Source organism: Rattus rattus, chromosome 8 (assembly GCF_011064425.1).
Source record: "Rattus rattus isolate New Zealand chromosome 8, Rrattus_CSIRO_v1, whole genome shotgun sequence".
In the NCBI taxonomy this organism is placed as follows: Eukaryota; Metazoa; Chordata; class Mammalia; order Rodentia; family Muridae; genus Rattus; species Rattus rattus.
Window position 1 is genome coordinate 13,250,885 of NC_046161.1, and position 72,089 is coordinate 13,322,973.

Genomic DNA, 72,089 nt, shown 5'->3' on the forward strand with positions numbered 1-72,089 from the left:
AAGATATGTGGCAGATGTCAAACAGACCCTAAGAGAACACAAATGCCAGACAAGGTAACTGTACCCAGCAAAACTCTCAATTACCATAGATCGAGAAAAGAAGATATTACATGGCAAAACAAAATTTACACATTATCTTTCCACAAACCCATTCCTAAAAAGGATAATAGATGGAAAACTCCAACACAAGGAGCGAAACTACCCCTTAGAAAAAGGAAGAAAGTAATCCCCTTGCAACACACACAAAAGAAGAGAGCCACACAAACATAATTCCACCACTGGCAACGAAAACAACAGGAAACAGCAATCACTATTCCTTAATATCTCGTACCAGCAATGGACTCAATTCCCCAATAAAAAGACATAGTCTAACAGACTGGACATGTAAAAGAGGACCCAGAATTTTGCTGCATAGAAGAAACATACCTCAGTGTCAAAGACAGCCTCTACCTCAGAGTAAAAGTCTGGAAAACAATTTTCCAAGAAGATGGTCCCAAGAAACAAGCTGGAATTGCCATTCTAACGTCTAACAAAATTGACTTTCAACCAAAAGTTATCAAAAAACTTTCATATTCATCAAAGAAAAAAATCCACCAAGATGAACTCTCAATCCTGAATATCTCTGCTTCAAATGCAAGGGCACCTACATTCATAAAAGTATACTTACTCAAGCTCAAAGCTCACATTGCACCTCACACAATAATCGTGGGAGACTTCAACATCCCAGTCTCATCAATGGAGAGATCACGGAAACAAAAACCAAACAGAGACATAGCTAAACTGACAGAAGTTAGGAACCAAATGGATTTAACAGATATTTATAGAATATTTCATCCTAAAACAAAAGAATATACCTTCTTCTCAGTACCTCAAGGTACCTTTTCCAAAACTAACCATATAATTAGTCACAAAACAGGTCTCAATAGATACAAGAAGATTGAAACCAACACTAGCACAAAATTCTCCAAATTGTAAACGGAAGAAAAACAAAAGATATTTAAAAAAAAAACTCAACAAACTCTGAAAGCCAAAAACGATCCAAGCGAAGAAACCAGAAAATAAAATCAGAAGCATAAAAGGTTAAAACTCAAATAATCCCTGGGTGGTGGTGGTCCACACCTTTCCTCTCAGTACTCAGGAGGCAGAGGTAGGCAGATCTCTGAGTTTGAGGCCTACCTGGTCTATAGAGAAAGTTCCAGGGTACTCAGGGCTAAGCAGAAAAAACCTAACCTCAGAAAAATAAACAAACAAAAAACCCAAACCCAAAACCAAACCCTCCAATATCCACAGGCTAGGGAGAGAGTTCAGTAGTTAACTAGCAAAACTCAAGGGAAAATGTTCCGATCTTTAAAACCCAAATAAAAACTGTCAACCGTATAATTTTAATTTTGGATTATGAAGTAGATCAAAGACCTCAACATAAAATCAGACACACTAAATGTAATACAACAGAAAGTGAGAAATAGCCTTGAACTCACTGGTTCAGGAGACAACTTCTTGAACACAACAGTGGCTCAGACACTAAGATCAACAATGGGACCTCATGAAACTGAAATCTTCTGTAGTGCAGAGGACACTGTCTTTAGGACAAAACAACAGCCTAAAGAGTGTGGAAAGATCTGCATGATCCTACATCTGATAGAGGGCTAATATCCAAAGTATATAAAGAAGCCAAGAAGCTATACACTGTGAATGCAAACAACCCAATTGAAAAGGGGCACAGAGCCAGACAGAGAATTTTCAAGTGAGGAATCTCTAAAGACTGAGAAGCACTTAAAGAAATGTTCGATGTACTTAGTCATCAACGAAATACAAATCAAAATGACTCTGAAATTCCATTTTACACCCATCAGAATGTATAAGATCTAAAACTCAAGTGACATCACATGCTGTTGAGGATATGGAGCAAAAAGAACACTCTTCCATTGTTGATGGGAGTACCAACTTGAACAACCACTCTGGAAATCAATTGGGCAGTTTCTTAGAAAATAGGGAATAGTTCTAACTCAAGACCCACCTATACCACTCCCAGGCATATACCCAAAAGATGTTTCACCATACCACAAGCAACTTCCTCAACTGTATTCATAGCAGCCAGAAACTTGAAACAACTCAGATGTTCCTCACTAAAGAATGGATAAGAAAATTTGGTTCATTTATACAGTGGAATATTACTCAGTTATTAAAAGGAGGACACCGTGAAACTTGAACGCCAATGATTAGACACTGAAAATATCATCCGGAGTGACGTAACCCTGACCCAGAAGGACAAACCTAGTATGTATACACTTATAAGTGGATATTAGCTACAAAGTACAGGATAACCATGCTATAATCAACAGACCCAAAAAGCTAAATAAGGATAACTCAAGGCAGTATGCTTGAATCTCATTCAAAAAGGGAAAATCAAAGAGTTGAATGGAGGGAGGGAACTGATGGGGAGAGGATTGGGGAAAAGAACAGGGCAGAGCACAGATGGAGGGGGAAGGAGAGGGCTGGGTTTGGGCAATGCATCTCTGGCATGAATTGGAGACTGGGGGTGGGATGCTCCAGGGAGTTTATTAGAGTGATGTTAGCTGAGCCTACTAGCAGCTGGGGTTGGAGAGACTGATATACCCACATCCTGGAGGTAGAAAGGATTTTCACTAGGGGAAGGAGGACACTAACAAACCCACAAAACCTTCAACCCAAAATTTGTCTTACTTACTTAATTGTTCAGGGATAAATGTGGAGCAGAGATTGAAGGAAAGTCCAACCAATGACCAGCCCACCTTGAGACCCAGCCCATGGGACAGAGCATTGTTAATTATACTCTATGACTTGCAGACACGATTTAATGTAAGTGTCTTCTGCTGCTAACAGTTGGAGCAGAGGTTATCTCTTATTCTGTTGCCTGCCTTTGGATCCCTTTCCCCTACATGGGCTGGTTTTTCTGACCTCAGTGGGTGAGGATAAACTTAGTCCTCCTAGGAATTGATGTTTCAGGGCAGAGTGACACCCAAGGGGTTGTCCAATTCTTCTCTGAGGAGGGAAGGGAATTATAGGAAGTGCGGCATGTGAGGTGGGACTAGGAGGAGAGGAGAGAGGGAGAGGCTATGATTGTGATGTAAGGTAAATAAACAAATAAATAAACATAAAACAAAATATGGTAGATGCTTACCTTACAAACAATGGCCAAGCTTACTGCTGGCCTCAATACTTTTCCTCACACAGGTGTTCTAACACCTACAACTAGTGCACCAACAGGGCACAAAAGACACTCGCACACACAGTTGGGCACACACACACACACACACACACACACACACAGATGCACTCACAGTCACCCCCAGGTATACCAACACACACACACACACACACACACACACACACACACACACTCAAAAAGGTACTCACACACTCAAGTAAACTTAAAACACAAAACACACACACACACACACACACTCAAAAAGGTACTCACACACTCAAGTAAACTTACACAACACAAACACACACACACACACACACACACACACACACACACACAACACAGCAACTCTCACCCAAACAAACACTGATCTAGACACACATACACAGGCTACACACAAATCAATCAAATTCAAAATCCACACACTGCTCACTAGATTCACCAAAATCACCAAGTTCTCCACTCCACCACTCCTCTAAACGCACTCAAAGAAATCCAGGCCTTCCTACAGCTTAACATCTGTTGGCTGGACCGCCTCACAATTGCTCCTCATGAGGTCACATTATGACCTGTCCTGACATGGTTGGGAAGGACTCCAAGGCTCTGGCTTAGGTTGGCTTTGGGGAGCCTTTGGGCTTTCAGAAATCAAAGCCTGTAGAATGTTTTGCTGTCCTTAGTTCTCTGGTTTCAAAATTTGTTGTGCCTCCTGCTTTATAGTCCTTAAGTCTACCTTCCATGCGTCCCTTTTGCATTCCAACTGTTGGGTTTAAGAACTCCAACCTCATAGGTAGCAATGAATAGCCTAGTAAGAGCACCAGTGGAAGTCATGCCAAGACTGAACCCCCAGTGAACGTGATGGTTGGGGGGAGGGGGGTAAGGGGGGGAGGATGGGGAGGGGAACACCCATATAGAAGGGGAGGGGAGGGGTTAGGGGGATGTTGGCCCAGAAACCTGGAAGGGGAATAACAATCAAAATGTAAATAAGAAATACTCAAGTTAATTAATAAAGAAAAAATAGATGTTACAGCCATATATATATATATATATATATATATTTGTGTGTGTGTGTGTGTATATATATATATACACATATATTTATAATCTTCTATTTAAGACCTAAGTGGCTGCTGCCTTTCTGAGATTACTGTAGCCACTTTGTTTTGTGTGTGTGTGTGTGTGTGGTGGTGTTGTTGTTGTTGTTTCCCTTTTTTTTTAATCTTAATTAACTTGGGTATTTCTTATTTACATTTCAATTATTATTCCCTTTCCCTGTTTCCAGGCCAACATCCCCCTAAATTCTCCCCATCACCATCTCTATGGGTGTTACCCTCCCCATCCTCTCCCTATTACTGCCCTCGCCCCCAACAATCATGTTCACTGGGGGTTCAGTCTTGGCAGGACCAAGGGCACTGGTCTTACTAGGCTATTCATTGCTACCTATGAGGTTGGAGCCCAAGGTCAGTCCATGTATAGTCTTTGGGTAGTGTCTTAGTCCCTGGAAGCTCTGGTTGGATGGCATTGTTGTTCATATGAGGTCTCAAGCCCCTTCAAGCTCTTTCAGTCCTTTATCTAATTCCTTCAACAGGGGTCCCATTCTCAGTTCAGTGCTTTAATGATGGCATTCGCCTATGTATTTGTTGTATTCTGGCTGTGTCTCTCAGAAGAGATCTACATCCAGTTCCTGTCAGCCTGCACTTCTTTGCTTCATCCATGTTATCTAGTTTGGTGGCTGTATATGTATGGGCCACATGTGGGGCAGGCTCTGAATGGGTGTTCCTTCTGCCTCTGTTCTAAACTTTGCCTCCCTATTCCCTCCCAAGGGTATTCTTCTTCCCCTTTTAAGGAAGTGAAGCATTTGCATTTTGGTCATCCTTCTTGAGTTTCATGTGTTCTGTGAATCTAGGGTAATTCGAGAATTTGAGCTAATATACACTTATCAATGAGTGCATACCATGTGTGTTTTTCTGTGATTGGGTTACCTCACTCAGGATGATATTTTCCAGTTCCATCCATTTGCTTATGAATTTCATAAAGTCACTCTTTCTAATAGCTGATTAGTATTCCATTGTGTAGATGTACCAAATTTTCTGTATCCATTCCTCTGTTGAAGGGCATCTGGGTTCTTTCCAGCTTCTGGCTATTATAAATAAGGCTACGATGAACATAGTGGAGCATGGGTCTTTGTTATATGTTGGGACATCTTTTGGGTATATGCCCAAGAGAGGTATAGCTGGGTCCTCAGGCACTTCAATGTCCAATTTTCTGAGAAACCTTCAAACTGATTTCCAGAATGGTTGTACCAGTCTGCAATCCCAACAATGGAGGAATGTTCCTCTTTCTCCGCATCTTCACCAGCATCTGCTGTCACCCGCGTTTTTGATCTTAGCCATTCATACTGGTGTGAGGTGAAATCTCAGGGTTATTTTGATTTTCATTTCCCTTATGATCAAAGATGTTGAACATTTCTTTAGGTGTTTCTCAGCCATTTGGCATTCCTCAGCTGTGAATTCTTTGTTTAGCTCTGAACCCCATTTTTTAATAGGGTTATTTGTCTCCCTGCGGTCTAACTTTTTGAGTTCTTTGTATATTTTGGATATGAGGCCTCTATCTGTTGTAGGATTGGTAAAGATCTTTTCCCAATCTGTTGCTTGCCGTTTTGTCCTAACAAGACTATCCTTTGCCTTACATAATCTTTGCAGTTTTATGAGATCCAATTTGTCAATTCGTGGTCTTACAGGATAAGCCATTGGTGTTTTCTTCAGGAAATTTTCCCCAGTGCCCATGTGTTCTAGATACTTTCCCACTTTTTGTTCTATTAGTTTGAATGTATCTGGATTGATGTGGAGGCCCTTGGTCCACATGGATGTAAGCTTTGTACAGGGTGATAAGCATGGATCGATCTGCATTCTTCTACATGTTGACCTCCAGGTGAATCAGCACCATTGGCTGAAAATGCTATCTTTTTTCCATTGGATGGTTTTGGCTCCTATGTCAAAAATCAAGTGACCATAGGTGTGTGGGTTCATTTCTAGGTCTTCAGTTCTATTCGACTGGTCTATCTGTCTGTCTCTGTACCAATACCATGCAGTTTTTTCACTATTGTTCTGTAATACTGCTTGAGTTCAGGGATAGTTATTCCCCCAAAGTCCCTTTATTGTTGAGGATAGTTGTAGCTGTCCTGGGTTTTTTTGTTATTCCAGATGAATTTGCAAATTGTTCTGTCTAACTCTCTGAAGAATTGGATGGGTATTTTGATGGGGGTTGCATTGAATCTGTAGATCGTTTTTTGTAAAATGGCCATTTTTACTACATTAAATCTGCCAAGCCATGAGCGTGGGAGATCATTCCATCTTCTGAGATCTTCAATTTCTTTCTTCAGAAGCTTGAAGTTCTTATCATACTGATCTTTCACTTGCTTGGTTAAAGTCACATCGAGGTATTTTATATTATTTGGGACTATAATGAAGGGTGTTGTTTCCTAATGTTTTCTTGGCTCGTTTCTCTTTTGTGTAGAGGAAGGCTACTGATTTATTTGAGTTAATTTTATACCCAGCCACTATGCTGAAGGTATTTATCAGGTTTAGTAGTTCTTTGGTGGAACTTTTGGGATCCTTAAGAACACAATCATATCTTCTGCAAATAGTGATATTTTGATTTCTTCCTTTCCAATCCATTTGATCTCCTATTGTTTTCTGATTGCTCTGGCTAGGACTTCAAGAACTATACTGAATATGTAGGGAGAGAGTGGGCAGCCTTGTCTAGTCCCTGATTTTAGTTGGATTAAATTTCTCTCCATTTAGTTTAATATTAGCTACTGGATTGGTGTATATGGCTTTTACTATGTTTAGGTATGGGCCTTGAATTCCTATTCTTTCCAGGACTTTTTAACATGAAGGGGTGTTGAATTTTGTCAAATGCTTTCTCAGCATCTGATGAAATGATGATGTGGTTTTGTTCTTTCAGTTTGTTTATATAATGGATTACATTGATGGTTTTCCATATATTAAGCCATCCCTGCATGCCTAGGATGAAGCCTACTTGATCATGATGAATAATTGTTTTGATGTGCTCTTGGATTCGGTTTGCAAGTATTTTATTGAGTATTTTTGCATTGATATTCATATGGGAAATTAGTCTGAAGTTCTCTTTCTTAGTTGAGTCTTTGTGTGGTTTAGGTATAAGAGTAATCGTGGCTTCATAGAAGGAATTCAGTAATGCTCCATCTGTTTCAATTTTGTGGAATAGTTTGGATAGTATTGGTATGAGGTCTTCTACGAAGGTCTGATAGAATTCTGCACTGAACCCATCTGGACCTGGACTCTTTTTGTTTGGAAGGCTTTTAATGACTGCTTCTACTTCTTTAGGATTTATGGGTTTTTTTTTTACATGGTTTATCTGTTCTGGATTTAACTTTGGTACCTGGTATCTGTCTAGGAAAATGTCCATTTCCTCCAGATTTTCAAGTTTTGTTGAATATAGGCATTTTTAGTAGGATCCGATGATTTTTTTTAATTTCCTCTGATTCTGTAGTTATATCTCCCTGTTCATTTCTGATTTTGTTAATTTGAACACACTCTCTGTGTCCTCTCGTTAGTCTGGCTAAGGGTTTATCTATCTTGTTGATTTTCTCAAAGAACCAACTTTTGGTTCTGTTGATTCTTTGTATAGTCCTTTTTGTTTCTACTTGGTTAATTTCAGCTCTGAGTTTGATTATTTCCTGCCTTCCACTCCTCCTGGGTGTATTTGCTTCTTTTTGTTCTAGAGCTTTTAGGTGTGCTGTCAAGCTGCTGGCATATGCTCTCTCCTGTTTCTTTCTACAGGCACTCAGAGCTATGAGTTTTCCTCTTAGCACAGCTTTTATTGTGTCCCATAAGTTTGGGTATGTTGCACCTTCATTTTCATTAAATTCTAAGAAGTCTTTAGTTTCTTTATTTCCTCCTTGACCAGGTTATAATTGAATAAAGCATTGTTCAACCTCCATGTATATGTGGGCATTCTTCCCTTATTGTTATTAAAGACCAGCTTTAGCCCGTGGTGGTCTCATAGGAAGTGTGGGATTATTTCTATCTTTCTGTATCTATTGAGGCCTATTTTATGACCGATTACATGGTCAATTTTGTTGAAAATACCATGAGGTGGTGAGAACAAGGAATATCCTTTTGTTTTAGGATAGGATGTTCTATAAATATCTGTTAAGTCCATTTGGTTCATGACTTCTCTTTGTCTATGTCTCTATTTAATTTCTGTTTCCATGATCTGTCCATTGATGAGAGTGGGGTGTTGAAATCTCCTACTATTATTATGCGAGGTACAATGTGTCCTTTGAGCTTTAGTAAGGTTTCTTTTATGTATGTAGGTGCCCTTGTATTTGGAGCATAGATATTTAGGAATGAGAGTTCACCTTGGTGAATTTTTCCTTTGATGAATATGAAGTGTCCTTCCTTATCTTTTTGGATGACTTTTGGTTGAACATTGATTTTATTCGATATTAGAATGGCTACTCCAGCTTGCTTCTTCAGACCATTTCTTGGAAAGTTGTTTTACAGTCTTTCCCTCTGAGGTAGTGTCTGTCTTTGTCTCTGAGGTGTGTTTCCTGTTGGCATCAGAGTTCAGGGTACTCATTGCATATCCAGTTTGTTAATCTATGTCTTTTTATTGGGGAATTGAGTCCATTGATATTGAGAGATATTAAGGAATAGTGATTGTTGCTTCCTGTTATATTCATATTTGGATGTTAGATTATGTTTTTATGATTTTCTTCTCTTTGTTTTGTTGTCAAGACGATTAGTTTCTTGCTTTTTCTAGGGTGTAGCTTGCCTCCTTATGTTGGGCTTTACCATTTATTATCCTTTGTAGGGCTGGATTTATAGAAAGATATTGTGTAAATTTGGTTTTCATGGAATATCTTGGTCTCTCCATCTATGTTAATTGAGAATTTTGCTGGATACAGTAACTTCGGATGGCATTTGTGTTCTCTTAGGGTCTTTATCACATCTGTCCAGGATCTTCTGGTTTTCATAGTCTCTGGTGAAAAGTCTGTTGTGATTCTGATATGTCTGCCTTTATATGCTACTTGACCTTTTTCCCTTACTGCTTTTAATATTCTTTCTTTGTTTTGTGCATTTGGTGTTTTGACTATTATATTATGGGAGGAGTTTCTTTTCTGGTCCCTATTTGGAGTTCTTTAGGCTTCTTGTAAGTTTATGGGCATCTCTTTCTTTAGGTTAGGGAAGTTTTCTTCTATGATTTTGTTGAAGATATTTACTGGTCCTTTGAGCTAGGAGTCTTCACTCTCTTCTATACCTATTATCCTTAGGTTTGATCTTCTCATTGACTCCTGGATTTCCTGTAAGTTTTGGACCAGTAGCTTTTTCTGTTTTACATTATCTTTGACAGTTGTGTCAATGATTTCTATTGAATCTTCTGTTCCTGAGATTCTCTCTTCTATCTCTTTTATTCTGTTGGCGATGCTTGTATCTACGGCTCCTTGTCTCTTCCTTTGGTTTTCTATATCCAGGCTTGTCTCCCTTTGTGCTTTCTTTATTTTTTCTATTTCCATTTTCAATTCGTTCACCTGTTTGCTTGTGTCTTCCTCTAATTCTTTCAGGGAATTTTTTATTTCCCCTCTAAGGGCTTCTACTTGTTTATTTGTGTTTTCTTGCATTTCTCTAAGGGAGTTCTTTATGTCTTTCTTAAAGTCCTCCATCATCATGAACAAATGTGATTTAGAATCAAGATCTTGTTTTTCTGGTGTGTTTGGATATTCCATGTTTGCTTTGGTGGGAGAATTGGGCTTTGATGATGCCATGTACTCTTGGTTTCTGTTGCTTGGTTTCCTGTGCTTGCCTTCCGCCATCAGGTTGTCTCTGGTGTTACCTTGTTATGCTATTTCTGACAGTGGCTAGACCATACTATTATAGGAGTGTATCAGGAATGCTGTAGACCTGTTTTCCTGTTTTCTTTCAGTCAGTTACGGGAACAGAGTGTTCTGCTTTCAGGTGTGTAGTCTTTCCTGTCTACTGGTCTTCAGCTGTTCCCATGGGCGTGTGTCCTGAGTACACCTGGCAGGTCCCTTGGAGCAGAAAAGTTGGTCTTACCTGTGGTCCCTGGCCAGAAGTTGCTCCTGGGGGCTGTGTTTGAGTCCTCCATAAGCGAGGCAACCAGCAGTGCCTGCCCAGCCTTTTCCCGGGCCCCTTGCACAGGGGTCCCAGATGGCTTTAGGTGTTTTCCTCTGGAATCAGAAATGTGGGCAGAATGTAGTCTCTTCTGACTTCCCAGGCGTGTCTGCCCCTCTGAATGTTTAGCTTACCCTCCTACGGGATTTGGGTACAGGAAGCTGTTGACCAAGTCCCTTCAGATCCGGGAGGTGTCTGAAATTATTTTTATGTTTCATTAAGTAATAGTGTGACAATAATATATAGTCAGTTATATACTAACACTGAAGTTATGGTAGTCAGGCTGAAGTGATGAAACAACTGGCTGTTCATCTTCAACTCTATGTCACTTTAACATAAGTACCTTCTCTTCTTCCTATAATTATACAGTGTGCCTAGATACTTTATAATCTCATCCAACAATATGTGTGGTCCCTGGAGTTTGGTAAAATGGCATTATAGATTATAATGCTATAAATAATATAATAAAACTATGACTTTATCGATAAGGTTTCTGCACATTTCACTTTTTAAAGCTTGACTACTATCTTGAGTTATCCAGCTCTAAATACTATGCATATAAGAAGTGTATATTCAAGAGTCTTAATGTGTCAGTCTAATTATAGCCTGTGAACTTTTCATTGTCTCTTTAAACACTATAATTCAAATTGTATCATCAAATATTTTTGTAATATGTCCATGTACTGCCCTTGGTCTAACCAGAATAGTATGTATTTGCTTTACTCTCTGACATCTCATAAGAATATAACTTCAAAATGGGTGACCTTAATTATACAAATTTAATAAACTCTCAAGGAATTTTTTTATTGCTTTCTGCTTAGAAAGGGATTTGTCAGAAACTATAGGCCCTGTAATGATTCTGAAAACAAAAACTCTGGATTTTCTTCTAATACGAATATAGGAAAAGGAAAAAGTAAACTTCTAGAAGTTTCTCATCCCAAAGAAGAGATGGAAGGAAGAAGCAGCCAGGCAGTGACAGCTAGCCCCAGTCCCTCACTGTACAACAGGACACCTCCTTCCCACCATTGAATTCTCACCTCCAACCTGATATATAGTCCTTAATACACCAAAACTCCATAGGGTTGGGAAATGCCCTATATTCTAAAATGTGAGAAGCAGCCCTGGTAAAGAGTAGCAGAGATACTAGGAATGATACAACAAAATTTGTCTTTGAAATGTGTTCTGCAAGAAGTTGGTGCCTTTGTAAACTGAGAAGAACACTACAAAGTAAAGGGAGGATGGAAAGTAGGGGAGGTGAAAATATATTATGAATATTTCTCTTTAGAATATTAAAATTGTCTGCACGTCTTGTTATATCAGACCCACTTGTCTGTGTTAAAATTTTCATGTATATTAGGTATTTTAAGAGAAACCAAATTGTAATGAAAACTACTAGTGCTATTTCATGATGTATGATGTACAGTTATTGCAATTATAGCAGGTTATAATCTAGCCACATGGAGAAGGAAGTTTATAGAATTATAATAAATAAATTACTGGACATTCAGTTTCATAAAAACCTAAGCTTCTTCTATTTTGATAGTGTATATAGTTGTCTATGCAGTTTCTTCATTCCTTCAAAACATCAGAACTTCCAATACGTGAAAATAATCTGGTGCCCGGAACTGATCTGACCTGATCCAACAGCTCTCTGCACCCAAATTCCATGGGGAAGAGACTGAACACCCAGAAGTTTGGACAATCCTAAGACTACAGGACCGTACAACACTTCTGCCCACTTCTCTCACATCCCTGGCCCAAGAAGAAACTACATAGTGCCTCTGGATACAGGAATATAGGGGAAGTCAGTTGCAGGAACCTCCAGGATCCAGCCTGCACCCGAAACTGAACTGAACCATGCAAACAGCTCTCTGTACCCAAATCCCGTGGGAGAGACCTGGACCCTCAGAAGTTAGGACACTCCTGAGAAGTCAGAAGAGACTACTCTGTGCCCACATTCCTGACCCAAGAGGAGATAGCCTACTGCCATCTGTGCCCCTTGGGCACAGGGATCTAGAAGCAGTCAGGGGCTGGACCTTTCAGGTTTCTGCCTGTGCCAAGAGCTGAAAGCCAGTTGCCAGGAATGCCTACACACCTGAGAGCAGAGCTCTGTGTTCCCAGATCTGACTGAACGAAAACAGGTCTACAGGAGTGCTGACACAAAGGACTACAGGAGAGTCAAGCAACTGTTAGAGACAGCAAGACAAAATGACACTAGAGACAACCTGATGGAAAAAGGCAAGTGCAGGAACCTAAGTAACAGAAACCAAGACAGCTTGGAATCATCAGAGCCCAGATCCCCCACCAAAGCAAATACTGAATATCGAAACACACCAGAAAAACAAGACTCAGATTAAAACTATCACATTTTATGATGATGACAGAGGATTTTAAGAAGGAAATAAATAACTCCTTTAAAGAAATACAGAACAAAACAAGTGAAGAAGTAGAAGTTCTTAAAAAGGAAATACAAAAATCCCTTAATGAATGACAGGAAAACACAACCAAACAGGTGAAGGAATTGAACAAAACTGTCCAGGATTTTAAAATGGAAAGAGAAACAATAAAGAAAGCACAAAGAGAGGAAAACCTAGTGATAGAAAATCTAGGGAAGGATTAGGAGTCGCTAGATACAAGCATCACCAACAGAATACAAGAGATAGAAAAGAGAATCTCAGGTGCAGAAGATACCATAGAAAACATTGACAACCATCAAAGATAATGTAAAATGCAAAAAGATACTAGCCCAAAGAATCCAGGAAATCTAGAACAGAATGAGAACATCAAACCAAAGGATAATAGGTATAGAAGAGAGTGAAGACTCCCAACTTAAAGGGCCAGTAAATATCTTAAACAAAATTACAGAAGAAAACTTTCCTACCTTAATGAAAGAGATGCCCATAAACATACAAGAAGCATACAGAAAACCAAATACATTAGACCATAAAAGAAATTACTCCTGCCACACAATAGTCAAAACACCCAATGCATAAAACAGAAAGTATATTAAAAGTGGTAAGAGAAAAAGGTCAAGTAACATATAAAAGCAGACCTACAAGAATTACACCACATTTCTCACCAGAGACTATGAAAGCCTAAAGATCCTGAGAAGATATCATACAGACCCTAAGAGAACACAAATGCCAGCATGTGGTACTATATTTCAATTAACATAGCTGGACAAACGAAGATATTCTATGACAAAACCAAATTTACACCTATATTCAGCCCTACAAAGGATATTAGATGGAAAACAAGGAGGGAAACTACACTCTAGAAGAAGCAAAAAAGTAATCTCTGTGCAACAAAACCAAAAGAAGAGAGACACACAAACATAATTCCACCTCTAACAAGGAAAATAACAGGAAGCAACAATCACTATTCTGTAATATCTGTTAACATCAATAGATTCAATTCCCCAATAAAAATGCATAGACTAACAGACTGGATACATAAAGAGGACCCAGCATGTTATACAAGAAACATACCTCAGAGACAAAGACAGACACTACCTCAGAGTAAAAGGCTGAAAAACAACTTTCCAAGCGAATGGTCCTAAGAAGTAAGCTGGAGTAGCCATTCTAATATCGAATAAAATTGGCTTTCAACCAAAAGTCATCAAAAAAGATAAGGAAGCACATTTCGTATTCATCAAGGGAAAAATCCACTAAGATGAACTTTCAATACTAAATATCTATGTTCCAAATGCAAGGGCACCTACATTCATAAAAGAAACCTTACTAAAGCTCAAATCACACATTGCACCTCACACAATAACAGTAAGAGATTTCAACACTCCACTCTCATCAATGGACAGATCATGGAAAAAGAAATGAAACAGAGACATAGAGAAACTAGCAGAAGTTATAAACCAAATGGACTTAAGGGATATTTATAGAACATTTCATCCTAAAACAAAAGGATACACCTTCTTCGTAATACCTCATGTTACTTTCTCTAAAATTGACCATATAATCAGTCACAAAACAAGCCTCAGCAGATACAGGAAGATAGAAATAATCCCATGCATCCTATCAGATCACCATAGAGTAAGGATGGTCTTCATTGACAAAAGAAAAAAAAGACAGAAACTCCACATATACATAGAATTTGAATAACCCTCTACTGGATGATAACTTGGCCAAGGAAGCAAAAAAGAAAGAAATTAAAGGTTTCTTTGAGTTTAATGAAACTTAAGGCACAGCATGCCCAAACTTATGGGACACAATGAAATCAGTGCTTAAAGAAAAGCTCATAGCTCTGAGTGCCTGTAAAAAGAAACAGGACAGAGCATACGTAACCAGCTTGACAGCACACCTAAAACCTCTAGAACAAAAAGAAGCAAATACACCCAAGAGGAGTAAAAGGCAGGAAATAATCAAACTCAGGGCTGAAATCAACCAAGTAGAAACAAAAAGGACCATAGAAAGAATCAACAAAACCAGGAGATCGTTCTTTGAGAAAATCAACAAGATAGATAAACCCTTAGCTATACTAACCAGAGGGCACAGAGAATGTATTCAAATTAACAAAATTAGAAATGAGAAGGAAGACATAACAGCAGACTCTGAGGAAATTCAAAAAAGCAGCAGATCCTACTACAAAAACCTTCATTCAACAAAACTGGGAAATCTGGAGGAAGTGGACAATTTTCTAGACAAATACCAGGTACCAAAGTTAAGTCAGGAACAGATAAAACATCTAAACAATTCCATATCTTCTAAAGAAATAGAAGCAGGTATTAAAAGTTTCCCAACCAAAAAGAGGCCAGGACCAGATGGGTTTACTACAGAATTCCATCAGACCTTCGTAAAAGACCTCATACCAATACTGTCCAAACTGTTCCACAAAATAGAAACAGATGGAGCCCTACCAGATTCCTTCTATGAATTCACAATTACGCTTATACCTAAACCACAAAAAGACCCAAGAAAAAGGAGAACTTCGGAATAATTTTCCTTATGAATATCAACACAAAAATACTCAATAAAATTCTCGCAAACTCAATCCAAGAACACATCAAAATGATCATCCATCATGATCAAGTAGGCTTCATCCCAGGGATGCAGGCATGGTTCAATTTACAGACATGCATCAATGTAATCCACTATATAAACAAACTGAAAGAAAAAAAAAACACATGGTAATCTCATTAGATGCTTAGAAAACATTTGACAAAATTCAAAATTCCTTCATGATTAAAGTCCTGGAAAGTTCAGGAATTCAAGGCCCATATCTAAATATAGTAAAAGCAATATATAGCAAACCAGTAGCCAACATCAAATTATATGGAGAGAAACTTGAAGCACTCCCACTAAAACCAGGGACTGGACAAGGCTGCCCACTCTCTTTTTACCTATACAATGTAGTACTTGAAGTCCTAGCCAGAGCAATTAGACAACAAAACGAGGTCATAGGGATTAAATTTGAAATAAATAAATAAATAAATAAATAAATAAATAAATAAATAAATAATCCCTATTTGCAGAAGGTATGATATTATACTTAAGTGATCCTAAAAATTCCACCAGAGAACTGCTAAACCTGATAAACAACTTCATCAAAGTGGCTGGGTATAAAACTAACTCAAACAAATCAGTACCTTTCTTCTGCTCTAAGGATAAACAGGCTGAGAAACAAATTCGGGAAATGACACTACTCACAATAGCCACAAATAGTATAAAAATATCTTGGTGTGATTCTAACCAAGCAAGTGAAACACCTGTATGACAAGAACTTCAAGTCTCTGAAGAAAAAAAAAAATGAAAGTCTCAGAAGATGGAAAGATCTCTCATGCTCATGGATAGGCAGGATTAATATTGTGTAAATAGCCATCTTGCCAAAAGCAACCTACAGATTCAATGCTATCCCTGTCAAAATTCCAACTTCATTCTTCATAGAATTATAAAGAATAATTTGAAAATATATTTGGAATAACAAAAAAACTCAGGATAGCAAAAATTATCCACAACAATAAAAGAATTTCTGGGGGAACTTACCATCCATAATCGTAAGGTGTATTACAGAGAAATGATAAAACTGCATGCTGTTGGTACAGAGACAGGCAGGTAGATCAATGAAATAGAATTGTAGACCCGGAAATGAAGCCACACACCTACAGTCAATTTTTGACAAAGGAGCTAAAACTATCCAATAGAAAAAAAAAGATAGCATTTTCAACAAATGGTGCTGGTTCAGCTAGAGGTCAGCAAGTACAATAAAGCAGCTTGATCCGTTCTTATCTCTTGAACAAAGCTCAAGTACAAGTGATTCGAGGAGCTCCACATACAACCAGTTACACTGAAACTAATAGAAGAGGGAGTGGGGAAAACTTCAAACATGTAAGCACAGGGGAAATTTTCTTGAATAAAATGTTTATGCTCTAAGATCAAGAATCAACAAATGAGACCTAATTGCAAAGTTTCTGTAAGTCAGAGGTCACTTTTAATATGACAAAATGGCAACCAATGGATTGGGAAAAGATCTTTACCAATACAGCATCAGATATAGGGCTAATATCCAATATCTACAAAGAACAAGGAAGTTAGATTTTTAGAGAATCAAATAACCCTCTTAAAAATGGTGTAAAGGGCTAAACAGAATTCTCAACTGAGGATATTCGAATGGTCATGAAGCACCTAAAAAAAGTCAACTTCCTAAGTCATCAGGGAAATACAAATCAAAACATCCCTGAGTTACCACTTCACACCAGTCAGAATGGCTAAGATCAAAAACTTGGGTGAGAGCAGGTGCTGGTGAGAATGTGGAGAAATAGGAACACTCCTCCATTGTTGGTGGGATTGCAAGCTCGTACAACCACTCTGGAAATCAGTCTGGCAGTACCTCAGAAAATTGGGAATAGTACTAACTGAGGACACAACTATACCACTATTGGGCATATACCCAAAAGATGCCGTAACGTATAACATAGATGTTTATGTTTATATCAGCCTTATTTATAATAGCCAGAAGCTGGAAAGAACCCAAATGTCTCTCAATAGAGGACTGAATACAGAAAATGTGATACATAAACACAATGGAGTACTACTCACCTATTAAAAACAGTGACTTCATGAAATTCTTAAGCAAATGGATGGAACTAGAAAATATCATCCTGAGTGAGGCAACCTAATCACAAAAGAACACACACAATATGCACTCATTGATAAGTATATATTAACCCAAAAGATCAGAACAAACAAGATACAATTTACAGATGGTGTGAAGCTCAAGAAGAAGAAAGATCAAAGTGTGCATACTTCAGTACTTCTTAGAAGGGGGGACACAATACTCACAGGAGAAAATATGGAGAAAAAGTGTGGAGCAAAGATGGAAGGGAAGGCCATACAAAGACTACTACACATGTGGATTCATTCCACATGCATCTTCCAAACCCAGTCACTATTGTGGATGTCAAGAAGTGCATACTGACAGGAGCCTGATATAGCTGTCTCCTGAGAGGCTCTGCAGAGCCTGACTAATACAGAGGCAGATACTCACAGCCAACCATTGGAAAGAGAACGGTGTCCCCAGTGGAGGAGGTAGAGAAAGGACTGAGATAGCTGAGTGTTTTTGCAACCCCTTAGGAAGAATAACAATAACCAGACACCCCAAGCTACCAGGGATTAATCCACCAAACAATGAGTATACATGGAGAGACCCATTTCTCCAGCCACATATGTAGCATAGGATGTCCTTGTTGGGCATTAATCGAGGATAGGCCCTTGGTCCTATGAAGGCTTGATGGCCCAGTACAGGGGAATGCCAGGGAGGGGAGCCAGAAGTGAGTGGGTGGGGGAGCACTGGCATGGAGGTAGGGAGGTTGTGCGATGAGATTGGGTATTTCTAAAGGGGAAACTGGAAGGGGGATAATATTTGAAATGTAGATAAAGAAAATATCCAATTTTGACCACAATGTGGAAGGCAATCCTTACAGGACTATATTATACAGTAAAATGAGTAGATAGATTGAAATAAAAATAAAACACAAATGTAACTTAGAAATGAACTCAATAATAAAAGTAGAATCAAAGGACTAAACTATATATTTTTCAAGAAATAGTATCTAAATAAATTTGAAGAAAGTTACAAAATATTCTGCTTTAAAGAGAGACATACATGCATAAAAAAAGAAAGAAGAAAGAAATGAGACAGAGAGAGAGAGGTAGGAGATAGAGAGGGAAGGAATGTAAAGAATAAGATAAGGGTGGAGGGGGGAATGAGGGAGCAAGAAAGAGAGCGAACCTCCATCACCTTTGGGGTATTATAAAATGACAAACTTTTTCACTCAAAATATCCAAAGAGATTAGCAGGGGAAAAGTATAAGAAATCTACTTATTGAAACAATCACAGAAAACTATTCCAACCTAGGTACAGATGAACATCCAAATGAGTAGATTCAATCAGAAAAGACATTTAACCAAGCACGTGAAATTAACTTTGAAAAAAAAAAAAGGCAAACTCTTCTGACGAGTATGACATTGCTACTGCTTTTTTCAAATTGCTTTACTTTGAATGGATGAAGACTAAGCTGTCAGCTTTTAAAATAAGTGTTTCCCATGACTTAGCATGAGACCAGTTGTCATTCCAGCCATACACGTATGATGGTTTATTATATTTTGAATTGAGATGTCATGTTATGTTGTATGGGGCAGATTGGACAGGAACTGTTATCACCATATCTTAACTTGGCTAAGATTCAACAAGTTGTTTTATGTTGCTTGGTCTCTATTTTTTTATAAAGCTACTTCCTGATTTCATGGCTTCACTTACATGAGATGCACCAAACATAGCAACTGCCAGTATACTGAACCCAAATATCTCTACAAGACAATGTTGACTTCTCAGATTTAAAATATTCAAAGTGAGTTTGCAGTGGAAGAACGAGTTGTAGTTGAAGACAGGGTGATGAGAAATCATCCACTCATTGGTTCTTGTTTTGCACAGACTCTCCTAAGTATATTCCTGAATAAATGTATCTACTAGCCAGACATAATAGACTCCTTAGAGAAAAGGAAAGTGAGGTAGATCTGAAGTATAAAATAGAAAGGTACACATGAAGTTCCCTATTAATCAGTAAAAAGAAAAGAGGAGAGGCATAGACAGTGAGGAAGAATTAAAAAAACTCTCTCTCCCCTCTCTCTTTCAAAAATTACTTTCTGTCTCTGTCTTCACCTCATTCCATCTCTCTTTCATTCCTTCTTTTCTTCTTTTTTTGCCATTTTCTCTATGTATATCAAATATAACTACACAGTATTTCAGTTTTCCCTTGGATATATATTACCATAAACAAGACAAATATAGAGTTGTCTTTTTCACTTATATCTAAGCTCAGATCACTTTATTCTGTCAATGTATTTTTCTTAATTTTAGATTTGAATTTGACTTATATAATTGCTTGGATACATATTCACTAAAATATTTAAATATTTTTGTTACCTTGCACACGTATTTTTCTGGTTGCTCTTGCTAAAATTGCAATTCTTTTGAAAATCTTTATTATCAAATTAAAATGGACATTATGCATTTCAGAAAAAGGTCCAGAGACCCTTGAGCTGGAACTGGTCTTAATACCTCCTCCCTCAGGACTAGCTTTTATTGTCCAAGAAGCTTCCAAAGAGGTAAGACAGACAACAGTCCTATCCAGCACTATAATGTGAATGAACTTCATCAATGAGAAGTGTGGCATGATAACCTTAAAAGTGGAAAAGAGGCATTCACATCTTGGTGGTAACTAACAACTCTCTAGTTGAACTGTTGAGATCCATTCAGTAGGAGAGCAGCCACACATATGTCTGGAAACCCATTTAATTACAAAGTATTAGTCATGGGTATTGGAGAAGAACCTACAACTATTTATTACATGCAGCATTGAAGCAGTTCCAACTTAAGGGTCTCTGAACTTTGTTTCTGAAGTGCATGGTATCTATCAAAAGTAGATAATGAATATCTTTCCTGTATTTGATTAGTAGGATAGGCTTTAAAAGCCCAAGTAGGCAAGTGGGGAAGAGATAAAGTAATGATAAAATAAAATGGAGGGCTTAAATCTGTGAATACAGTCTGGGAACACAAGAAACCAATTTTGCTACTACCAATAAAAAAGTACATCTCCTGTTGTGATACACAGACACACAGACACACATACACACACACATACACACACACACATACACACACACACATACACACACACACATACACACACACACAAACACACATACACACACACACACACACACACCAAAAATGTTTTCAATCTCCTTATAAAATGTAAAAACTGAGAAAGACAGCATGCCACTGACACACTCGCTCTGTATGAGAAATTAAGGAAGGAAATAAAGGTGTTTTGGGTGTTATGTGTTTGTGTTTTGAAAAGGAAACAAACTTAAAATAATGACATGTGGGGCTTGATGCTATGAGCACGATAGTGACTTTTAGATATGACTGATAGATGAAATATTAGCTGCAACAGATGGTTTGTAAATGCTCCTAGTTATTTAAGAATCCTGAAATGGTAAACATTCTATATGTAAATATTTACAAATGGATTGTTCCATAGATTTTGAGCTTTAGAATGTCCAGAAACAAGATTCATTTTAAAATATACTCATTTTGATTCTCATTGTTGAAACAGTCATGGGATAAGTTTTTTGTTCTAATTTTTTTCTCTGAGTTTTATTTCCTATCAGTGATACCTCTTTTGGCATCATAAGACAGGAGGGGCAGCCCCGTGTAAGGAGGGCAGGGATGAATCTCTGAGTTAGTCATGAGTGTGATTACTCTTAAGAAACTGTCAGTTGTGAGGGAAATAAATTTCGTAAGACTTTCCAGTGTTTTCAAGCCATTCGTCACCTTATTAAAATGTGCATATGATTATGTAGGAGGTGATTAGATGTCAGTCATGCAAAGTCCATTGATCATGTCTTGTAGACTTGCCTTGGCATAATTTGTCAGGGGCAGACACTCAGGGTTAAGGAGAGAAGCAATGAACTGATGCTGTCAGGCTCCCAAGGACGAAGCTGCTTTCTTACTTTCTACACATGTTTCTGCCTCTTGTAATTGCTGAACTGTTTCCTCCCTTGCCAATTGCCAGAACTTTCACTATAGCTCTGAATGACAAGGCCAAGAGAGATCCCCTTTGTACCATTGTATAATAACAACTAAGCTAGCTATACGCTAGCTTCTTTCATCTGTGTTAGTCTGCGTCAGGCTGGCCATTTAAAAATATATAGATCCATTTTAATACTTGCAACTGACACAAGATTCATAGTCTTTTCTTTAAAAAGACTGTTTACGAACAGAAAATTGGGTAGAAAATTAAAATGGACAGAATTCAAGGCCAAATACTGTAAAAATAATAATAGCACTGCAGTTTATTCTATTCAGCACAGAAAAATTCAAATGAAATAAAAGAAAGAAAGAAAGAAAGAAAGAAAGAAAGAAAGAAAGAAAGAAAGAAAGAAAGATGGATATGGCTTTTCTGATTTTTTCTGATGACTGTCATGGGAGAGAGAAGAGTGTTTTGTTCCCTAATCCCCTGGCAGGGGCAAAGGAGATGGATTTTCCCATGAGCAGTAACTATTTTAGAACACTGAGTCAGTAATCTTAGGAATCTCCTAGTCTTGTGCTTAAGAGACAGTGCTGGCTAAAAGGGAAAATCTCTAATGGAAGCTAAGGTCCTTAACCTCTAAGCTTGAAAGCAGGACCAGTGACACTTTGACTTGAAACAGGCTTAAAAGAGAGCAAGAGAGCATTAAGGTACCTTCAAATATAACTACTGATCCCAATTAAATCTGTAGGCTACCAAGTGAGCTTTGAACCGAGCCCTGAATAAACATTGATGTTCAAAAGCATTAACTGTTGTGAGCTAGAAAGATGAAGAGGAAAGCAGGGGTCATGCTCTGGCCCTTGTGAAGGGATCTAAGAAGATACACTTAAGAGACCTGGGTGAGTATTTTAACAACTGTAGATGGAAACTCAGACCACAAATCTAAAGTTGAAAATACAGCAGGCTATATTTAAGAATATATATGTATATATGTATATGTATATGTATATGTATATGTATATGTATATGTATATGTATATGTATATGTATATGTATATGTATATGTATATGTATATATATATACAAGTAAAAACAATTGATGGGGGAAAGGGGTCCTGAATTTAAACACAGAGCAAAAAGAGGGTATATGGGAGGATTTGGAAGGAAAAAAGGGGAAGGAAAAGTAATGTAATTATAATTACATTGCAGTCATGAAAAATAAAGAAGCAAAAAATTCAGAATTTCTAATTATAAATCTTATTTTGGTAATGAGTCTTCTTTAATTTTTAATCTACTTTAATACTTCAATGGTCTCTATGTTTCTTTTGTAAATAACCTGATAAAAGTAACTAGATAAAATTTTAAGTAGTTTCTTTCCATTAGCGTCATTTATTTCTTAGGAAATACCTGAACATAAAAATGTTGAGAAATATATTGTTTTAAAGCTTTTGAACTGGACTAATAAATCTCCAGAATCATATCTCCTTTCTCATCAGTTTTACTTTTAAGTTAAAATTGTTTCTTATTTAAATATACTCCCTTTTTAATTTCTGATCCTCTATGCCTCATAATTTAGAACATATTCATTTGTTATTCAAATGTTCCCTTCATTAGTCCATGACTCCCTGATCTTAATTTATGTATCACAGGTCACGAGAACATGGATAAGAAAAGGATAAAGAAATTAGGATACTTGTGTTTATAGAAATGAGTGTTCTGATGTCAGCATGGATTTGCAACTAAAAACCCAAAGCCTTTAACTTCTACTCTATGTCAGTGCCATTGGGCCCTTTGTATATTCTGATCACCTGTCTTAAACACTGAAAATACAGCCACTACTTAAGAAAAAATTACAGATACAAGCACTTTTGTCAAAACACTATTTAGAGACCATAGTTAGATTTGGCTTGACACATGCAAGACTGAATTTTATCAACTGTCCAGCATCTATATGCTCTTGTTCTGAACTCATACTTCAGAGGACAGTTTGAAATGAATCGTTGACCTTTTCACCCAATTTATGAATGAAATTATAACAGATTGTCCTGTTCCTCCTTCCTTCTGGCTTTTATCTATTCCTTTTCCATTTTTATTCTCTTTCATAATTTAAATTTTAATCATGTAATAGCAGATAAATCTCTTGCTTAAGAAAGCTCAGCACAAAAGTGAATGCATTCTCTGAAAACTATGTCTACCCTTAGTCCTCATCACTTGGTCTTTGTACAGAAGACTTTCAGTCTCCTTATGTGTCATGCACAGATAATTTACTATACATTTTCTTTCTCCCTCTATACATATATAAAGAAATGTATCCTACTTTTTAGTATGATCTGGTATTATGATCACGATTACATGCTACTGCTTATTTATTTAAAATTTAATTTTAAATACATTTTGACAATTGAGTCATGTGAGTTTGTACATTTGCTTTCACAGCTGGGCAAAAGTCCTTTCTACAGGCAGCATAAATTATTCAACAACTTGGCACTGATGAACATTTCAATAGCTGCCATTTTTTTTTCTTTTGAGCTCAATGTTCCACATCACTTCACACATATGGTTCCTGAAGGAAACATTTCTACAACTGGAATTGTTAATTCAAAGGGTGAAATACATTTGTAATTTATCAGTCTTGTCAAAGTCATCATTATATATGTTGTTGAATTGGTTTTCTGACTGAGAATCACCCAACAGTACCTATTTCTTCACATGATCACCTTTCAATATTTTTATGAATGTTTTTGATAAATATCAAACATTCTAAAAAAATATATCTGCACCTTAGTTTGCACTCTTTTTCAAATGTAACTAAACACTTACATAAATCTTAAAGGAACATTTATATTTCCTGTTGTATATTATTATCTTTCTATATTTTGCCTCATTCTGGTTGAGTTATTTTATTTTTATATTTCTTTGATTATATTCTTATTTATGAATGTGCACATATTGATTTTCATATAACAAATTGCACATATGTCATATAGTTCCTGGTTTTAATTTTAGGTTTTGTCCTTTTGTTTGCACTGGGATCTTCTTATACAGACTAAGCTGCCCTCAAATTTATAATCTTCTTGTCTCAGCTTCACAGTGATGTATGTACAGGTGTGTGCACATCTTCAAAAATGGTTTAACTTGTTTTTTTTATTTCATGTTGTAACTTATCAAGATTTATAATCTGACATATTGCTTGAGCCATATAATATTAGAGACCTCAGAATGACACATTTATCCCGTTCTATAGCAAGATTGCTATAGATTCTATACTGTTTCAGCATGTAATTTAACATAAATTATTAAATGATTTTTAATTACTCTTCCTATTTTACCTTTTACACATCTTTCAGATCATAGAATACTTATTAAATAAAAAGTAACTTTTTATCAAATTGTATGATATTCCAATTCTGTAACAATTTAGTTTTATGATATACTTACTCATTTGTTCTCTGGAAAATATTTGTCCGTGTAACATATTACCATTTTAACAAATAACCTTCATAATGATATTTACATATTTATGATAGAGTTCAACCCCATCTGTACTCTTATTTTTTACATATTAATAATGTCTAATGAGTGTCAGGGACAGCTAACTAACCTGACATATTGGTGTTTGTAGCTGTATTGATAAAGAAAACCTATAAATTAGATTCAATGAAATGTCTATTAGATTATTTAATTTGACTATGGTGTGTATTATGTAAACTGTTACAAATTACCATTTCCCTAAAAGTTTTAACATATATCATTATGATATATGATGATATATGAAATATTTTAAATATTGAAATCAAATATTAAAAAAAAAAGTTAGCCAATGACAATATTTATAAGCCTACTATCATTTATAACCTCCTTATTTCAGGAAGGGATTAAGTCTTTTCTGGAAATTATAGCATTGTATCAAACATTCAGTTATCAACCAGGCATAATAATGTATGTCTGTAATCCAAGCACTTGGAAAGTTGAAGCAGGAAAATTGCCATAGTTTCAGGGCTAGCCTAGACTACATGGTAAGAGAGTCTTGAAAATGAACAAGTGTGAATATCCCCATAGTTAGTAGATTTGCAAACTGTACATGAAAGGATATAAGGACTCTTTTCCAACAAGAATGTATGAGGCTCTGCCTCATCTGATACCCTCAACTTACTGTGGAATAATGAATGACTAGATAGTCTCTCCCAGATACAAAATATCATCCATCAAAGGCAATACAACTTTGATCTGGAAACATCTTCTTGCTGACTCTCCTTCATCATTTGCAACCTTATACTTCTCTACCACTTATAAAATTCTCTTTCATTTCTATATCCCTGGTAGATACTAAGCAGCTGAGGTAGCATGTATGTGATAACTAAGTAAGTCAGGTATAAGCTCACTGCAGTGTCAATATTTCCTGTGTCATTTGGTAGAGGAGAGAAGAGCGTGAGTAATGAGGACAAAGTCCTGGGCTACTGCAGGAATCCATTACTTGTTGTCTTGGGAATACTGGATATGTACTGACAAGTAGATTACAGTATACAGGGTCACTTTTGTTGGAAAGTGACATGATCCTGATCAAAATATAGGCAAATATTCAGTTAGAACCAAAACAATAAAAGCACTGTATTATAGTACAAATATACACAGACACCTTGGGGATCAGCTACCACTTTCACAAAATAACAGGAGTATAAGAATTTTATATTAAATTTTAGTTACCATCCTGGAACACTGGCAGAATGTTCCTGATTCAGTGATGTTACTGAAATTCACAGAAGTTTCCAGTTTAGATGTGTGTATGTGACAAAAATTAAACAAACAGATGCCATAAACTTAAGATAGAATAAAGGGTATGCATGGAATAGGTTAGGGGGAAAAATGGAGAAAGACAAAATTATATAATTACAAAATGTAAAAATTACAAAATGTAAAAATAATGTCATTTTATAGACAAATGCAGATCAATCCATGCTTATCACCCTGTACAAAGGTTAAGTCCAAGTGGATCAAAGACCTCCACATCAAACCAGATACACTCAAACTAATACAAGAAAAAGTGGAGAAGCATCTCGAAGACATGGGCACTGGAGAAAATTTCCTGAACAAAACACCAAAGGCTTATACTCTAAAATCAAGAATCAACAAATGGGATCTCATAAAACTGCAAAGCTTCTGTAAGGCAAGGAACACTGTTCTTAGGACAAAACAGCAACCAACAGATTGGGAAAAGATCTTTACCAATTGTACAACTGATAGAGGGCTTATATCCAAAATATACAAAGAACTCAAGAAGTTAGACTGCAGGGAGACAAATAACCCTATTAAAAATGGGGTTCAGAGCTAAACAAAGAATTCACAGCTGAGGAATGCCAAATGGCTGAGAAACACCTAAAGAAATGTTCAACATCTTTAGTCATAAGAGAAATGCAAATCAAAACCACCCTGAGATTTTACCTCACACCAGTGAGAATGGCTAAGATCAAAAACTCAGGTGACAGCAAATGCTGGCGAGGATATGGGGAAAGGGGAACACTCCTCCATTGTTGGTGAAATTGCAGACTGGTACAACCATTCTGGAAATCAGTCTGGAGGTTCCTCAGAGAATTGGACATTGAACTCCATGAGGACCCAGCTATACCTCTCTTGGGCATATACCCAAAAGATGCCCCAACATATAACAAAGACACATGCTCCACTATGTTCATAGCAGCCTTATTTATAATAGCCAGAAGCTGGAAAGAACCCAGATGCCCTTCAACAGAGGAATGGATCCAGAAAATGTGGTACATCTACACAATGGAATATTACTCAGCTTTCAAAAACAATGACTTTATGAAATTCATAGGCAAATGGATGGAACTGGAAAATATCATCCTGAGTGAGGTAACCCAATCACAGAAAAATACACATGGTATGCACTCATTGATAAGTGGATATTAGCCCAAATGCTCGAATTACCCTAGATGCATAGAACACATGAAACTCAAGACGGATGATCAAAATGTGAATGCTTCATGCCTTCTTTAAAAGGGGAACAAGAATACCCTTAGGAGGGAATAGGAAGGCAAAGTTTAGAACAAAAGCAGAAGGAACACCCATTCAGAGCCTGCCCCACATGTGGGCCATACATATACAGCCACCAAATTAGATAAGATGGATGAAGCAAAGAAGTGCAGGCTGACAGGAACCAGATGTAGATCTCTCCTGAGAGACACAGCTAGAATACAGCAAATACATAGGCAAATGCCATCATTAAACCACTGAACTGAGAATGGGACCCCTGTTGAAGGAATCAGAGAAAGGACTGAAAGAGCTTGAAGGAGCTTGAGACCTCATATGAACAACAATGCCAACCAACCAGAGCTTCCAGCGACTAAGCCACTACCCAAAGACTATACTTGGAGTGACCCTGGACTCCAACCGCATAGGTAGAAATGAATAGCTTAGTAAGAGCACCAGTGGAAGGGGAAGCCCTTGGACCTGCCAAGACTACACCTCCAGTGAACGTGATTGTTGGGGGGAGGGCGATAATGGGGGGAGGATGGACTGGGGAACACCCATATAGAAGGGGAGGGGAAAAGGTTAGGGTGATGTTGGCCCTGAATCCGGGAAAGGGAACAACAATCAAAATGTAAATAAGAAATACCCAAGTTAATAAAGATGGGAAAAAAAAGAAATAAAAATGACCAACAAATAAAAAACAATTTATAGGGAACCACTAAAATTTGAACCATGTAATTTTCCTAAAGTTTAAAACCATATACAAAGTAGAAGCACAAAGCATGCATAGATAAGAAAATATATTAGACTCCTAAGTACACATTTAGCCTCCCAAGTGAATTTGGACTAAGTTTGTAGCCATGCTTTAATTGACTTAAGCACTAGCAATCAGCATGGCAGGTAGTTTTCCTGTGGTTAATACAAGCGGCCATCTTCCCTGGCTATAAATATTGGCTTTGAAGCCCCCATACAATGTAATCTGATCATGGTTTCCCATCCCTCATCTCCCTAGATTCTCCTACTTCCCCATCAGCCCAATGCTGAGCCCTTTCTCTCTATTTAGAGAGCAAGCAAACAACCAAACCAAAATAAAATATGCACTCACACAAGCACACACACACACACACACACACACACACACAGCTTAAAAATAAAATCAGAAACTAATATTCAAGGAAAGGATCAGTCAATTTATGAGGTGGCCTGGAGGCTTCAAAATGGCCTTCCCGTTTTGCATTATTAGTCAACAAATCAAAACCTAGTCACTCAATCCTTTCCTCACAATTTCTTGTCTGGGCTGAGTTGGCAACATAAATAAAAAAGTAGCTTGAAATAAGAAAACATGATCGGGCTCAGCGGTTAACAGCACTAACTACTCTTCCAGAGGTCCCAAGTTCAATTTCCAGCAATCACATGGTGGCTCACAACCATCTGTAATGGGACTTGATAGATAGATATAGATATAGATGATATAGATATAGATATAGATATAGATATAGATATAGATATAAATATAGATATAGATGTAGATGTAGAGGTAGAGGTAGAGGTAGAGGTAGATGTAGAGGTAGATGTAGGTAGATGTAGATATAGATTTCTTAAAAAAATAAACATGTGATCTAGAGCCTAGGATATGTACCATTAACTACGTCCAACAGTTGAGGAATTGCAACACTTTAGGCTACACAATAGGTCTCTGTCAGTTGGGGCTTAAGATTCTGACACCCGAGACCTGCTGAGTAATTCCAAAGCAAGTTTCATCAGCCATTGCTTGCTGTCTCTTTTTTGCCACCACTTGCTGCTGAAGACAGTTTATGATAACCATTCCTATGCTGGTAGAAAGAAAAGACCACAGTGAATTAAAGAGATTGAAACACATTGATTCACCAAGCACTGATTGGAAGATTCCTGAGACCAAAAAATCTACTATCTCTAAATATTGTCTAACATCCCTATTAATCAGTAAGAAAATAAGAACTCAAAAATAATCTCATCTTTTGAAGAAAAAGAAAAAAATTATTGCTTCAGGTTTCTGCCTGTGCCCAATGCTGACCTGTTCTCACAGCTTTCTGTGCCCAGATCCCATAGAGGAGAGAGCTGGGCTTTCAGAAGTACAGACAACCCTGAGACCACAGTGGAGACCACCACTTCTGCTCACATTCCTCGCCAAGACGAATGGAACACACTAGACTCAAGAACCTGGGAGCTGTCAGGGACAGGATTTTTCTGATCTCTACCTGGGCCCAGAGATGAAAACCAGTTTCCAAGAGCACTGACATACCTGAGAGCAGAGGTATGACCAACAATGCTGCTCTGAGGGGCCCAGCTGGAGCCATCAGGACAAAGGAACCCAGGAACAGTCTGGGACAGGATACTTCTGGTTTTCGACTGCTCCTAGAGCTGACCCTGTGACACAGCTCTTTGTATCCAGATCCCAGTGGGAGAAAGCCAGTCTCCAGGACTTCTGACACACAGGCTTACAGGAGGCTAAAGCCCCTGTCAGAGACTGCAAGAACAGCTAACACCAGAGACAACCTAACGGCAAAAGGCAAGGGCACAAACTCTAAGCAACAGAAAGAAAGATTACTTGGCATCATCAAGCCCAGTTTGCACACCACAGCAAATACTGGATATTGAAATGCACTGGAAATGCAAGAATTAGAATTAAAATCACATCTCATTATGATGATAGAGGACTTCAAGAAGAACATAAATAATTCCCTTAGAGAAATACACGATGACTGAACCAGTTGCACAGTTCTCTGTACCTCAATTCCTTGAGGGAGAGAGCTGGACTCGCAGAACTGCAGACAATCCTGAGAGCTAAGAGAAGACAGCTACTTTTACCCACATTCCTAACCCAAGAGGAACTTGCCTATTGCCCTCTGTGCCTTCTGGACATAGGAACCTAGGAGCAGACAGAGCAGGACCCTTTGGATTTCTGCCTACACTAAAGGCCAGTCACCAGGAATGTCAACATACCTGAGAGCAAAGGTAAGACCAACTCTTTTGCTCTAAGCGACCTGCTTGGTGGCCTCAGGACATACATAAAGGCAGGAGAAGTCTAGGACAGAACACTTCTGGTTTCTGCCTGAGCCCACAACTGAAACACTCCCACAGCTCTCTGTACACAAATCCTGTGGGGAAGAAAGCTGAACTCTCAGAAGTGCAGACAATCCTGAAAGCTCAGGGAAGACTGCCACTTCTGCTCACATTCCTGACCCAAGAGGAACCTGCCTAGTGTCTTCTGAATCCAAGAACCTCAGAGCAGTCAGAAGCAGGACTCTTCCGGTTTCTGTCTGAGCACAGAGCTGAAAGCCAGTCACCTGGAGCACTAACACACTTGAGAGCAAAGGTAAGACGAACTCTTCTGCTCTAAGCAACCCAACTGGAGACCTCAGGACACACAAAGCAGGAGCAGCCCTCTGTTTCCAGAACTGACAAAAAGAAAACAGGTCTACAGGAGTGCTGACACACAGGCTTACAGGAAGGTCAAGTCACTGTCAGAGACAGCAAGACAAGCTAACACCAGAGACAGCCTCATGGCAAGAAGCAAGCACAGGAATCTCAGCAATGGAAATCAAAACTATTTGGCATCATCAGAGCCCAGTTCTCCCACCAAAGCAAGTACTGGATATCCAAAACACCAGAAAAGCAAGAATAGGAATCCAGGACACAATGAGAAGATCAAACCTAAGGATAACAGGTATAGAAGAGATAGAGGATTCCCAACTTAAAGGGCCAGTAAATCTCTTCAACAAAATTATAGAAGAAAACTTCCCTAACATACAAGAAGCCTATAGAACTCCAAATGGATTGGATCAGAAAAGAAATACCTCCTGTAACATAATAGTCAACACGTCAACTGCTCAAAACAAAGAAAGAATATTAAAATCAGTAAGGGGAAAAAGATCAAGTACCATAAAATGGCAGATCTATCAGAATTACACCACATTTCTCACCACAGACTCTGAAAGCTAGAAGATCTGAGGCAGATGACATGCAGACCCTAAGAAAACACATGTCCAATACAGAGGTCAATGCTAGCAGCAAACAACTGAACTGAGAACAGGACCCCCTTGGGGGGAATTAGAGGAAGTCTTGAAAGAGCTGAAGGAACTTGCAACCCCATAAAACGAACAATACCAGCCAACCAGAGCTCCCAGGGACTAAACTACTACAGAAAGACTATACATGGACTGACCCGGGCCTCCAACTGCATATGTAGCAGAGAATAGCCTTGTTGGTGCATCAGTGGAAGGGGAAGCCCTTGTTCCTGCCTAGGTTGAACCCCCAGTGCAGGGGAATTTGGGAGGGCAGTAAGGGGGATGTATGGGAGGAATACCCGTATGGGGGAGGGGGAAAAGAGGAGACGGGGGCTTATGGACAGGAAACTGGGAAGGGGAATAAAATTTGAAATGTACGTAAAGGAATATATCTAATAAATTTTAAAAAAATAGAAAGGAGATAGACTTTTTTCCTTGTATTTAAGCTATGCAGTTCTTACTTAGTACAATCCTGCTTGTAACTAATTAGTAAACATAAAACATTTAAAAGAGCTATATTTCCATCAAATATATCCTACTGGGCAACTTTGATGCCCTAGGAATGTAAATCTGTGTCATTCAGAAGCTCGTAGAGTGTGTCTGCTCTTGCTGTCCAAAAGAAAATGTGACTCCAGGAAAAATTAAGATGTGACATTAGAGAATGTCCAGTTCCAGTCACCAAAAAATAGCCGAAGAAGGCAATCCTGGACCAGGAGGGTCACCAAGAAAAGAGAAAGCATTGCTGTAGAAAGGCATAGTTACAAAAGAGGAGGGAGTGTTGCACTGGAAATACAGATTACTCCCTTCCCTGTAATGCTCAGCCCCCTTCCTTCTAATTATCTTACATTAGAATCCGCAGGAAAGATGTGCAAACAATAACTTGACACATGGTAATTTGTGCATTTTCTTAAATTATTTGTTTCTTAATCCTAGGTTTACTATTCTTTTGAGGAGAAAACTAACAATTATCTCCAGCTTATAGGGCTGTTATAATATATATAATTTCACAGTATGTATGTTTAATTAAAATGGCCCATGCCCATGAGCAGTCCAGAAAGCCCACTTCGAAGATTGCAATATGATATAAAGATTGTGTCCTTAATTTCCTGGGGTATGAATATATAAAAAAGACAATAAGTCTTTGTTCAAAACAACTACAGCAAGATTGTATTAAGATTCACATTATCTTATAATATTAAACTTACTATATGACCAAGTAATAGAGAGGACCTAATCTATTCCATTATGGTACAAGCAGCCATGTTAGGCCCTAAGTTTCAATTCAATGCATCTCAAGAGAGCCACAGACAATGGGTCTTTAGTCAAAAGTGGCCCTGATGTTTGGCCAGGAGGGACGACTAGCCAGGAGCTGAGTCGGTTTCTGGGATATCTGACCAAAAGTGGTAATGAGACTTGAATTGGGACAGGCCCTTAAAACTGGTAAAACTAATATAACAACCAATCAGAAATTGTACTAATGTAACTGATTCATCCCTAGTCAATCATGCTAGAGATTATCTAACCGATCCAGAAAACTCTGCTAGTCTGGCCTAAAAAGTGGCTGACAAACAGCTCTCCTCATCACCATTTTGATGAATGGTTGACCCATGCATGCTGGTTGTTTTTGGAGAATAAAGTCTCTTTGCTTTTGTATACTCCTTGCATCTGAAGTTTTCTGTCAGTGATTCTTAGACCCTAACATAATGAGATAAAAAGCAAGATGTAAAAAGTGAGTTTTAAAGAGGTGTCACAGAAAGTAATTGATATAAACAGCTTGGTATTTAGAACATGACGACTGGTGTCATACTTTTTTATCATTTTCTTTTAAAATTTCCTTTCATCTATATTCTCATTAATATTTATATGCATAGCTAGATTATACTGATAATTCACATCATTTCTTTGTAGAAAATTATATCACCTTGCCTATGCATTCTAAATTAAGAGATTCAGAGTGAAGCAGTCTTGACATAGGGACATGTGAATGCTGTGTGTTATATGAAGTTATTCTGGGGCCTTGGGGAAGTTCACTACCTTCATAGCCATCTGACCTCTGAAACTTTATAAGGGTCTCTTGTCTTCCTAAAGATAAAATCTGAACACTGGACAATATAATCTAAATTACAGACTGCAGAGCAGACATTAGTTACTATTTTTAACTTTTTTTTGATAATTTCATAACTATCCACCTTCTATCCTTACTCTAAATGGATGACCCCTAAAATATTACCCCCAAAGTTATGCTCCAATACAATTACATACTGATTCTAATTATGGTTTTCCTTCTGTTCCAGGATTTAGGGCCATCCACTGGAACATGGGCAACCCAGTGTGGACATACCCCTGAAGGAAACTGATACTCCCTCCTGATAAACTTCATTTATGAGATTACATCTCTATCATATCATTCCTTCCTCCCTTCTCTTCGAACTCCTCCTATGCTCTCTTATACATCCCAAACTTATTACATTATCTTCTTTAATTAATATTTTACATATAAATATATGTGGTTGTCCACATGCATGTGTGTGTGTACCTTATAGCCTATGGAGTCCATTTAGTACTGCTCCATTGTATATGTGTCTGGGGCTGAACACATGTAACTGAACAAACTATCTAGGAGCTCAGTTCTGAAGGAAATTGATTCTCCCTCTTCAGACAGATAATTTTTCCACTGAATATCTACAAAAAAACCCATCTGCAACTTGGAATCCATAAAAAGAATGAATAGTCTGCAGAAGAACCTGGTTACATCTCTAAAGAAAAATAAAAAATAAAATCATGCAACTAATTGTAAATATACATTCATAACTTCATGTATTACTTTTTCTGTAATTCCAGCTGTATTAAAGGTTAAGATTGGATGGAAGGTCAAAAGATAAAAGCCTGCCCTTCTAAAGTATGAGTTCAAGGTCAGCCTGTCTGTGGCTGGTGTAAGTCCCTGTCTAAAAATAAAAGTTAAGCCTGGCACTGTCCCTCACATAATAGCTACCTGGTAGAACAAGAAAACAGATTTCATTTAGAGATGCCCTGTGACAACCTTATGTACATAAATACAGGTATACACACACACACACACACACACACACACACACACACACACAAACGCATAGACAGGCACACACATGTTAACACACGTATCAATGAACAAAACAAATAAATGGAAAAATAAATTAAAAACAATAAATGGAGCTAGACAAATAACTCATGATAAACTTTCTCCTACATTCAAAGAAGTTTAATCCCTAGTAAGAAAAAAATCTTATATATTGTATACCCAAAACATTTTTGCTTGAAATTAAAACCTTAAATGTAGTATCAAACTTCTGTGTAACCAATGTTTTAGTCCAAATTTAGCTTGGACTTGCAATTAAGGTGCTTTCTGTAGACACTACAGATTGCTCATAATTTTTGTTTTCTTTTGTGTAAAGAAAATCTTTTGCCCTTTATAACCATAAACAAATTAATATGAACATTACAGTCCTTGACTCTATTTCATAGAAAAGAGTGATTTAAAAGATAGATAAGAACAGCATTTGAAATTAAAAGGGCTTGATAACTCTGAGTGTCATTTAAAACAGAATCAGGACACAAAACTATCATTAAAATGAAAAAGAAAAACAAGAAATACAAAGGAGATATCAATTGTAAAATGGCCGGCATGGATTACATGACGACACTACAAATACAATAAAGAAAATAAATAATGATACATTTAAGTGAAGTATTTTAGTTACTCAAAACTTTTCCTGAAACAGATAATAGAATTATTAGCAAATACTAAGCTCTGAGTAGCTAGTTTACTTTAGCAAAATGGAGGACTAGAACTAAAGGAACTCTCTATTCACACCAAAGCAAAAACACAATGAATGGATGAATGAATGAATGAATGAATGAATGAATGAATGAATGAATGAAAAAGTATGATATTGGCAAAGGATCCAGATTTCTGTGTGTTATAAAAAGAGTGAAATATACAAGGAAAAAAATACGATTCTGAAACAATAGTTTGAGTATTATCAATTCACCCTTTTCTTTATGAATAGAGAAATACTTAAAATAAAAATTCAGTGTGCTCTGCATTAGATCCTTCAAATATGAATACAGCATACATGTATGTAACACAATGTTGTTGTTAAACATTTACATAGTAAAAGTTTAATGTATGTAAATTCCTTTACTTATTTCCTGAGGCAGGTATAGGTATAATATTTGTTAGAATATAGGTGCACCATGGATCATGTAGCTCTATTGAGGTACATATGGTGGTGTATAACTGCAGTCCTCTCCTGTGGAAGTGGAGGCAGGAATGTAGGGTATGTGTTCGAAGGTGTATGTGGATGTGGGGGCATTTACTATGTATTAAAACCCTGTCTCTAAAACAAAAACGAGAAAATTAATTACATTTAAATGTATTGTCTAGTGATTATACAGATGGAACAATGAAGCAGCAAAAAACAAGGTGTCCATACTTCTGACAACGACAATAAAAGGAGTCTATGCTGCCAATCAGTGAAAGATACTGTATGAGGAAGTTATGCAATAAGTATGACTCTAATGCTGAGCCAATATTTTTTCATGTAGGAACAATACTTCCATGTTTTTGGTTCTAGGAATACAGAAAGTCTAGAGATTATTTGTTGACAGAGAGTAAAGTGCATTAAAAACAACAACAACCACACAGACACACACACACACACACACACACACACACCACAACACACACACAAACCACAACACACACACACACAAACCACAACACACACACCACAACCACACAACACACACACAAACCACAACACACACACACAAACCACAACACACACACACACACACACACACACACACACACACACACACACACACCACAATGCCTGAGATGTTGAGATTCATCAGTGACATTGGATTCAAGAAAGGATAGATAAAAGTAGAATTTGAGCAATAAATAGTAGGGCATTAGATAACATGGTAAAGTAGAAATAAATACTTATAATTCCACAGTGCTGTAAATAAATGATTAAAAATTAATGCAAATGAATCACAAATTTGTTAGCAGGAGAATCCCTAATAATTCATGGACTCATTCTTCAAGGTCTTAAAAAGGATTAACTTAACTGCCTGCCAATATAAGACTGTGCATTGTGAATCTTTCCAAGGGTACTACATGGAGATTGGGTGGTCATATCCATGTGTGTACATACATGTACACAAGTATATTTGCATGTAGAACAGTGACAACCTTGCAGATAAAAACTGGAAAGACTTGTCAAAACCAAACTTCATCAGGAGGAATTGACATCAATACATGGTGGTAGAGAGAGGTGGAAGGAAGGAGAGAGAGAGAGAGAGAGAGAGAGAGAGAGAGAGAGAGAGAGAGAGAGAGAGAGAGAACCACATGGCACTCCTGCCTTCTAAATTTAGCATGAACCAAATGCACAATCCTATCATTTCTTTGAATAATTATTTCTGTGTCTAGTATTAAATGTCTTGGTTATTAGACCTTGTCCAGTTTGTCTTTACAGATCAGATCTCAGACAGCACGAGTTTCAACTTGTTTTCTGGTTTGTTTTTACTTATTGAGGTTGCTGGAGAATCTCACAAAGTGAGAATTCAATTCTCATGGAACTCATTCCCTGGCAAACTTTTTAGAGTCTATATAGAAGGGTGGTGAGCCATTGTTACAGTACAGACCTCCAGCCCTCTGAGTCAGCCTACTTGTGGCTGTGAAAATGGACTGGACAAAGACATGCTGAAAGATTGATGGGGAAAGATTTTGAACAGAACAATGACCTGCAGGCCTCTTGGAGAGAAAAAAGAGAAAAAGGAAAAGATTACTTGTTAAATACTGCTTCTCAGTATTCTCTTGTTAAATGAGCTATCTCAGAAGTAGTCTGGATTTAAGAATGTACAGTAGAAATTTTGGCCAAATTTACACACATTTCATTTAGTTTATGCCTTATATCTTCTCCATTTCCATAAATCATAGAATTAATTGTGAAGGGATTTTCCCAAAAAGCAATAATAAAAAGAATACATTTTCCAATGATTATAGTTTAATTATATGCAATTCTCACAAGACGGATATTGATAACTATTTGAAATGTACTGACTAAATCTATGCTTCAGAGCTTCAGAGTACCCCTTCATGCCATTTTTAAATTTTGTATTTAGTTGCTTGTAAGACTCTAGTGAATACCCAGGCTGCTCTGAAAGGTCAGCCACACAGTTAGTCCAGAACTTCAGTGTGGACACAGTAGCATGTGACTGAAGAGAGTCCTCCAAGCTCCTAGTTGGAAGCAAATGATGTCCCCCCTCAGGTAAGGTCTGAACTGAAGGGAAAACCTAGAGTTCTCAATCTAGGCAATGAGAAATATATCAGTATGTCTTTAGAATTCTGTCATTAAAACACTCTGCTTTTTTTAAAAAAAATGTCTTTTATGTCAAAACAATACATTCTTTCTTTTTTCTTTTTGTGCTTAAATAATTTATTACAAAGAACAATTGGACAAGAGTGTGAGTGAAGAGGTATTATATTACCTTTAGAAAATATTCTTTTAGAAAGAACTACATGCTTAATATTTTTAAGAAAACACTGAACTTTATTTATATGTGATAATGGAATTTTTGTAATGAAAATTTCTTGATGATGTAGGCAAACTTATTTTTATTCATGCATGTATGTGTGGTTTATTCATGTATGTATGTTTGATTTTTCATTTTGTCTTCTGTTGAAAATATATTCTTTTCTCCTACACTATATCCTGATTCCAGTTTCCCCTCTCTACACTTTCTAGTTCCTATTCACCTCCCCTTTCTCCAGATGTACCCACTTTCTGTTTCTCATTAGAAAAAAATCAGGCTTCTAGGAGATAACAACCGAGTATGAGAAAACAAAATAGAATAAGATAAATGTAAAACTGTCACATAAAAGTGGGATACAGAAACCTAACAGGAAGAAGAGTCCCAAGACCAGGTGAAAGAGTCAGAAATTCACTCATTCTCACAGGCAAAGGTACCATAAAAATACTAAGCTAATAGCTGCAACGTACATGTAGAGGACCTGGTACAGACCATGAGGCCCTGTGCTTGTTCGTTCAGTCTCTGTGAGCTAATAAGCACCTTGCTTATTTAATTTAGAGAGCTTTACTCTTCGGTGTCACCAATCCCTCTGGCTGTTGGCTCTTATAATCTTTCTGCTCCTTCTTCCAGGAGATTCCTTAACCATATGGGTGAAGGGATATGATAGCAACCTCCCGGTCAGATTCTAGCTGTGGGTCTCTGCCTCTCTTCCAATCTGCTGCCCAAGAAAGTTTCTCTGATAATGACTGAATAAGGCTTTAATTTGAGTATAGTGAATATCACTAGGAGTCATTTAATTAACATTTCTTTAGACCAGACATGTTTGGTTTTACCCCAGGTCTCCGCGCTATCTAATGTTGAGAATGGATTTGTCTTGTGGAGTGGGTATCATGTTGAATCAGATATTGATTGGTCACTTCCTAAAATTTTGTGTCACCATTGTGCTAACATAGTTTACTGGCAATACAGGTTGTAGGTCAAAGTCTTTATGACTGGGTGGGTGTCCACATTTCTTTTTTGGAAGCCTGCAGAATACCTTCCAACATTAAAAAAAAATCTCTAGAAATGCAGAAATGAAGGATCTTTCCATGTGGGTACGGTACAGGCTCTTTTTCTTTTATTTACTGATTATATTGGTGTGGTCTTCAGCAATGGGGGTCTCACTGTCAGTTTGCAGAAAGAAATCTATTGTTTCAGCATTAGCCTGTGTTGTTTGGAAGTTTCCATGGGAACCTTTTAGCCAACAACTCAATTGAATGGTGATGAAGTCTCATGACTGGAAGCCTTGCTGGGAAGCACATGACTAGTTGAGATGCCATATTTCCTAAAACTGGGCATCCTCATTAAGGTCGCTTTTATACATTCCAGTTTCTACTTCACAAGGTTGTTCCATATCACCAACCAAATGGCCCCCAAGCCCTGTTGTCTCTCTCTAGATTTTCTCCTTCCATGTTCCACCCCCCCTACACACACACACCTAATATCCCTGCTCCTCTCCTGATCTATTCCCAGTCCTTTCATAAAATATATTCTATTTCTCCCATCCAGGGAGATCAGTTAATTCATCCTATACCTAATTTCTCTAGATCAATGAATTATAGCTTGGCTATAATTTACTCAATTGCTTACAACAACTTACAAGTGAATACATACCATATTTAATCATTTGGGGTCTAGGTTACCTCACTCAGGATGATTTTTTTTTCTAGTTCCACCTATTTGCCTGCAAATTTCATGGTGTAATTTTTTAGATTATTGTTTAGATAACTGAGTAATACTTCATTATGTGTGCACCAAATCTTTATCCCTTTTTTGGGAGGGAGTGGGGGTAAAGAGATATCTAGGTTTCCAGTTCCTAGAAATTAAGAAGAAAGCTGCAATGAATATGGTTGAGCAGTGTCTTTGTGGTAGAATGTAACATTCTTTGGGTATCTGCCCAAAAGTGATCTAGCTGAATCTTGAGATAAATCAATTCCCAACTTTTTGAGGAACAGCCATATTGATTTCTGTAGTAGTTGTGTAACTTTGTACTCCCATGAGCACTGGAGAAGTGTTCCCTTTGTTCTACATCCTCACCAGCATAATCTATCATTTGTGTTTTTGATCTTAGCCATTCTGACAGGTGTAAGACTGGATCTCAAAGTTTTGATTTGCATTTTCCTGATGGCTAAAGACATTGAAGACCTCATTATTTGTCTGCCATTTGAATTTCCCTTTTTTGGGGGGAATTTTCTGTTTAGATCTGTACCCTATTTTTAATTGGGTTATTTTTGTTTTTATATCTAATCTCATGAATTCTTTAAATATTGGATACTAGGATTCTATGCAATGTGGAGTTGGTAAAAATAATTTCCTACTTGGTGCCCCTGGCATTAAAGAAACTTCCATTTCACAGGGTGATTTATTGATTATTTTTCTTAGTGAATGTGCTATCAGTATTCTGTTCATGAAATTGAATCCTTTGATACTCCACACTTTCTTTTCTATCAGGTTCTCATTTGTATCCCATTTCATATTGAGGTTTTTGATCAACTTGGACTTGAATTTGTACATTGTAATGAATAGGGATCTATTTTCATTATTCTACATACAGACATCCAACTTGACATGAACCATTTGCTGAAGATGCTTTCATTTTTACAGTATGCATTTCTATCTCCTTTTCAAAATCAGTTGTCCATATGTTGTGAATTTATATCTAGGTCTTCAATTTTGTTGATCCTCTTGTCTGTTTTTATGCCAATACCATGTGGTGTTTCTACTGTAACTCTGTAGTACAACTAGAAATCAGGATTGGTGAGAGTTCTAGCAGTTCTTTGCTATTCAGGATTGTTTTAACTACTCTGGGTTTTTTTTTCATATAAAGTTAAAAATTCTTTTGAGATCTATGAAAATTTATGTCGTCATTTTGATGGTTATTGTAGTGAAGCTGTAGATTGTTTTTGTTAAGATGACCAGTTTTAACCCTATTACTCCTACCGTATTTCAGCATATTTTCTTCCATCTTCTGGTATCTTCTTCAATTTATTTCTTCAAAGGCTTGAAGATTTTTTTTCTTTTCTCCATCTTTATTAAATTGGTTATTTCTTACTTGCATTTCAATTGTTATTACCTTTCCCGATTTCCAAGCAAACACCCCCTTAACCCCTTCCCCTCCTCTTCCCTATGGGTGTTCCCCTCCCCATCCTCCTCCCCTTACCACCCTACACCCAACAATCCCATTCACTGGGGGTTCAGTCTTGTCAGGACCAAGGGCTTCCCCTTCCACTGGTGCTCTTACTAGGCTATTCATTGCTACCTATGAGGTTGGAGCCCAGGGTCAGTCCATGTATAGTCTTTGGGTAGTGGCTTAGTCCCTGGAAGCTCTGGTTGGTTGGCATTGTTGTTCATATGGGGTCTCAAGCCCCTTCAAGCTCTTTCAGTCCTTGGAAGTCTTTCACTTGCTTGGTTAGAGTTACCTCCCAAGATATTTTATATTATTTGAGGCTATTGTGAAAGGTGTTGTGTTGTTTCCATGATTTATTTCTCTGCCTGATGTCCATTGTACATAGGAGGGCTGCTGATTTTTTTTTTTAGTTAATTTTGAATTCAGCTATTTGCTGAAAGTCTTTATCAGCTACAGAAGTACCTGGTAGAAATTTTATAGGCACTTATGCATACTTTCACATCATCTAGAAATAAAGATATTTGGACTTTGTCCTTTCCAATTTATCTCCCCTTGATCTCTTTCAGTTTTTGTAATGCCCAGATAAGTCTTCAAGTATTATATTGTCTAGAGAGAGTGTACAGCCTTGTCTTGTCTTAGAGCAATGAATTGTAAAAGAATCTATGAAGTATATTGAATAAATTTTTACAAAATTTTATTTATTGGATGAAACTTGACAGAGAAACCTCTCACTGGAGGGGTTCAGACTGTTTTCCCAGTTGTTCCTTTCTAGGACACTCAGTCTCTGTTGCTTCTATCCCAAATTATTGCAAATACTACATTTAATTGCACTTTAGCAGCCGAAGAGAAGTATCAATCTTCAAGACAACATAATAAAGGTGAATTAAGCTCACTGTATAGTCTGTTTATAGACTATACACACTGAGCACAGAGGACTCTATGGGTTATGCAATTCCTGTTCAAGCTTGAGAAACTGGTTCTGACTACACGATATTCATAGAAAGATCTAGTTGTGGCACTGTGTGGCTATAATTCCAGTAGCACAGACATAGAAACAGGAATACTGTTCTTCTGGAAGGCTAGCCGGCCTAGCCAAACAAATGAGCATCAAGTACACTAAGAATGTCTCAAAAAAAACCATGGTGGCAAGCAATAAAAGAACCACAGCATGAACCCCTGGTTCTACATATTTGTAACTGTGCATTCATACCTACAAAGAGATGGGGATACACATGGATATGTTACACACACACACACACACACATACACACACACACACACACACACACACACACACACATATACCCAAGCACACGCGAAACAAAGAGCTGAGAGCAAGTCATTAAGAATATGCATAGATAAGTGATAAAGATCTTGCGAAGAAACAGTTCATAGAAGCAGCCTGTATCCAACTTAAAGTTAATCAAAGTGATTTAAGAAAATGTGGAAGCACATTCAAAATAATCCCGAACTATCAGTTTATGGCTTTATCAGTTTGTACAGAGTGATCCCCTCCTGCTGACCACCACAAGAAAAAAAGAAATGTTTACCTGACTAAGTATACAAAATGCACACTGGAATTGGCACTTGTTTCCTGATTTCCATTCTTATTGGAAAGGTCAAAACAAAAATGTTTCCCATACTGTTTTAGAGCTTTGATCATGTGTGTAAATTTAGTCCCCAGTTAAATACATTATCTTGGAATTCGGAAAGCCCTTGGGAAGCAAAACCAGGTCTGCTTCCAGATGAGCCAAACTGGTTCACGTATTCCTAGCATTTCTTGTGACTATCTTCTTTGGATAATCATGATTTTTGAAAGCAGTATTATCTGACTCTCAGTTTATCACTAGGATAATGGGAGTTTCCCTAGCAGCTTGGGTCTTCTCATTCTGTTACAAAATTAAACTAGGTGTTTTTTCAATGCATATCATGCTGTCTTTTTGTCTCCACAATGAATATACAGTGTTTCAAAGAGGTTGCTTAGTCTAGCTGAATTTCTGTGAAGTTCAAGTATGAGTGGAGTTAAGACCTTCCCACCTGATCAAGCTGTTATCTCTCTTAGCTTCCCATTTCCACCCTTCTTTGTTATCTTTTTCCATAGTTTTTTTTACTATGTTTTATCTGAGATTCTGGGCAATCTATGTCATGAGTATAAGAAAGGTTCAGTTGCTGACTGTTAAACTCACCTGAAAAAAAAATGTTCAAAAACTGAAACTGGAGTGATCTTCATGAACATATCAACACTCTTCGATAGTAATAAAAGTATATAGAGAAATAGCTTTAATTTTTTGCTGTGGGATACTTTCAATACTAAGGAAAACAAAACTGCAATTTTCCGAGGTCATAACTTCATTGTCTAAAATTATGGAAAAGGTATTACAGTCTCTATTCATGTATTCCTGACAATGAGCATCAGTGAGTACAACTGACATCCTGTGACCAGACATGAACAGCTGCTCAACTGCTGGCTGGGTTCCACTCAAGCACCCCAGCTCTTTATTCATTCTCCCCAACCCTACAGTCCCTTGCCAAGGAATTATATCAACACCCCTTAGCTATTCTTAGCAAATTCAGTATTTCCCAATTACAGTAAGCATGATTTTCCCCATTGAGATAGAAGGAAATACTTTTTAAATTGTCTCTCTTGAGGATATGAAAGTTTCTTTTTATCAAATTCATTTTCTTAATCTACATACTCACAGTCCTTCCTTAACATGTTGCAAGAAAAACATTGTTAAGATGGGAGCAGCCATTTGTCTATAAGATTGAAAAGTTACCTCCTCATATGAGCAATAATGTCATAACTCAGATGACAGGGCAATACGTGCCAATAATCACCTTTTCTCTTGAATGAACCTAAGGAGATAGTTTCTAACTTGAAATGAGAAAAAATTTGACTTCATGTTGCTAAGTATTTCAAAACTAATTTTTATTTTTTGGGTTGTTTTTGAGACAGGATCTCTTTGTGGAGCCTTGGGTAGGCTATAACCAACTCTGTATAGCAGGCTGTTTCCCAAATTTACACAGATCTCCTGACCTCTGTTGGGATTCCAAGTGTGCTCCGTCACTGCCCATCTGTCAAACTAATTTTTGCAAACTATTTAAAACTCTCCTAAGCAAGAATCAAAACTTTAATCCATGTGGAATATTCCAATAGCTTCCAGTGACTGTCCATGAAATTCGTCTTCACATGTGCACTGTTTACTCAGAAGGCAAATCTCTGTGGTGACAAATGCAGTGTTGTCTCCAGAGTGCTACATGCACAGTTTGTTAGGAAGGCGAACTAAGCAGTGTACATTGTGATCCTAACACCCTCTCTTCTCTATTTCATTTCCATTGATTTTCCTAGCCGCAGACAAACAGCTCAGTAAGCTGTGAAAAAAAAAAATTGTGGCAATGGTCTTTGTTGACGGAAATCCTGCCAAGTGTCCTCTGCTGTCACTTACCAGTTTTGCATCTTTAATGCACATTATCTGGCTTTACTAAATGTCTGATTATGCACCCAGCCATTTGGTTCTGTTTTCTATTCAATTGTAATACTTTGCTTGTAACAATCAATAATTACTAGTGGTAAATAAAATTTTAACACGTGTAAAATTATATAATTAGCGACTCTTAAAATTCTCTTCACAATTTCAATTAAGGTTTCTAATCTTAGGATTTTTCTTTTGGAAATAGTGTCTCATATGTTTCAAGCTAATCTCATTTCGCCATATAAATCACAGCTTAATCAACTGCTCATCCCACCTTTCATTTATCTGTGTCCATGCTTTTCCATTATGTACATTATTTTTGGACTGAAGATATTGCATAACCAGCATGGTAAGCTAGGCTAAAATTGACTCAAGTCAGTGCTGCCGCTGCCTTAAAGCTCTGTGTAAAAGTATCTATTATTTTCTGTGTTCATCTTAAATTATACCCAAAGTATAAACTGGGTGTGCACTGTTAGTAAGAGCTTTGTGAATTTCCAAATTTATATCTGCTATTGTCAGAAAAAAAAAACAGAAATCTCAAACAGTTTTATTTGGTCACAAAAAAGACATATTTCAGAAAGAAGACATAATAGAGGTGATTTTATGGACATGTGGACAGATAAGTTAAGACAACATGGAGCTTGATCTGTCAAGTTAAATATTAATAAGCCATGGCTGTAGGCCAAGGAAAGCAACATGAGGTAACTGAGCAAGTGAGACAGACCCTCTCAGAAGGAACTGAGCATCTAGTTAAAGAGAGAGTATTACCCAAAGCTTCTGTAGAGGATTTTACATGATGAATAATAACAGTTTGACCTGGGCTTGTAAGATTAAATACAGCAGGATTCAAAAGGAACCCAATGGGGGAGGGTTCAGTTGCAAGGCCTGATTTTAGTGTGCTTATTTGTTTTGCAATTTATTAAAAATGCTAGTTCATACTGATGATGAACATCTAGAACAGCCTTTAAAGCCACGATCAGGCACACTGCACTTGCTCCACGTTTGATGATAAAAAATAGATCTGTGATGCTCAGATTACTTATATAAAATGGTACAGTGCCTAAATACAATATGCATTTCCTATAGGCTATGGATCTTCCCTAGACAATACCTAAGCAAAACACCAGGAAATGATAATTTATAATTCTACAGTTAAATTGATGGCTGTGTTGCATAGAATTTAAGAAAACAGAAGGCTTCTCTGTGTGTTATACAATGCTAAATTAATAGAAGGAATGTTATGCATTGTGTCTGCAGACCTTTTCATGCATATAGAAGATCAAGTCCTTGAAAATATTTACATTCAGAAATCTTTGAACTCCTGTCACTCATGTTCATGTTCCTTAAATATGTAACTAAACTAGAGACTGTACATTTGTGCTGTATGCGCAATCTAAAACTCTTTTAAAGGAAAATGTAATTAATTTTTTCCAATTCCATTTTTTTAAGTTTCTACTAAATACTGTTGAGATTTGCAGAATATATAGATGAAATAAGTGTTTCTTCATGTGCGTAATTGATGTTAAAAAGTTATATTTGAGAGGCATTCTTTCTTTGCTCCTAATCTTAGCAGGAACGCAAGTGAGATAAATTTAAACCATTATCTATAAGGTTACTGAAAGCTTATTTTTGAGATATTTCATATGAGATTATGATTTCTCTTCATTTCCACTATGCTGTAAGAGTTTCCATTATTATCACAAATGGATGTTGAATTTTATGCAATTCTTTTTGCATGTATTAAGATAATTGTTTTTTCATTTAATTTTTAATCTGTTATTTTGATGAGTTAAAATTCCTGCTAGGTTTAATCAGCCTTGCATGCCTTGGATAACTGCAACTACTCACCACTTTGATGTAATATGCTTTTTTAATACAGCACTGGATTACATCTGTGAATACATAATTAAGGATGTCTCCCATACTACTGAATGATGTCGGTCAGCAGTTTTTTCCATATAAGGTCTTTGTCCTTTCATTCCTTGGTGTTACAATAAAATTGGCTTCATAAAATGACTTAGAAAATGTTCCTTCCAGTTTTATTTTCTGAAAATTTTTATGTAGCTGACATCACTCTATGTCTGCAATTTAGTAAATTTAGCAAAAAAAAAAAAGTCCAATTGGATTTGCTTTGTAATAGAAAGCTTCAACTTTAGTGATTTTAATTTACTACACCTAATGGCTTTTTAATGAACATCAGAGTTTTATATTCTGTACAAATAATCATTTCATCACAGTTGTTGAAACTGTGGGTATGAAATGATTCACAATATTTCCACATTATTCTTTATTATCAATAGAGCCTGTAGTAATGTTGTATTTCTTGGCTAGAATTGGTTTCTTTGTGTGTGTGTGTGTGTGTGTGTGTGTGTGTGTGTGTGTGCCTGCATGTATGTGTCTATTCTAGAATCATATTTGCAGTCTCTGTTTCTCTCTTCTCTCCCTGACTCTTTTCTTTCTCAACCTCCCTTTCTTGCTCTCCCTGTAGCTCTGTCTGCCTCTCTGTGTCTCTCCCCCATGTGTATGTGTTTATGAGTGTGTGTGTGTGTATGTGTGTGTGTGCATAAATATATAAAAACAAGCTGTTGAGTCTGTTTTTATTGTTTGTGTGTGAATGGATTCAGAAATGATCACTCAAAAATAGACCATTGACTTGAGACTGGAGGCAGATAGAAGAGTGATTAAACGGAGGGTAATTAGAGGAACTGGATTGGGGAAAGGAAAGGGACTGATGTTCTTTGATTTCAATTTAAAACATATTTTACAGTAGCTTGTATAAATTATATATAAATGTTACTGGTCATTATATGACTCATCATGTATATACATGATCATTCTTGTATAAATTTAACTCACATACCATTTCAAGTAATTTACTTGTTTTGCAAGTTTCTGTTACAAGAAATAGAAGATACTAAATTATCTTTTTTTAAAAAGATAATAGCTGGGGTTGGGGATTTAGCTCAGCGGTAGAGCACTTGCCTAGCGAGTGCAAGGCCCTGGGTTCAGTCCCCAGCTCCGGAAAAAAAAAGAAAAAAGAAAAAAAAGATAATAGCTTTTAGCGAATGAGACCTTGGATATCAAGTATTTTAATCTTCAAGGCAGTTTTTATGTGTTATAGGAAGTAGCAGAAGTAATCGAAGACAGGTTTTTAAATCTAACTGTAAGGTGATAAGCATTTTTTTTAACAAATTCCCTTTAAAAACAAACCACAGCTCCTTGTCCAGATCACCTTCAATCCTGTAGAGTTTCTGATTCAGCTTGTCAAATATTGGGAACTACAGCACAGAAGAAAACATATGTTAAATATATACATGTACATCCAAGGAAGTGTAGATAGTGTATAGGAGCTACACACATATGGGGCATGGATCCAGTCTCTCCTCTTCAAAGTTCTACTTTTTGGAGTCTTGTATGAGCTGATGATGCTCGTCTTGAGAAACCAGACCAATTCTATCTCGGGTTCAGGCTCTATTTTAGAGAACCTGACTTAAGGCTCAACTTGAGTTCAACCTTACTTCAACCAAAAGCCAGAACCTAGCACTACTTTCCAGGTTACTCCTCAACAAGACTGCACCTTACACTGGTTTCTAACTCACTCCCTTCCAATCATCAGTCAGGAGGAAAGCAGAGGTTAAGTTTATGGTTTGGCTCCCAACACCAAACAATTATTTTACAAGGCAACGAATTCTATAATAGCTCCCCAATTACATGTGTGTCAGGCTGGAAATCACCTTGCTTATTTGCCTGCCCCTGTAAATACTTTCTTGAAACTGGGCTCAGGGCTTGACCATCCACTACTACTACTTCAGGGCTGGTGTTGAGCTCAAGGCTGAGCTAGCCTAAAAGGACACTAATACAATTGCATCGGAATTGACACCTTGCTGGTCTTTTGGGTTTGTAAACACTTTCTGAATGGGCACAACATCTAAGTATCAGAATTTAGACCCTGAGGCTTCCACCAAATTTTCTTAGAGGAGACAAATTTACTCCTACAACTTTGATAAGTATACAAATGCATGGTTGTTTTATTTCCTTAATTGTTGGAGGCACAGTAGATAATTACATAACTCTAATGTAGTCTACTCAGTTGAATACCACATCTACACACCCATAAAAAATCCACAGACTGAAGTCAATGGCCATGAGGAAATCTTCTCACAAAGGATAGCAAATGTCTAGTATTCCCAAGCATATATTTCATTCTGTTCAAGTTTTCCTTTACAAATTACAGTATTTATCACAACTAATGTAGATCTGTGTCAACATAGGATTTTGGATGTAGAGATGATAATTAGTATTGTCACTCAAAACTCTCCAGACTAAAAGAAACAAATTAATGGGCTACACTCAACTCTCACGAACTCCTCAGATCTAGGTATGGTGTCAGTGCTAAGCCCAGAGTATTTGAGTATGAGTTTGAGGTTATAATTAGATGATAATTTGCACAGTGGTAAGAGGAGGAAATGCAAATTTTTATAAGAACAATATTTAATTGAGGATGGCTTACAGGTTCAGAGGTTCAGTCCATTATCATCAAGGCAAGGGTATGGCAGTGTCCAGGAAGGCATTATACAGGAGGAAGTGAGAGTTCAGCATCTTCATCTGCAGGCTGCTAAGAGATTACTGGCTTCCATTTGGTTAGGAGGAGGGTCAAAAAACATATCCTCATTCAAAATGATACTTTCTATTTTCATCCATTTGCCTGAAAAACTAATAATGTCTTGTTTGCTTGTTTGTTTTAATTTGTATTGGTCATTTTGTTTATTTACATTTCAAGTGTTATCCCCCTTTCCAATTTTCCATCCAAAGACCCCCTATCTTATGCCCTGCTTACTGCCTTAGCATTCCCCTACGCTGGGGTATCTAGCCTTCACAGGACCAAGGACCTCTCCTACCACTGATACCATATAAGGCCATTCTCTGGTAGCTATGGAGCTGGAGCCAGGGGTCCTTCCTTGTGTATTCTTTGGTTGACGGTTTAGTCCCTGGGAGCTCTGAGGGATCTGGTTGGTTGATATTATTGTTCTTCCTATAGGGTTGCAAACTCCTTCAACTCCTTCAGCCTAACTCCTCAGTTGAGTCTCTGTGCTCAGTCCAAAGGTTGGTTTCAAGAAGAATCCACAACTGTATTGGTGAGGCACTGAGAGAGCCTCTCAGGCGATCCATATCAGGAATCACTGATATGTCAGCATATCCACTGATCCATGTCAGCAATCACTTCTCAGCATCAGCAATAGTAGCTGGGTTTGTTGCTGCATATGGGATGGATCCCTAGATGGGGCAGTCTCTGGATGGCCTTTTCCTTCAGTCTTCTATCTACACTCTGTCCCTGTATTTCTTTTAGTCAGGAGAAATTCTGGGTTAAATTTTTGAAAAGGGTGGGTGACACCATCCCTTAACTGGGGCCATGCCTAACCTCTGGATATGGTCTCCAAAGGTTCTATTTCCCCTTTGTTGGGTATTTCAGCTAATGTCATCACCATTTGGTCCTAGGAGCTTCTTGCTTTCCTAACATCTTGAATTTTCTGTTCATTGTCTTCAGATTCTCATGCTCTGTTGCTGCACATCTCTGTTTAATTTCATGACCCTCTGGACATTGCCCCTGATCTCATCCTACTAGGTTCTGCCCCCACTTTTTTCCTCTCCTCCTCCTCCCTTCCTACCAAGTTCCTCCTCTACTTCCCCATCTAAGTAGGAATGAAATATCCACACTTTGAACTTCCTCCTTCTTGAGTTTCATATGGTCTTTGATTTGTATATTGGGAATTTTGGGCTTATTTATTAATATCCACTTCTCAGTGAGTACATTCCATGTATGTTCTTTTGTGACTGTGTTACCTCACCCAGGATGATATTTTCTAGTTCCATTAATTAGTTTAAGAATTTCATAAACTCATTGTATTTAATAGCTGACTAGTACTCTAGTGAGTTAATGTACCACATTTTCTGAATCCATTCTTCTGTTGAGGAAAAATCTGGATTCTTTCCAGAATTTGGCTATTATAGATAAGGTTGTTATGAACATAGTGAGCATGTGCCCTTGTTCTATTTTGGAGCACAGTTTGAATAAGCCCAGGAGTGGTATACATGGAACCTCAGGTAGTACTATGTCAAATTTTCTGAGGAACCACTAGAATAACTGCCAGATTGGGTGTACTAGCTTGCAATCCCACCAGCAATGAGGGAGTATCCCTCTTTATCCACATCCTCACCAGCAATTACTGTCACCTGAGTTTTTGACCTTAGCCATTCTAACTGGTATAAGGTAGAATTTCGGGGTCAGTTTGATTTGCATTTCCCAGATGACTAAGGATATTGAATATTTCTTTAAGTGCTTCTTAGCAATGTGAGATACCTCAGATAAGAAGTATCTGTTTACCTCTGTACCCCACCTTTCTACTGGATATTTTTTTATTCACATTTCAAATACTATTCCTTTTCCCGGTTTCCCATCCATATCCCCCCATTCTATCCCCCACCCCCTTCATCTGTAAGGATGTTCCCCATCTCCAATTGCTCCCCTTCCTGACTCCCTGCCCTGACTTTTCCCTACACTGGGGTGAGGGGGTCCAGCCTTGACAGGACCAAGGGCTTCTCCTCCCATTGGTGCCCAGCATGGCCATTCTCTGTAACATATGCAGCAGCAGCCATGGGTCTGTCCATATGTACTCTTTGGGTAGTAGTTTAGCCTCTGGAAACTGTGGTTGGTTAGTATTGTTGTTCTTTTGGGGTTGGAAGCCCCTTCAGCTACTTCAATCATTTCTCTAACTCCCCTGATGGGGACTCCATTCCCAGGTCAATGGCTTGCTGCTAGCATTTGCCTCTGTATTTGTCACACTCTGGCCAAGCCTCTCTGAAAACATCTATATCAGGCTCCTGACAGCATGCACTTCTTGGCTTCATCAATATTGTCTAGGTTTGGTGGCTGTATACAAATGGGATGGATCCCCAGGTGTGGCAGGCTCTGAATGGCCGTTACTTAAGTCTCTGTTTCAAACTTGGTCTCCATATCTCCTCTTATGAATATTCTTGAGCTTCATATGGTCTGTGGATTGTATTTTGGGTAATTCGAGTTTTTGGGCTAATATCTACTAATCAGTGAGTGCATACCATGTGTGTATTTTTGTGACTGGGTTACCTCACTCAGGATGATATTTTCTAGTTCCATCCATTTGCCTGTGTATTTCATGAAGTCATTGTTTTCGATAGCTAAGTAGTACTCCATAGTGCAGATGTACCATATTTTCTGTATCCATTCCTCTGTTGAAGGGCATCTGGGTTCTTTCCACCTTCTGTTTGTGATAAATAAGGCTACTATGAACATACAGGAGCATGTATCTTTGCTATATGTGGGAGTATTATTTGACTATACGCCCCGGAGTGGTATAGCTGGGTCCTCAGGTAGTACAATGTCCAATTTTCAGAGGAAACTCAAGACTGATTTCCAGAGTGGTTGTACCAGCTTACAATCCCACAAACAATGAAGGGGTGTTCCTTTGCCTTACACATTTTCATAAAAGGAAAAATTATTCCACATAATTCAATACCTTTATATTAAAATAAAAAACAAATAAATAGGATGAGATTAAGCATCTCTTCAGCATTATCACTCTGTCCTCTCAGTCACCTGTTCCCTTAGCTCTTAGACCTGCCCTCCCAACTCTAGCTTCCACACATGCCATCCAGGATTGTCAAAAACCAATGTCTTACTCACTCCTGGCCTATCCCCATTCCTCAGTTCATCTTCTTGTTGACAGTTCTATTTACTTAAAATTTTTCCTGAAGTTGTCTTAATGCTAATCACAATTAGTAATACCTGCCTGTGTCTCATGTATTCTATAAATAATTTTATCAATTCACCTATGCAAATTTCTCCATGTCTTCATAACTTCAGAAAAACAATAACTGTATCAACATAATGTTCAGTTAGTAGCTGTGCCTTATTTGTTCTTATGTCTGCTAGACTAAGAAATTAAATTTAAACAGCAGTCAATGTATCTTCTCACTTAGCAAAAGAATGAATTAAAATGTTGAATACATTAAATTATTTAAACTCAACCTGAATTCAGGCATCAGTGAGGTACATGGGAATCACATCTCTTGCATAATTGATCACAAACATTCATTTCAATGTGGTAATAGGTACAAGTGCTTCAGTTTTGATACAGATTCCACATTAAGATTTTATTCCTTTTTCACAGTGTATTATTGCATCTATATTCAATTTCATCATTTTAAAAATTGCTATAGGATTTTAAATATTTGTTTAAAGAAATCATAAGTATATCCACATTTTATACAATTATATTTTAGAATAGTAAATGAATCATGCTAAACTTTTCTCCATCCAATATTTTGTAATATATAGTGCCCTAATTTATTTCATCTATTTTTTAATGACAATGATATATATTCTTCTTTAGAAATTAGGAACAGTATTTACTCATGTGTATCGCCTCAACTACCACTAATAAATATTATCCCAGTAAGGTTTGTATATCTTTAAATAGTATCCTAATTACTGAAATGTGTGAGATTACTTTTGTTATGTAAAATTGCTGGCTTTGGAAGAGAAAGAGACCCTTAAGATATCTATTTTTAACTTTAAGCATTTTTTTTGTTCCTTTGAGCTGATTATGGTAAATCACTACCTTTCATTTGTTTTTGTTGTTGTTGTTGTTGTTGTTTGTTTTTTTTTATTTTATTGTCTTAGTATTTCTCTAGTACAGCCAGTGACTCCTACTTCTGACATTTGGTTTTCCCTTTGGTATTCTTTCTGAGTGTGGTTTTTACTATTATTTGTGATTACCTCTTCCAGCGTGATCCCAATTTCCTGCAATATTTCTTTTACTCCCAGGGGAAATTAGTGTCTGTTCATAGCACTTATCTCTACCATTTATTTATATTTTGTGTGTGAAAACTGAGACAAGGAAGCAAGAAATTAATTTAATACTTTGGCAATATCTATTTCATTGGTCAATAATTTATTCTTATAACTTTTACTCTGCTCTCTTCTGCAGGGTGACCTCTGGCCATTCCTATATCTGAAACGCATTCTGTGTACTATTTTGACCTCCTGTCATATTTTTCATCCGTGTTTCACCCTGTTCTCCATGCTGCCCTTTGTCTCTTCCGTGTAATACCACATAAGCAATAGTCTGTGCCTTACATCTGAGCTGCTTCTACACTTGATTACTTTTACAAATCATTTGTCATCTATATTGGATTTTCCATTTCTGTGGTATTTTCTTTCATCTTATACATAAACACAGTCCCCTGAGAATGCTCACCATTAATTTTCTTGGAAGCAGCATCCCATTTCTCTTCTCTGTTTTCTTTTGGCCTCTACTAACAGATGTAGCACTTGATTTTTAATCACAAGCCAGACCTTTCAAGTTATTAATTATTTTCTCACATACCATTTGTAATTATCATTCAACATCATTAGACATTCTCTAGCCTTCCTTTAATATTTATAATTTTACTTCTGTGAAGACATCTTTGGAAATAAATTTAGGTTAATACAGGTACGTGAGATTACAACTTTACTGTAGCTCCTCAGAGATCTGGTCATAAATAGCCTGCTTTCAATGTATTTCTGGATTGGTAAAGCTTATTTTGTTAGCACTGTCATTCTATTAACCACTTTATTTATTTGTGTGTTAGTGTCCACACATGTCCACCAGGTATGAGTAGAGTTCAGAACAACTTGGCCTCGTCACTTGGTTTTTTCCCTCCAAATTGTCTTGGGGATCCTACTCAGTCAAGGGCAGTACCTTTACTTCCTGAGCCACTTGGCTGCACCTTCCTTGTTTAGTATTCATATTTTACCCAATCTTCAGCATTCCTGGAATAAAGTTACTTGGAGCAAAACTCTTTGTAAAATATGTCTTGCACTTCCAAAGTTTTGTCAATTGTGTCTCTTTTTTTCCAATTTAAAAATTTTAGGAAAAAAAGAATTGTAGATTGCAATAAAGCTTGAGTAGATTGACACATGCTTGTAAAAATGATACAGACATTGTCAGCATGCGTTTTGCCCAATTTCTTCCATAGGAAACACCTTTAAATGCTGTCTCAACCAGGATGCTGACACTGACATGTTAAATATGTACAATATTTTCCCCATGAGAAGTGTATGTTGACATCCACAGCAAACACACCTAGAGTAAACAATTATACCAAGCAAGCTGTTCTACCCCAGGCCTTGTTAAAATATGATCAAATTATGTTTTGCTGTATTAATAGCAAGCATCTAGTATAAACATAAACAGTGGAGAATTGAAAGAAGAAAAGGTCTGTTCTCTCTTTTTTCTTCGGTCCTACCTGGAAGTGTCTCTGCTATACTGCAGACTCCAAATGGTACAATATTCTAGCACAAAATGCTCCCGACCTCCATGGTTTTAATTCTTTCATGGAAATATGTAAACGATCTTGTACTAAAGTTGTAATCTGTGCTTTCAAGAGGGTCAACAAGTCAGCACCAGACATGTATGTAAATTTCCCCAAGTAGAGTGGGCCCAGAAATCTTGTACAAATGAAAACAGATGACTTTACCCTCCCTTTTATCTTCTTGTGTTAGTTGTTGATCCTGATCTCAATCTAGAAAACTGTACTTCTGCCTTCCCTTATATACTAAACAATACCTTGTCCTAAAGTGAGTGGAAATTTAACATAACATAAGGTGATCCAATAAGCTTTAACCATTTCTACACACAAAGTAGTCCCAGATATGACACACTTAAAGTCAAAGCTCTAATTCAAAAACACTCGTATTTCATTAAAAGTCTAAATATCAGGAAAAGATGCTGTTTCAATATTCACTTTTCTGTACTAAATGAATATTTCCTAAAATTTTAGGACAAAGAATGTATGGAAATAGTTGAATAGTAATTAAATAGGTATTAGTAAAATGCTTTGTATAAAATTTTCTTATTGCTACAATTCTTGAGAATCAGTTGCATTAGCATGTGTGTTGTGTGGGAGATTTTGCTCAGTGGGGAGTGACCTTATCATCCCTATAGGGAGCAGACTTCTCTTATCTCAAACAGAGAACTTAATTAACAATCTTTTCTTTGAGTACATTCAGTCTTTCTAGCATATTTTTTATAGTCAAGCATTCTCAGGTTGGGAGATTTACATGAGAAGTCAGGGCCCTGCAGGACTCCTCTCTCTTGGGATTCCTGTCTTTATTTGAGACTCAGTCAACCTGATGGTGAAGCTAAAAAGTGTTTGCAGGTTTCATAACAGCCTTTATTACATTTAGATCATTATTATTTAGATTACAAATAGCTTTTGAGTGGAAATATACTAATGTTGTGTGTCCCTGGACACTAAAACCAAAATAAAGAAATGAATAAAAAAATTAAAAAGGAAAAGGAAAACAGACATGATTTTCAAAGAATTAATTTGTCTTTTTCTCCCTTAGAGAAATAGATTTTCTAAGACAAATTTTGGCAAAACTTACTTAGATGAAGTAAATACATTTTCAGTATTTGATACATACTGTAAGCATTAAGAATCATGACTAATATTTCGGTTTCATTTTTTGTCTAAAGTTTATGCCTCCATATTTTTGGGAAATTGTTAGACAACTTTGAATAACTTTTACTGTATTCATTGATTTTGAATGGGTTCAAGTAGATGGGCTTAGGGATTTGATGACACACAGGTAGGGGTTGGAGAAATCAGTTTTCTTCTGCCATGTGAGACCCAGGAGTTGAACTTAGGGAGGTTTTCAGGCTGGATTCCAAATATCCTAATCCACCGACCCAATTAACAGCTCCCGTCACGTTTTATTTTTTATTTTTTTTTATTTCCCTTCTACATATACATATATGTAAGTATGTTATATTTTTTGACCAAATATAAAATATTCTTTGGAGAAACTTGGTGAAAGTTAAAAACACGAGTAACAGGCCTACTCTGTGTCTCTTGGCCGTGTAGTATTTCATAAACATTTTCAATAACATCATATATCATTGCTCATTAAAGTTTTCTAGAGAATGCTATCACTACAGAGGTTAGACAGTCTTTTCATCATTTAACCTATCTATCTATTCCTTAGTCATTCATGGAAATTAATGCTTAAATGCACTGATTCTTTAGGATACTTAGAAGGAGATAAAGTTTGGCTTTTGACTTTAGAACTTTGATTTTATTGCCCAACAAAAATCGTTCTTGTTTAAATCTATGGCAGCTCCTCCTCTTATTTCTTCATTTCTGAAACAATAAAAATCTGGTTTGAAAAAATTTTCTTATGAAGAAGTTGCACACACACACACATACACACACACACACGCACACACACATTCATATGTGCACTCTCTCTAGATAGATGATAGATAGATAGATAGATAGATAGATAGATAGATAGATAGATAGATGATAGAGATAGATAAATGCATATGTCGAGATGCATACAGAGAAAGAGATGGTATGGTGGTATCACAGCCACTTAGTGGCTGAATGCTGTGGGAAGAATTTTTGGTGTGTTTTGCTGTTGTTATTATTTTTACTTTGTTGCTGTTGATGTTGTTTTATGGTTACTTTGAAATGAATCAGACCTTCCCAGCTCTGATTCTTATTAAGTCATCCACACCTTTTTGTTCTAACAGATCTTAGACTTCATGCCTAGGCATAGTATTTCTTCTTATACCTTTCGTTTTTGCTCTGTTTCTGTCCCTTTTATCTCAATGTTCTTTCTAATAAACTATTCCTTATTGTAAAAATGATAAACCTTGCATCCATTATCTTAATGTGACTTTATAATTATACCCACCTATTATATGGTGGGCACCTTTATCATATGACTAAACCACAGACAGGCAGCTGTTCTGAATTACATACACGATTTCGCTTCAGTCCAGTTGAGTTGGGTCAGAACTATTAAAATAAATAACAAATGTTTCAAACCTTTGCCATCATAACCCCTTAACACTTTTTGTTTATATTGCACATTTACATCAAATATCTTCTACTTTATACTTTATATAATTTTGTAAGTCTCTTTCTTTACATTTGTCAAAATAGCTCCATCTTCCCTGGAAATATTATACATCTTAGTATATAGAACATCTACATGTTTTTGACTACCAGGGCTCAGAACAACCAACATACATAGATACTCTGTGATGTTAGTAAGAGTATCAAAGAAGCAATACTTTAAAAGGTTGTAGGCAATCTGGAAGGATAGCTTTGTTTTATAATTGTGATGTAATTTTCTGTGAACAGAATTTACTCTATCTGGATTGATAACATCCATAAACTTCGAGACATTTCTAAGAAGACATTCCAGCAGATAGAAACTGAAAGAGTGCATAATCGGTAGTTAGTAAGATTTGAATAGCCCAGTATATTAACAAGTCATCCAGAAATGTCATAGTGGAGACAACACTTGTAAAATACTTAGAAACACTGATTCAGTTAGAACATGCTGAACTTAGAGACTAAGAGCTTGAGCTGTGTGATGGTGTGATGGAGAAGTCCAATATGAGCAGTAAGGTAACATCTAGACTTGTTACAACACCCAGGACTGGGAATATGGAAACAAGGTACTTTGTAGGTATGATTGTAGAAATGAAACTTAAATAGGAATACTAACACGGATTACATGGATGGTTCCACGAGACTCTGTGTAAATCACCAGGAAGGAACACAGTCCATTGACACCTTGAATTTAACTGAAGGTCAGAACTCTTTCAGACAAAACTGAAAAATACAAGTATGTTTTTTAAGATATTAAGTCCATGGTAATTTGTTACAGCCACAACAGAATACAAATGCAGCCATGATCACCTTCTATGTAATTAAAATTAACATATTAAATTCCTGAGAACTGATGAAATTTTTAGACTGTGCTACTGACTTTTATTAAGTTTTCTGTGTATATTAGGAAAGCTAAGTTGTAAGATTAAAACATAATGACTATGGCTGCCTTAAGGAAAACACCAGATGATTGAGACTTTGCATTATCAGAACCAGGGAGTTTCCAAAGAATTTAGAATATCACACTGCTCCAGGAAATGAACTAACCTGAAAGAGGGCAGGACCCTTGTCAATCCCCCATCCGAGTGCCAAAGATATCTCACCATTGAGGAGTGTAAAGGTCAATGTGCATCATCAAGGACCAACTCATGCTATTGCCGACGGCTGTCCTCCACAAGTATATAAAAAGTGTGTGCTTTTGCTACTTGGGGTCGCCTCTGTCCCAATTACAGGCCCACCCCAGCACTCTGGATCATTAAACCTCTTGCTTGATTGCATCGCTCTCCGTCTCCATGTTTTCAGGAGTGGGACCTGCCGGACATAGGACATAGGGCATATCGGGTCTTACAAAGTCACTTGTTTTAAAATGTACAACGTAAATTAAATGTAGGAAAAAATATAGATAAAATAGAAAATTATTGTATATGAAATAATTTTATAGCCTTAAAACTAAATTGAAAATGACAACCATGTGTGTATGGCAAACGGCATATTAATAGTTAATTTATGGCAAGTTAAAATAATATTTTAGATGGCGAATGCAGTTTTTCAATATTTCATTTTGTTGTTCATACATGTATTTCAGATTTGATGGAAACTGAATGATAAATATTTATGATGTCATATTAGACAAACTTCTAGCCTTTCCATTCTTCTACTAGTAAACTAACTTTTATTTAATGTATCACAGAGAAAGTTAGACTCAACATTATGCTAGATTCTAAACATGTTATCTTTTCTATTCATGTCACTGTTAATTTGTAGATGTCCTTTTGATTTTATATAAATTGAAATGTACAAATTACATCTACCTGTCTTCTGACTTTTTTAAATGCCTGGAACTCTGAACTCCAATATTCTGATATTCTGCATGTCATCAGCTCTTTACATTTTTTCCCTTTTCATTGTGAGCTGAAATCAGTTGAAGGTAGGCAATGGGACAGTTGATTGCATGGATCTGTAGTAAATTTGTATTGGGTGACAATCGAAAGGGAAACCTGGGAACTAGAATTGCGGCTAGTAGAGAAACAATCACACTAAAGAATTTATAGAATACTTCTGTTGTGCCTCCTTTGAGAATTCCGAAAAGACCACCAGGGAGCCGAGTCTGATATAATTTCACTTGCACTGAGGTCTCTTTATTACAAGCTCTGAGCTTGCACCACACTGCCATTCTCACGCAGCAGAGAAGAGAGTTGGTGAAGCCCCAAGCTTGTAGTGGGACAATCCCGGTTCTGGGAGCAAAACCATAAGTGGAACTTCTACTTTCCTTCTGATTGGTGGTTGTTAGAAAGTGGAGTAGCAGGAGCAGGCTTGTAACCTGGATACTAGTGCCAGGCACAGATTTGTTGTGGAGTACTGTAGAAAGTGGAAACTGGTGCTAGGTGCGGTTTGTTAGTTAACGCAAGTTCAATCTTACCTCATATTCTTTAAAATGGAGCCTGAACCGAGGTCTGGACTCTCACCTCAAATTTGGGTTCACTCTCCCCTGGCTGAGTATTGGGTTTTGTAAATCTGGTGCTCTGCTAGACAGCTTTTCACCTACTTTGCCTCTGGAATGTTCACACATCTCTGTCTCTGTGTCCGTCTCAGTCTGTCTCTCTGACTCTGTTTCTCTCTGTCACTCTTGTTTCTTTTTCTGTCTCTCTCTACTCACATACCCCCCCCCAAATACACACACACATACACACACATTCTCATGTCGCCACTTTTTTCCCTTTCTCCCTCCCCAGGAACCCTCTTGTGTTAGATCTGTTCCTGGTGTGGTCTATCCAGCGTACCCTGGCACAGAAATGTAAAGGTACCTTTCACTGCCAAATCCTACAATTGAGGTTGATTTTCTTTTTCTTCTTTTTTTTTTCCTTCTCTGATAACTTCCATGAAGTTAACATCTATGGAGCCAGAATTAAAAAAGAAAAAGAAAAACACAAACAAACGAACAAACAAAACCGGAAACATGTAGTACAAAAGGGAACTTCAAGTCAGCTATCTGACACCTCAGAAAATGGTTCTTCACACTTGTTCATTGGTTTTTCAAATATGAATATATAAGTTAGGTACATTGATCTGTGGATGCCAGACAGTTGCCTGATACCTAATTTTTAACTATTATGAAGCTAGCTTCTGCATTCATCTTCATAAATATGTTTGCCAATATTCCTGAGTAAATATCTAATGTGGCTGGATTATTTTATAGGAATACATTTACCTTTATAAGAAAAGTCTACATTTTGCCAAAATGAGTAAAATATATTCAACTGTTTGATATGTTATTTCTCCCCCGCCAGTAAAATGAACCAAATCATAACAGATTAGATTATATTAAAGGGCCGGGGAAAGTCACTGTGGGAAAGAGTGGACAGAGAGGGTGTAGAGAGAAAGGGTATGCTTGAAGAGTAAAGAGGAGAAAGAGAGACTAAAATGTCTGGATTATATAGGGAGGAGCCTTTTAGGGAAGGGCAATGCAGCCCCTGAGCTGGAAGGTTCAAGATTGGGAGCAGGATATGCAGAGTAGGAACTGAGGGATACTGGAAGATCCCGAAGGCCAGGTCTGCTTAGGTACGTAAAATATGCACCTCAGTACTTTGTCCAGGGAATCAAAAACTCCTACTCACAAACTCATGTTCTTTTCAGCTAATCTACATCATTTGTAATGACTATTTGTGTTGGAATGAACATAATGCTAATTTTTAATTTCTACAAGTGTAGTTTATTTTGCAGTTTCAAGTTGAATTGTTTTTATTTTGTTTTATTTTATATTATCTATGTGGTTGTTGTTGAATTGCAGATGACCACATTAATTTTCTTCAATAATGCCTGTCAATAAACATTCAACTAGATTGCCTTGCCTGTCAGTCTTAGGAATAAGAGTCATCATTTCAGCCTTAAAAAGGATGCTCTCTGGTCATTTTTGCATACAATTCACACATTGAAAACATTCCTTCTGATCCCACTTGCTAAGAGATATAATCCACCTATAAGATATACACACACTTATGGCCAATATAAATAGCCAAGTGAAAAATCTTTCTTTTAACCAGGAAAGTCAAAATTAACAGAAAATGGTAACACTGCATACATATTAAAATAAATAATTTTTGGAAATGGCGTGGGGTACTAAGAAGAACAAGAGGTGTGAGGAGTTTAACTTGTCTTAGATCATTTTGGCAAAATGTTGCGTTTGTTGTATTACTTTGCAAGTATTGATCACAGCTTTCTTTTCATGTTTAAAGATTAAAGATGCTCCTAAATTATGCTTCTCTGATTGCTTGGGTCTAGAGATTTAGGGAGAGAGCCATATACTTCCTATAGTAGTTTAAAATTGGTGTGAATTCTCAAATGTTTACTGGAGTTCACTGTAAAAATCTACTCCTGTAAAGTGTCTGGTTGAAGGGTGAATTTTATATGTGAAAATTCAATCTTTAGCACATATGGGACTTTTACGACTCTTCCTTCGTTCAGTTTTAGAAGTTTACGTGTAGATATGTGCATTTGTGCATCTGTCTTCTCAAATGTTTTATCAGAGTTGTACGCAATGTTATTTTCTACCAAACAGTCTTTTTTCCAGGTAAAAGGTCAAGTTTTCCGTCATCTCCTTGAAATTATTCTGTGTATTGCTTCACCAAATCTGTGTCTGCCTTTGAACCTTGGCTTCCACTGCATTGTTCTTCATGCTGTAGTTCTCACCCTCCCTCTGCTATGAAAGGGAGAGAAGGCAAGAATATTCTTTTAACTTTATACAATACTTTACACTTCTAACAAAGTTACTTAAAGTTTACACAAATGTTTGGTGGTTTTTTACTCTTCTTACTTTCAGATTTACCTTAAGAATTAACTAATTCGTTGGGTTGGTGGATGCAATCTTTCCAGGACCCTCCACTTTTATCAGCAAAATTAGTTACACCTTTAGCCTCAATGACTATGTTTCTCAATGTGAAATCCTGGTTTCAGAGTTGATTCTGGTGTTATTCTCTGGCTGTTTTCAAGGGTCATCTGAAACGTATCCTTTCTGTCAGAGTAGGCCTTTGTTTAGAAACTCTTCACTTGGGTGAAATGAGTTAACTGGCTCATTACCTTTTTCTTTCTTTCTCTTATGGGGCAGTTTGCTCACAGTGCATCCAACAAGACCTTATTTGTATTTACCTACGGGGGTAATTTTATCTTAGCTGGAGGCTGTTAACACATGACAGATTAAGATCAGCCAGGGCTTAGGTAACACCTCCATTATTATTTCATTCCTATGGTGTGTCCTTCCATTTTTTTTTTTTTTTTTTTTTTTTGAGCAGCATTTGTTTTTGTTTCAAACTATTGCCCCTCAAGTTCTTTCACTTGCAGTGGCATCCTCTGTAGGCTTCGTTGAAGCTGTCTTGTTCTTTTTCCTCAGGTGTGACTTCCTGAACACTGCTACTTTCATTGCTCACACTTCTAGTGTTTAAATCAATATCCCCTCTATCTCAGCCTAGGCTTTATGGTGTGATCTGACAGGGAAAGAACTAGCAGAAAATCCTGGCAATCAAGAGTTCAGCAGTAAGAATTCTGGTAAATAAAGAGATCAACAAAATGATGCTGAATACGATTCAAACTAAATATAACATATTTTGCCCTTCTACTGGGCTCACTGATCTGTAAACCCAACCAGTTTCATACTCAACGTACAAGGAATGAGTACATCAGCAAACTAGCGATTTCCTCGGAGAGACTTTAGTTTTCAGAAGGTCAGCCTGGGGAACGCCTTGGATGACGGTATGGTTTTAATGGAGATTTTTTTTACCATTCCTTATCTAGAACTGCTTCTTTCATTTTACAAAAAGCAGTAATACAATAAATGACTGATCAGACAATCACACTTTCACAACAGCAATCAGACTATCAAACTATGACAATATGGAAGTCATGAGCTATCTTAAAAAACCTTTCTAACCAGGCCTAGAAAATCAGTTTAGCCAATATTTGCAGTTTGTTAAAAACAAAAAAAAAAAAAAAAAAAAAAAAAAAAAACAAAAACAAAAAAAAAAAACAAAAAACAAAAACAAAACCCAACTACAACAAAATCACAATTTTATGCTCCTTTTCCCAAAACATCCATTTTAGTAAATGATCAAGGACATACAAGGGGTTGTTTTTCTCTTGCTAAATACATGCTAGGAGATCAGTAAACACCTAATTCTATCAACCCCTAAATGTTGAGAGCAGTAACAGAAATGAGCTGTAATAATAGAATTTTCTTGTAGAGTCCAGGTAGAAATCATGCTGAGCCATGATTTTGAATGTCTCAGATAAAAAAAAAAAAAAATCAGTATTTTCTTGGCTATTTACCTACTGTTTAGTACTTATTGGTGGATTTGTCTTGCTGAAGCAGTTCTTTCCCCTCAGGCCTCTGTTCGGGAACCAAGGCAGTGTTAGTTAAGTACCTTATTAGCATTCAGATTTAGCATTTATCCATTTGTATGGAGTGAGATCACCGCTGATTAATGGTGAACTTCTCTCTCAGGTAAGCAGTCTGGAAGACACGCCTCCCTCTGCCTGGTAGTTTGAAGAAAACAGTCAGTGAATGTAAGGCTCTGTGCTGTACCTGAAAGAAGGGTGTACTTTAGTTAAGAGTATGTACTTTGGTAAGATATTCGACACCGAGGGCAGCACATTCAAAAGGTAAGCTTTGCAATTTAGAGAATATAGCAGCATCTTTCAAATGTAAAGCAAAATGGTACAATGGTCAAAGATAAAGCTGACAGTAGGCAGGAACTGATTATAAGAAATATCTTCATAAATGCAAATGGGTTTAGATTTTCGTCTAAAGATACTGAAACTCTCTGTACCAGAAGAGTACTATAATCTGATTTAAATGTAAATTCTCATTACACATCAGAACTGGATTTTTCCCATTGCTTATCTAGGACCTTCAGAAGGCATTAAAAGGAGCACAAATGGGTAAAGAGAAAGAACCAATCTAGAGTGAAAATTAAGTATGGAGATGAATGGCGCCTTAATAATTCCTAGAATTTAAGCAATAATTGCATGAATTCTCTCATTTGGTTTATTTATTCTGAAAATCACAGCTCTGAAGCAGGCATGAGAGGGAGATGAGGTGAAGCATAGACAAAAATCCAAACCAAGGTTCTCACTGGGTCATAATGCAATTCCTCCCTGTTGGCATCCAGTCTTTACCATGTTACTGCTTTCTTCATAAGAAGAAACAGTCACTGAGGCTTAGAGAACAGCATATAATGCCTAGAATCGGATTCCCTAGGAATTTTCTCATAAGGAGTTAGGAAAGAAAATACAAAAATATGTTGAGAATAAGAATACTGGAAGCCGTAAATAATGGGCCACACTGGAAAATTGTAAATTAGCTCTGGAAAACACACCAAAGTACACTAACTAACTTTTTTTTTATTTGTATAAAATTTAAGCTTTACTGAAGGACTTTTAAAGAGCCTCCCCCACCTCCCTTTAGGTTCCCTATCTGAACACCTGATCTCTATGCACAAGAGCAAAGATTTGGGAGACAATCATAAAATGTAAACAAATTCACAAAAATATACGAAGCCCCAAAGTAAAACCTGCGTGTTTCCTGTTAAGTAAAAGAATGAAACACGAGAGCGAAATGGGGTCAGCAAAAGCCATTAGGCTTCTGTTCCACATTTTTACTTTCTTTGGCCTACCAGACTCGGGTTTGTGTTTTCCAGCGATTTCCCCAGTGGATCTGCAGAGCCTCTGCTCAGATCACATCCTGGACTCTCCTCCAACGTGAGCATGCTATTCTTCCCTCACACCCTTCTTTCCTTCCATTTCTTCTTCCTTAGTTTTTAAGTAACATTTGAGTTTCAGCGCTAAGCTGATCAGTGAACTAAATCCTTGGAGAAAATATATATGTGTCTTAGTCAGGGTTTCTATTCCTGCACCAACATCATGACCAAGAAGCAAGTTGAGGAGGAAAGGGTTTATTCAGCTTGATTCTACATTGCTGTTCATCACCAAAGGAAGACAGGACTGGAACTCAAGCAGTTCAGGAACTGATGAAGAAACCACTGAGGGATGTGACTTAGTGGCTTGCTTCCCCTGGCTTGCTCAGCTTGCTCTCTTACAGAATCACCACCAGCCCAAGGACAGCACCACCCACAATGGGCTGGATCCTTCCCCCTTGATCACTAGTTGAGATAATGCCTTACAGCTGTGTCTCACGGAGGCATTTCCTCATCTAAGACTTCTTTCTCTATAAGTTCAGCTTATGTCAAGTGGACACACAAACCAGCCAGTACAATATGTAATTTGCATTTTCTATAATCTGAGACTCAGGACACAGTGGAGAAAATTCACCAATTTAAAGAATATGAATAAAAATCCTGAATGTAGACTGGCTGTTGTGCAGTGAGGTTCATCATGGCTGGGATTTCAGACTACAGAAGTGCTTTCTCAGTTTGCATGGGCAACCTGTGGACCATTCATGTTACATTAATTAGTGCTCACAGTGACTATGTGAGATAATGTCACCCTTTCCATTCATAACTGAGAAAGCATAATGTTCCATAAGAGGGCTCCTCTCTGTGGATACTTACTTGCTTTGCCATTTTCTCTTCAGAGCAGCACATCCTGGGACAAGGCAGTCTTCATGCCAGAAGTCATTTCTGAAGGAATGACTTTTTAAAAAGATATATCTTTAAATAACACAAGTCTAAAAATACTAAACTCCAGTTGAGGAACCTACACACTGTTGTTAGGAGTGTCAATTCATACACTCTGAAACATGTAAAATGTATCTACCAGATAATTCCCAAATAGTAGTTCTGGATATATAAAGGAATCAATATGTCAATGAAATATAAACTTCCCTATTTCTGAAGATCCATTCACAATAGTCAATAAATGCAAAATAAATTACCAAAAAAACCCCAAACAACAAAAAACAAAACAAACTAAAAACCTTTAAGTACCTATCAACCGATAATATATATATATATATATATATATATATATATATTCAGAGAGAACAGAGAGAGAGAGAGAGAGAGAGAGAGAGAGAGAGAGGAGAGACAGAGAGAGAAAGCTGTGAAATACTATTTAGTCATAAAAATTTACAAACTCCTGGCATTTACAACTTACTACATGATTAGAAAGGTTAGGTACTATTTTAATTAAACCAGGTACACAGTAAACTTGCCACATGGTATCATTCATGCATTTAATATAATTTTAACACTGATGTCATAGAACTTGAGATTAGGTTGGCTGTTTGCATGGAGTAAAGATAGTGAATGAAAGGGTGGGTGGCAGAAATATTGAGGAATCATTGTAAAGAACAGCTGTACAGCAGTCAGAAATTCTGCTATGCTATAGACAGTTGTAGATATGAATAGAATAATGTGTGATGTTAGTTTCCTCTGCATTTAAAAAGCCAGAAAATTTATAAACATTTTCACTAAAAAGAAATGCCAATAGTGTGTGTGTGTGTGTGTGTGTGTTGTCCAATTAGTATAGACATAGTCTATGCTATATGCTTATTTAGATGTACCAGTCAAATTAAATTAAAATATGTAATTAGTCTATACACATTTATGGTACATTCATTCAAAACATTCTTTTAGATTGAAAATACTTCCTAAAATTCACAGAGAAGTGTATCATGGACTCCTAGATTCTTGAACTCTATTGTCTGTTGGGAAAACCTATTTCTCCACTTTTAGATTTAGATACCATTGTCAAAGACTACTGCAATAGTTCAGTAAGAAAACAAGGCTATCTTATCTTTACTGGTTCCATTAACATACATCATAATATGCACATTTTCATTCCTCCAAACTCTGTCAGGGAAAGCCATCTACTAAAAATGCCTAAATCTGAATGGTTTCCTCTTAGATTTTTCACTGTCTTATTCTTCCAAACTTGAACTCTCACATTTACTTATTGACTTCCTTCTCAAATTGCCTCACAGCCAACAATATATCTTCCAATCACTTTTTATAAATCTAATTTCTTTCTATATTCTTTGAATAATGCAAGCCTTTGAATACAAACTGTTTTCTTCTATGGGTTTATTCTTATTTTTCTAATAGTAACTGTCTATTTGTCAACATTTATCTGTATTTTTCACATCCTGAAAGCCTCTATTGATGAATAAATAGAATAGATTATTTGAACATTTCATCAAGTCTTGTTCTTGGTACAATATACTGGAAGTACTTTTCCAAACAGTTATGCTCCTTGTATTAAGTATCAGTGTCTCTAGCTTAACTGGCTTTCTCTAAAATTTTTTTAAATTACTTGGAGAGTTAGACAATATTCACTAATGAGTCATCATTATTATTAATAAATGATATTGAAATATATTTGGTCTTCTCTACCAATGCCCTTTTCAATAATGTCCCATAGAGCAGTAGGCCTTTAAATAAAGGTAATGTGATCCAGTGAATTCCATACCTTTAACAAAACAGGGCCTTTGCAGTATGCATAAGACCAGACTGTTCACAATTATGCATAAGTTCAGAACAAAGTAGTATGGTTCACTTGACTTCAATGAATACCTTAATTAATTTTACATGTAAGAGTGTTTTGCTTACATGTATGTGTATCATCTGCGTGCAGTGACCACAGGACCCAAAAGAGGGTGTCCTATAGCCTGAAACTTAAGTTTTAGAGGCTTGTCTGTTGTTCCATGTAGATTGTCTGTAATAACAGTAAATGTTCTTCTCTTTGCTGCTAAGCCTTCTCTCCAGCCCCTACAATCTATTTTTTATTAAAAATTTCAATTTACTTGTACAAAAGTTACATCAATGCTTTATTGACAAGCTTATTCTTTCCATTTTTTCCACTAGTTTTAGTATGTCAATTTTCTGATGAGTTTGAAGAGTGACATTATTATTATTATCACTGTCTAAAATCTTGTGACTGCCAAATACATAGAGTAAAAAGATTTTTCTACAATTTCGCTCCTTTTACTGTGACATCACATGTTCTTCTTCCATGCCAAACAAAATTACCACCACACATAGATATAAAATAATTTACAGCCTATAATTTATGCCCAACTTTTTATTAATCTTTTTCTTTAGTGATCCGATTAAGTGTACCTCTCTTACTTCTTTTAAATATCATAGTTACATAAGAGAAAATTGCATTAAATCTAATTATATTGAGATACTCTTTCTTCCATTACTACACATTTTTCCAAGTGCAGAATAATTCTATAAGGTTGGAAAGGTTAGTATTTCTGTTCTCATTTTTTAAGATCAATAGAACAAGATAAAAATTTAAGTGACTAGGGCCAAACAAATCTATGAACCCCTGTGACATCAGCTGGTGCTGAGGATGGCAAATTGTGTCTCCCACAGAGCAGTGAACAGCTATACCAATGGAGGTTAAGAGTGTGAAATGTAAATCAAAGGAAAGAACAGAAAGCCAGTGAAGCAGTTGACAGTTTTCAGTGACCCAGACTCTAATGAGCACAGAATGTCAATAAAGATCATAGCAAGACAGTTGCTGCTCTCATTTTGATAATTGTGTCTTCTCATCTAAAGAGTAATAGAGTCCAGAAACAAAATAAGTCATACAGGAAGAACCATCTTAAAGGATGAAAGCTGTTCTCTTTCCTACATAATGTACCAATTACTTGGGAAATGAGGAAGAGTTTTACATTACAAAGTTCAAAACGTATGGCTACTATGTTTGAATAGTGTTCATAGTACTTCCTATGACTTCTTTTCAACTCCTTATTTAGGTCACATTTGGATGCATATAAGAAACAGGAACATGATCAAGCCTTTACTCAAAAAACTTTGGAGAAGCATAACTAATATTATGCCAGAATTTTTAAGCTTTAAAAAATTGTTCCATTTATATTATTGTGAATGTTAATGTTCTTAACCATCTTGACTGGATTTAGGATCACCTAAGGGAAGGCATATCTGTGCAAATCTTAGAGTGTAATTCCACTAAGATTTAACTGAAACAGCAAAACCTACCCAAAATGCTGATGGTGGTATTCAATGGGCTAACTAGAATCCCAGACTGACTTAAAAGAGATAGTAAAGAAAGTCAGGTACTATCTATCTCTCTCTGCTCTCTTCCTTCCTCCCTCCTCTCAATCTCTCTCTCTCTCCCTCCCTCCCTCCTCTCTCTCTCTCTCTCTCTCTCTCTCTCTCTCTCTCTCTCTCTCTCTCTCCCTCCTTCTTGATTTTGAATATAGTACCTCACCATGATAAACTGTATTCAGAACACTTCCCTCTTAACTACTTTGCTTAATTTAGTAGTTTTCAGTAACAATTTTATCTTTCTGAATATCTATCAATTACACTTCTTCCCTAGAAAATACTTATTTTGCATTCTTCAAGAAGTATGACATACACTCATATGTGACTTGTATAATGACATCCAATCCAACAACATCTTCAACACAGCACCAATTTTTATCAGCCTGCTCACTAGAGCATCCCTGGTATATAATAAGTATCAACAGTACTTCAGGCCATGATTTTTAGTGTCCAGTCTTTCAACAAGAATGGGGGAAGAGATCTTATAAGATTGCTGTGATGTATTTCTCTTGCCCACCATTACCACTAACCTAACACTGTGTTTGTCTTGTCTTGTGAAGCTGTTCCTTGACCCATGGTTAACTTTCATTCTGTATGTATTCCTCTTCTCTTCAACACCATCTTTGCTATCTTTGCTCCATCACGACCACAGGCACTTTTCCAGAACTAGCTTACACATCTATTGTATGAAGACAGCAGGACTCAGATTGTAAACCTGGTCATGCATTCCTTATATTTTATTTGTACCATTCCTATATCTTTTGCCTCATGTTTATTATCTGCCTGAACTTCTCCCAGTGTTTATTCCATGAATACTGGAAACCAGACAGGTACTGTATCTCCCTTACTACTGCTACTGTAACAACTTCTCAAAGACATATAATAGTTTAAACAGTATGAGAGTTTTGATTTTGTTGTCTTTTTTTCCTGTTTTTGATTTGTTTGTTTTTTATTTGTTTTACTTTTCAGAAACGAATATTAACTACTCCAAATCAAGGTTATGTTCCCACTACAGACTATGAGAGATTTTATTTCCTTAATTTCAGCTTTTATATGTTGTGAAATATTTATTACTAATAAAAGACTCTTCCAAGGGATAGAGAGATTGCAGGAGCCAGAGGAAATAGATTACTGTAAGGAAGCAGTGTCTTTCTGACACAAACAAACAGATGCACATAAGAACTCAGAGAGACTATGCCAGCATGCACCCGGCCTGCCTGCCCAGGATCCGTCCAGACAGGGTCCCAGCACTGAGATGACAAATTGCCAAGCAAAAGACTATCGACAGGTGACTAATTGACACCTCTTGCAAGAGAAAATTTAGTTTTCTCTAAAAAAATCTTACTCACTGTGTTTATCAACCATTCTTAAGGGTAATACAGATGTTCAGCCCACCAGGAGTTGTTTAATACAAAATGAACTCAATGGTACTTTTTTTAGACTTTTAGTCTTATATTACATTGAGTTTGCATGTGTGTGTTTGTGTTTGTGTGTGTGTGTGTGTTTTGTGTGTGTGTGTGTGTGTGTGTGCGTACACAAGCATGCACGTGCATGTGGGTCTTAGCCTTTTAATTGTATATTATGGTTTCTGATTTTGTATTTTTATGGTTTTTGTGTATGTGTCTGTATGTTTCTTGTGTTATTAAATTAAAAAAAAATTTGGCCAGGTGGTGGTGCATCATGAGTTTAATGCCAGCACTCAGGAGGCAAAGGAAGGCAGTTCTGTGAGTTTGAGGATAGCCTGATCTACAGAGTAAATTTCAGGATGTATAGGGGTAAATTTGGGGATGGGGAGGTAGAGAGGGTGTGAAATAAATTGGGGAAGAAGGAATGTAATCAGTATACATTGTGTGAAACTAATTTTATTTTAAACAAAAAAGAAATAAAAGAAATAAAAGAAAAGAAAAAAGAAAGCAACCTAGACTTCTGAATCTTTGATTCTACTTCTGACCTCATTGGTTTACATTTGAAGTCTTATGTAATTTTTCCTAGCTGAAAAATACCGCATTCAAAATCTTTCAGTTAAGCACCCCTGGAGAATCACTTTACTTTATAATGTTCGTACATTGCTACTGAATATATGTATATGTACTATTGAATGCAACCCTTTAAAACAATATTAGTCTACCTCCCATATGTGCTAGCTTCATATCTTTTTCTCTCAGCACCTACTTATTTTCCAATATTTATTATATAAATTAATAGATAAGCTTTCTGGAGTTCAAGAAAAGCTAACAGTAGCTTATAAAGCTCTTGTAGTTAAAATTAATTAGAAGTTTCTGTTGGAAGTCATTCATCTGCTTTTCCTAAGCAGAGTAAAAGCAAAGTAAAAGTCTGCCTGCTAGGCAGGGTCAAAACAGGTCAGGGTTTGCTGGCCTGGCAGGATGTTTTGTGGACAGGGAGATTTTCTGGCCTGCTGAC